We start from the raw sequence: 72,089 nt of genomic DNA on the forward strand, positions 1-72,089 counted from the left end.
ATGTGTTGCCAAGTTCCACAGTAACATGGATGTCTGTGATGTATATATTTCATTGCAGTTTTCTGCTGAGGTTAGTTTGCATTCAGAATTGGCCAATGCAGGAGACGTAAAATAAACAGCATTCTCTACCCCAAAGCCACTCCTGACCAAGGTCTGCTGATTACGTTTTCTACCCCTCAGGCTAAAGTGTTCATCAGCCATCACAGGAGTCATGAATGAAAATGCTCTTTGTGTTCTCTCAGCAGACAGAAGGAAAGGAAGAGTTTATCCAGGAGCTGTTCCGTGAAGGCTCTGGAAGGCTTGGAGGGAGCCAGTGTGCCCACACCTTACAATTGTGGCAGTATCCAGCTGAGCCTACCTTTTTATATTTATATCCATTCTTTGTCATCAGCCTCTTCCATCAGTTTCATTATGGTGCCATACAGTCATGGGTTTGGGGAGTCCTGAGAACAAGATGAGGGAAAGCAGCCCAGTAGTGAGGTAGTTATCACAGTTTTCCCATGGGAACTAAGTACTGAAACAACAAACTTAAAAAAAAAAACTTATGAATTAATGCTTGGAAATAGAAACATGGACTGAAAAGACTTCTTCTAATAGCAAGAGGGTTCATTATCTTAGAAAGATGTAGAATGTGGGGCTGGGGCTGTGACTCAGTGGTAGTGAACTTGCCTGCCATGTATGAGGCACTGGGTTCAATTCTCAGCACCACATATAAAAATATAAAATACAGATCTATCAACAACTAAAAAAAGAAAATGTAGAATGTGGTTGAAAAGAAAATCATTCCTATGTTAACCATTAATTTTATAAAACACTGTACATTATGTTTCTGTGTGTTGAATTAAAAAAATACTGGGATATCCATGTAATATAGGAAGTTTGGTGAAATAAACAAGTTAGGCAAAAAATCTGATGCCAGCTTTCATCTGTGTAAGTTGACACCAAAGTGTCCTAATATTCTTTATTTTGGGAAATTAGTGTAGTTTATAAAAATTTTAAAAGGTAAAAAGACTACTACAGGTTGAGTTAATTTTCACCTGTCTTTGTTTCATATTTTAAGCTATATGATTGAAGTACTTCTGTTAAGTGTCCTAGTATAAATTTGGTTAAAATTTCTTCTGTTAATAGATCATTAGATAATACCATGTATGGATTTTCTGTTGGGTTTTTAGAGACAGTAGATGAATTTTGTAAGAAGGGCTTGTTACACAGCGATGTGGCAATAATAAAATCATAATTTATCATTCCTTTTTATGTTAATAATTTGAGGACTAGATAAAATGTTTCAAGATTAAAATTTGATGTTCAACCTTAAAAAATAAATAACATTTAAAGGACAGAGAAATAATATTTTCCTCAAATTGATAATGTAGTTAACCAAATGTAAAATTGCACTGGAATGCAATATTCATTTACACAGCTTCTGCTTAGGCACAAAGATAAACACTTCCACTGGATGTCACATTTTGCCTTTAATTTGGGGGGATATTCTTTGGGCTCCCCATTCTGCACACATGTGCTACTTTATTTTCTTATCAATCATTTTCCCTTCTTCTTTCTGTTAACCTTCCAATCTATCAATACCCCATACATTCTAGAAACCTCAAAAGGTGACTGCCAAAGAGATGAAGGAACCAGGACAAGAACTGATTGGCGAGTTAGAGAACTCAACCTGATGAATCATGCAAGGTTCCTCTTGAGATAACCAGGGTCCAGGATGCACATAGTCCTACTAGATATGGGCTGGTGCTCAAAAGAGATTTTCATAACAAAGGGCATTATAAATACATTAATCACAAAATAAAACCAAGACTACCTCCTCCATTAAAAGGAATATTCTAAGGGTAAATATGATAAACTGATTTAGATACTGGACAACCAGCTCCCAGAGTCTAGATAAGCTGTTTCTAACATGCCCTTGGTATGATTTCAGACTGACATTCATTAATTTCTTTAAAGTCAGCATATAAAGATAGCTAAGTGCATGTATTCTATATAAACAGAATCTCTGAGCAAGAATCCTGGCCTAACTACTTACCAGCTGTTACCTTTCTAATTTTTTTTACCTCCTTCCCTGAAAAAACAGCTTAATAATCATACCACCTTCATAAGGCTATTGTTAAAAATAAAGGAGACAATGTATGTGAAGGCTTATCATGATATCAAGAACACAGTGAGAACACAGTAAGAACACAGTAAGAATTCAAAATAAGCAAGGGAGCATCACCTGTCTCACATATGATGAATTCTCTCCAGTTGGGGCTCGTGAAGCACCTCTCATTTCTTAGCACTTCTTCTTACCTATATTCTATTTTGACAAATAGTAGAAAACATAAATCTATGATTATACACCTGCTCATATCATCCAGAATGTTCTAACATTCACACTCTGGGGATTTGTAAACTGTTTCATGCCTTAATTCCAATCAAACTGTTCATGTATGGACTGCCTCTACAGCTTATAATCTCTTAAACGTCCTCAAAACCCACATAGGTTTGGAATGACTGCATCCTGCCAAGCCAACTTCATGTTTCCACAGTGACAGGCTTGCTGCAGGGACTCTCAGAAAGTGTGAGTCAGTGGGAAGAAATCTGTGACCCTCAAAAGCAATGCCTTGGGACTTGGCTTCTGACTCTTCTCCCTGGGCCACACCCTTCTTTCCACACACATGTAACAGAAGAGCTGTTGGTAAAAGGTTTATCCTGTCCAGGAAAACCTGAAGCCATACAAGTTGAGCTTTGTGACACTGTCCATTTTGCTCTCAAGAAAAAGGCCCCACTTATCATAAGCATCAGAATTATTTCCACAACTTGGTACCATTTAAAGTCAACTATGGAATGTATTTCTCAGATCAGATATACACTCCTTCAAATAACCTTGATATGTTTACATTTATATTCACTGTAGCACTGATGCTGAGCCTTTGTTATGCTTCCTAAAAATCAGGATGGTCACTGGAAAATAAAGGATCCTGTTCATTAACCAAAGACCAACCCAAATGACTCCCAGCACCTGCACAGAAGATAAGGCCTAACACTTGTGGACATCTGTGATGGAAGCTACAACTCACAAGCACATGCACAATGTCAACTTTAGTTTTAAATTTTTCCTCCAGTCTCATTACTGAGAAAATTCATATTTAGAACTTCATTTTGGAAGAACTCTACTTGCCCTCACTGTGAGCATGCTCCCAAGTCATAAAAGAAATCTTAATCCTCATGATGGGCTCTTCAGAATGCCCAGATCACAGCAGAATATACAACTTGTCACCATGGCTGTGCACAGATAGCCACCTGCCTCTCAGGGTGCACAAGGCATTCACTATCAGTCACAGTGATTCTGGCTGCATATATGTCTGCCCCAGGTTCCCAGAAGAGTGCCCCAAGCAAGTAGACAGGTGGTTCATGCTTGCTTTATGGAGACACCAGTTTCATCCAGATTATGTGGACTTTGATGAAAGCATATCTTTCGGCTAGCAACATGGCCATGTGCCTCCTCTTTTCAAAACACAAACTAGTTACTCTTCCCCTCATCCTGACAAACATCATGTAATCTTGGAAAGAGAAAAGTCTCTAAGCTAACCTCAAAGTAATATCTGGCATGATGGCACTAGAGAAGCTATGTAAAATCTATTAAGATTTCCTACCAAGTAATCCATCAAACATTTGGCTTCCACAGATGTGTCTGCCTGATTCACTACCTTGAGTGCACCGCAACAAACAATTTGGGACTGTAAGCAACATCAAGCCGCCCTCCTATTAACACTGTGTAAAAACTGCATACCCATAAACTACTGTTTCAGCATCTCAAGGTCTTTGCCCATGTCTTTTCCTTCCTCAGCCTGAAATGGCCATTTCCAAGTTTCTAGTTATGAAAAATATTCCATATTTTCAAATCAAATATAAAAAGCAGAACATTTAAAAACATCTTTCTTACAGAGAAGTCAAACAACACTGAAAATTTTAAATTTTCTTTACAACTAATTACACACATTTCACTCCCTGGAGGAACTACTCAACCTTTTGGTGTACACTTTTCCAAGCCTGTTTTTTTTTTAAATACATTTAAATATATACATATTCATGAAATTGCAGATTGGCTCTTCCCATGAATGGGCTCACTCTGTACAAATTACAATTCTTTAATTTACTAATATACTCCAAATACCACTGCCTGTTAGTAAATATAAATCTACTTCATTCAGGATGACTGCTATACAATCTACAGGCACCATTCTCCTGTTGAGGGCTGGCTCACATGTCATGCCATGCAACATGAGGCATTCACTGTGGATCCCTCACCACCCCACTAGCCTGGCACAGTGATGCACAAAGAGAAAGTGCTCCACATTTGATCAATTCACCTCAAACTCTGCATTATATTTATAGAAAATTAAAGAAATGTGCAAATAGGAAGTTACAGCCCTAATGGCAGAAATCTCTACTTTTGATTTTAGTAAATCTAACAGCTTTCTATTATATTGGCAAATGAATTAACCATTCACAATGTCTTTCAATGGTGCTCCAAGAAACACACAAGGAAACACAGAGATACCTCAAAATGTTTTTAAAATTAGCAATGTGTTAAATTTTGATAGTTTGGGACAGCATGAGGCAAAGGAGAAGAAGCTCAGAATTCAGATCCCTGGTAACTAGCCAACAACCTTTCTCAAAGTCGGCCTAAGCTTCCCTGTAAGTGGAAAAATACTTATCTATATCCAAGAATTGGTGAGATTCAAGTAATAAAACCAATGCACTATAAACTAGAAAATGCCAATAAGATATAATTTCATCTGTCCCAGTTAAGAAAGCCCTAAATTAAATTGAAAGCTCAAAATCTCAGAGATATAAATGAAGAGAAAAGCTGCCCACCTCCCCCAAATTGTAAAGACATCACACTTTGAAATGGTAGTTGGCCTGGTGCTGAGGCAAGTTTGTTTCTTCTCAGCCACTCATCTGCTGAGTGGGCCTGGGCAAGGCACTGGAACTACTGATGTTGACTCTGCCCCCAAAGCCGAGGGATATCGAACTACTCTCAAAGACAAACTTGTTAATTTACCAACTAAAGACATGACCCAGGCAGGCTAAGTTTCACCCACCACATGGGGAATGACATCCTACAAAATGTTGGTATTCCCCTCAGTGACAATAAAACCATTGTGGTATATCCCACCAACTTGAATGGAACATGGTGGAAAGAAACCATAAGGCAGAATACAAGTGAAATCTGTGTTCACTTCTTTTATTCTTTTTATTTCTTCAAAACTTCAAATCTTAATATTCTTCATACTCACAGCCTGGGCATGTTACATTCAGTGCTTTGCACTGTTCCATGGGTGTTCCTAGCTCTGGGTGGCTGTCCTGATCCTATTCTTTTTCTCCTCATCCCACTGTGCAGTAGAGGCTAACCTGATGATCTCTGAGAAGTTAAGACTTTTCCTTTGTCAGTGAATCCTTTCAGACCAGTGTTCTGAAATATGAGCATGAAGGTGATCCTGACTGAGGAACTGACATGCCTGGGTCCAACCATGTCTGCATCCTTTGTATCTTCAGAGAAATACTGGCAGTCACTGGAGTGGAGGTGGGAGGATGTGTTAGGTGTGAATTAGTGGTGACAAGCAGTACAGCTCCACCACCAATGGCCACAACTGTGCAGTTTAGCTCTTAATTGTGGAGCCCAGCTGAATTAGTACAGTTGCACACAACTCACTTGGGGTTCATGTGGCTCTCATCATCCATCCTTTGAAGTACAATGTCCTTAACACGTAATGATAAAAGAATATGCCCAGCTGTTGTATTTTTACAATTCTTTAAAAATTCAAAGACCCAAATGTGACGGTGCAAAACAAGAAGTGCACTGGTTTTATGTTCCATCCTAGAATGGCCTGTCACTCTATGTCACAAGGTAAAGGTGTCTTGGGTCAAATCTATTCATGCACATTTAGCATGGAAGCCATCAGTGATGAGCAGTTACAGGGAATTCTGAAATGAAAACATTTACAGGGAAACCAGAAAAGAAGCTTCCTCTGCTATGCACTCAGCTTCAAGATAACCTGCAGTTTTCTAAAAAGTGGCCCATGCAAATCAGTAGTTAATCTCGACATAGACCAGTTGAGTTCTACCCCATGGCTCAGGCAAGCCAACATCACTCACTACCTAAACCACAGCAAGACACCAACTCTTCAGAATCTAGAGGACAGTCAACTCACCTATGTTGCTTTTAAAAAACGTAATTTCTAGTTATTGGTAACCATGTTCTGAGAAGCTGGGCTCTAAGAAGAAAAATCTATTTAGAAATCACGGAGCTTCACCCTAGAGTCTACAGTAGTTTAAATAAATCATATAAATGAATAAACCATAGAAGCAAAATAATTAATGGAAACATCAGAAACACTGATGCAGTTCAAGCAGTCATAAGGTACTGTAGAGCAGTTTTATTCTCTGCTCAAGAGATTCTTTTAAATTAGTGCATAAGTAGCAAGCATCTGGCATTGTCATAGTAACAAAGGTAAAGCAATAGCAAATTCAAAACACCTATGGCCCATATACTGGATGCATATTAGTCAATGATATCTCAGCTCTGTCCTCTACAAAAGCCCAGGGAACCAAAATTCATGAACAAACTTGGCAGTGTCTTTAGTAAATATTTTTCTTGATCAATAGTCTTTCTCCAGGGAGTTTTGTGAAAAAGAGTTTTAGACAGAATGTATTCATAGGTTCACTGCCTTCAAGAGAAGCAGAGGCAGAGATATTTGTTACAGTAATCAGGTCAACTTAACCACTTGCAATATGGCCTTGGCCATAGGAGCCACAGTCCCTGTCCTCATATCTGTATAAAGGGGGAAAAGCTCATGTAAATACACAGGTGAGGGCAACCCAACAGATTCTACCTTGTCTAGAGCTTCACAGAAAGGTAAAAGACAACAAACAGGTAAAATCAACAGTCCTGGCTTCCAAATTGAGCTGCATAAGTGACATGACAAGCTCTTTAAATTTAATTAGCTATCGAATATAGTGCAGATTTATTCAGGCACAACCATTTTATTCTTTGCAGGTATCTCTTTCTATGAAAACTGTGCTAGATTTTGTCTGAATTAACTTAAAATGGCAAAATCTACCTACTCTATCTGATCAAATAAAGCTGGAATCAATATAGAAACATCATTTAGGACCTCAAAACTATAAACTCAATGCAGACTCAGAGGGACTCTACCCCTTGGAATTCTCACTAAGGATTATGCTAGTATGGAGTTTCAAGAATATAAAAAATAATCCTACACACACAGTCATGTAACTTGGAATGGCTACATCATTGTTAACATATTCTATGTGCTAGGTCCTTAGTCTCATCACAACCCCATAGGATAAGTCTTACTAATCCCACTTTAGAAATGAGTAAATGTGAGTGACAAAATGTAATGACATATCCTAAGCCAGAAGCCATGAAGAGACCTATGCTTAGCCTAAACCCTACACCACACTGCTCCCCTCTGGAGCACATCACCCTGGCTCCTGGATATTTTCTATTTTCCTATAATTTTGAGATAGGCTGGACAATTGATAAAATAACCATCAATGTGACACTGGCCTGCTCTAAAGGAATACAGGATCAATAGCCCCAACTCCAAGGGCACTTTAGAAGCTCTCCACCTTGCTTGAACCCTCTGGGAATACCCTAAAAGTAACAAAAGAGCAGAAAGGCAAAACATGGATCCTTTCTGACTAGATATATTGTGATTTTATTTGGATATAGGGGTCTTTCTCTTACAATCTACAGAAAGAGCCACCTCTTCATGAAAGGTATAGTATTTTCTGATCGAAGAATCTTTAAAGAGTGGAATTAGACATCTAGATATGATAGGTTATGAGCCCAGAAATGTCACATGGAATTCCAACTAGAGCTGTGAGACTTGACTCTGACTTCACCTTAGTGATCTGTACACACTGCAGAGTCTTAGTAACTACACAAGCTGTAAATCCACAGCTGAACCTAATGAAACCACAAATAAGTTTAGGGACCCAAACATTCCATCCCACCCACACCATAACTTGGCTCAGAAGGTATCCATGGGTAACATAAGGGAGCCCCAGGGCATTTTAGGAAGATAACTCTAGAAGTTGGCTCCATGATGACTTAGAGCCATGATTTTAAATCCAAAGATCAATTCAGAACAGATAAAAAGGTTTATGAACTTCACTTTTTGAAGAAATTATGGAATTTCCCCCAATGGCTGAGGGAGGAGGTTGGTATATCCTCTCCCTAAAAACCAAGTTGAATGAAATCAACAAAAACAACACTTTCAGAGCTATGGGAAGTAACTTATAACATATAAGAAACTCTTATGGGGGCTGGGGATGTGGCTCAAGCGGTGGCGCGCTCGCCTGGCATGCATGTGGCCCGGGTTCGATCCTCAGCACCACATACAAACAAAGATGTTGTGTCTGCCGAGGGCTGAAAAGTGAATATTAAAAATTCTCTCTCTCTTTTTTTTTAAAAAGAAACTCTTATGTTTAAAAAAATGCTGAAATATGAGGTCTGCAATGTTTTTACCCAGGCTGACTTCCATGTCTCCCCAGATCAACTGACTGAAGGTTCTTCTAGAGCTGACACAGAATAGTCTCTGAGGACCAGCAGCCATGTCACCTTAGCAAAGGGGCTGCTCACTTGGCTTGGGCTGCACAGTACACACTGCATTATCACAAAAACGACACATTCCTGAGAGACCACAGCTCCACTAGCCTAACTCAATACATTCCTGCTGAAGTTGCACACATACAAGGTACACACACAGGACCTAGCAGAAAGTACTTCTGGGCACACCTGAAGGTGATCAAAACTTCCTGTGCACTTCACTACCCACACACAGCTCCACTGTACTGAGTAAAATGGGATAGAGAGGAAATTTGGGTAATGGGCCCCATCACAGCATTTTTTTTTCTTTATAATGTGAAGGCTACTCCATGAATTAACCTGTAGAAGCATTCCAACCAAGGCTTTGTCCCAGAAAAGCAGGAAAATGGAAGTGGGGGATCTGAATAGAGGATACAGGAAAGCTCTAACCCAAGGGCTAAAAGGGCACAATCAGAAAGTCACAGGCCAAACTAATAGCCTTGGCATTTTTTTCAATATTTGAGTCCCACAGACTTTGACTAATAGCATTGACAGGTTTCCAATGTCTGTTTAGCATAGCTTTTGATCAATAGCCTTCACCTAGTAGCTATCAATCCCTACACTAGCACACCTATGTGGTCGCTGACCAAGAGTTCTGCTTCTTTGCTTCTCACTCAAACATATCCTACTCTTTTCACACTTGTTTTCTGTGGTCCATTAATTTCATTCTTCAGATTTGTAAGACAGGAACCTGGAAATAAATTGATGGTTTGCTGCAAACCATCAATGGGGACAAAGCCCATCACTGAGAGCTACAACATGCTGCTGTAGTCATAGCAGAGAAGAATACAACTTTGGCAGCTGCGACCCATAGAGCTGACACTGTTAGGCATGTTATAGCTGCAGACATTAAACCAAGGTTTCTTGGCTGCAGAGGCTTGTGACTTCTGTAGACTATCTGCCAGCAGAGGCAAAGAATCCCATTTTGTCTCAAACTCCAGTTTCAGTTTCATTGTGGACACCTGCCCCAAGTGTCTGAGCACAGTCTCTATACAAGAATTGCCTGAATTGAGGTATGCAGAAACAGGAAAGCACCTAGAAAGCTGGTCTTCAAATCAAGAATTAAAGGGAAAAAAATGTGGGGACATTAGAGACCATACATCACAGGGGAGGCATATCTCACAGATTTAGTCCAGAAAATTTACTAAACAAGAAAAAACACAAACCTGTAACAACACCTCTCAGTTGAGAAATAACGGAATTTTCAGTTTTGCAAGATGAAAAGATGTGGAGGTCTACTTCCAAAAATGTGAACACTACCAAACTGGACACCTAGAAATAGTTATGAATGTAAATTTTGTGTATTTTACAGATATAAAACATTTTTTCTCCCTGTCAAAAAATAAAAAAAAAGAAAAAATATTAAGGAAGCTGACTGAACCTAAAGGAAAACTGGGCCAGGGTTGTGGCTCAGTGGTAGAGCACATACTAGCATGTGTGAGATCTTGGGTTTGATCATCAATACCACACAAAAATAAATAAATAAAACAAAGGTAGTGTGTCCATCTTCACTTAAAAAATTTTTTTTAAAGTTAAAAAAAAACCTGATTTCACATTACTGATGCCCTGTTACTTGACCAGCAATTGTAAACCTACTGGATGCATGTCTATGTACAAACAGAAGGAAATAAATAAATGTTCTTGGTGGGCCTGCTTATATGCTGGTTGGCAGGTGGTGAAAGCATAGATCTGTAACCTCCCTGGATGTCCCTCCAGGCCAGAGTACCACCACCCAGAAACATGCCCCACACAAGCCTCAGCTACAGGAAGACTGGTCCACACCCCCACTCCTTGTTCCCTAGGGGCATTCTCCCACTTTTCTCCCATCTACCTACCTGAATCCTGACCAACTGGGAGGGTTCCCTCAGACCTGATGGGCCAGAAGCCCATGCACACCACACAGCCCATAGCCTTTTCTTGGTCTGTATGTTCCTGTAACATTCAGGGGAAAAAGAACAGGAGGCTCTCATTTGAGACACTTCATCTTGCTGATGCATCTGTAGTGAATCCACACACTTTGTCTATGATTGAAATCTTAATGTAACCTGACAGGTTTTTCTCCCTTGCTCACCTTCACTTAGAGGAATAATAACAGCTTGAGTAGCTGATTGGCTAAAAAAGTGAAAAAATTAAAACAGATGAAATGCATAGTGAATGACCTTAAGACCTCTCTAGGTGCTGCAGGTACAACTCACTGACAGACCACTTGCCTGGCATGCATGAGGTCCTGGCTCCAATCCCCAGCACTACAGAAATAAAAAAATGTCCTCCCTGGACTGTGGGGTAATCATTCTTCTATCAACAGCAAGGCTGCCAGTGTTGCCAGTGTTGTGTTTATACAAAGAAGGTTTGTGGGGTGTTATAAACTGCAACTCATTTGCCACTTATTTGATCCTACCTAATATAATTAATTAGCCTCTCACATGTTTGTGTACTTTACTGCATAATGTATCTGCATAAAAAAATTATTTTGCTTCTTAGACTTGTCACTTTTTGAGCATTTAAAAGCATGGTGGCTGAAAGCTGGCAGGTAATTGATGAGGGTCAGCCTGAGAGAACAAAAGGGCCAAAGGCTAGGGTCTGTACTTGATGACGCACTGAGCTAGAGACAAAAGTCCTCCTGGCTCTGCCAACAAGCTGAAAAGTAAGGCCACCCTTCAGACAGGTAGCAAGGGGCCAGGATGTGTCAGACAACAGGGAAGCTTCTAGAGCTGGTAGGGGCCCCTACCAGAGGCACCTGTTAGCTCAGGAAGTGAGGTGACAGACCACCCATCCTATCACGTGGTGACAAGCCAAGCAAAACAGAGAGAATGAGACTGGTCAGATTAGGCTTCAGGGCCTGTGCAGATGGAACAAGAGCCCAGGAAGAGGTGACACTGTACTCTATGACAGAGCATATTCCCTGCTTGGCTGTGGAAATCCCAGGCCTCCAAATCTGTCCTATTGGGGATTCTGTGTATACAGCAAGTGCTCACTAATATTCAATATTGGAACTCCCTGAAGGCCCTGCCCATGCAGGGCTTGGTAGGAATAAGAGAGGAAGGGAAAGAGGGTCATATTCTTCCACCCATCCATTTCTTTCCCACCTTCCATTTTCTTTGTTCCAAATCCATACCATCTTCTACCCCTTACCCAGGTTTGCCCCAGTGGGGACTAAGAGAAAGTAAACTTACCAATTTCTAACCCACATGAGCAGGAGAAAGATCACAAGAAGGAAACTATAGTGGACCTAGTTGCCTGAATCCCAGAATTGAGGCCATGGGTGGAGGATAACCTGAGGCAGTCACTGGGGAACTCAGTGGTGCCACAGCTCTCAGCTTGGGCTCCAGGCCACAGTCAATACATATACCAGTTCTGTTACAGGCCACTTAACCAGTTAAGATACAAAAGTGGTCTCTGAGCCTCAGACTCCAGGTGTGTAATGTGGAAGAAAAAGGGAATGCCTGCTTTATAATTTGGGGAAATATTAAAAGATTAATTAATTCAAATAGTGTCCAGCACTCAGTGTTTCATCTCTTCTTTCTTTTTTTTTTTTTTATTCCCAAGCAAATATGTTTGGATGTTGCACTTTCAGAGCTCTTTATTTTAATGTTCACACTGTGTTTTCATTGTTAAAGGTTAATTATTAAGTTCATTAATTTATTGGGGCTTCATGTGGCATACACCCAAGCAGACAAGGAGCTTGGTAGTTTTAGGATTCTTTCTCATATAGGGCTTGTGACATATGATTTTGGGTGAAAGCAGTTGAGCTGTGTCACAGGACAGACCCTTTCAGGTCCCCAGAGTAGTTGGCAGGGTCTTCTATAAGTCACAGGGCTTCTCTTTCAGGCAACACTGCACCATTGGAACTGCAGAATCCAGTCTTCCTGCAGAGCCACTCTGAACACTCTGGCCAACATCTCCCTGTGATCCCTCCCCACCCTCATGCTCCTGGCTAACATTCCCTCAGTGTGTGTGTGTGTGTGTGTGTGTGTGTGTGTGTGTGTGTGTATTAGGTAGTACATATAATAAATATATGATATTTTTGTCAATTAAACCTCCAAAAAGCTGGAGGAAAAAATTTAAAACTCTTATCAGTAGACTAACCATTCAATAATAAATGAACCAATAGCCCCTCTTGTGTGTTCAAGAATTTATCACACAAATGACTTATGAAATTTTCTATATTTTCAAGATCTTAAATGTAATTTTCATACTTGGATGATTGAATATTTACACCCTGGCAAATGCACAGGGAGCAAAAGAAATCATTACAATTGATCTTGATTTTCATTTTCAAGCATAGAATTTTTAATGCATTTATCCTAATAAATGGTAAAGCAAACCCAATTTTAAATACCAATCATGACCTCACACATTTATCTAAAATATAAATGCGTACCCATGATGTTACTGTAACACCAGGTCTAAAGGACCAGGCTCTCATTTGCAGTGGGATCATAGACTAGGCCAGGTCTCCCTCTCTAGCCCAAGCCGTCCCAGAAGGTGATGTTGATGCTTTGGGCTTCGATACTCGTCTTGGATGGACAAAGAATATTATCATAATTGGTTTTAAAAACTAACTTCCCAGAAGTAGTGCAATAGAATTTTTTTAAGCCCATACACCGCTGGCCAGAAACAAACAAAAAATAAATAAAATTGCTTGATAGCATTACACAATATTTTCCTTTTGTCTTGCTCCAATCTCTTGTATTAGGAGGTGGCATGGTGAGGACATCTGAGAAGCAGAAATGGGTATTAGTAGCAATCTCTGTAAACAGATAAGAGAACCAGAAGCCAGAAGTACAGAGCATCGTTCCATCTTATTTAACCTGATTTAAGCAATGGAATAGATTTCAACAGTCACACAATAAAAGAAAATCAGTTCTGCCATTGGGGGTTCACTTCCTCATTAAAAATTAATGCACAGAAATGAAGAGCCAAGCACGATGGAGGCTTCTGGATCCTTCCACTTAAACATCTCCGGTTCTTCCCCTTTTAAGTCAGGGCCTTACTGAAATCTCTAGATCCTTTGTTGGGAGAGTTTAGCACTGATGGAAAAGGTCAGTCTGACATCTTCAAAATATTTTGCTCTCTATTTATTTATCCACAGAATGGACACAGCTTGGATCTTTTTCTGCCCTGGAACACCTGAATCATCTGACTTGGGACATGAGCCATCCAGTGGTTGAGAAAGAAAACAAATACTCAAACTAAATCAATCCAACTTTAAGAAGGCCATTAGTCAACCCCAATTTTACAAGGGTTTGAACCAACAGGAGAGATTAAATTGAATGAAAGTACTAGTGTAGCTGGTAGCACTGCCACCTGAGGACATGTTCCCACTGCTCCAGGTATAGGATTCCTGTTTCAATAGCACGGAGTAAAAAGGCTTTGGGCAACATACCCCACCGACTTACAGGGGACATGGGTCATGGCCCTCAGAGGTTGAAGGCAGAGACAGATCCCAGACACAAAGTCATCTGTTGAGGGGCAGTGTGGTCGGGATGGCAATGACACTAGTGCTCATGTGTTTCTGTCTCTTCTTTCACAAGCCCAGTTAACTGTCATGTTTTATACACACCATGGAAGCTAATTTATGTTTCCTCTATGAAAAAGGAAGGCTCCCAACACCTACTTATTCACAATAGATTGGGTGCTCATGTTACTGCCACAGATTTTTACACAAATCAGTGTATGTGTTGTATGAAGCAATTGCTCTTTAAAGCTCACTGGGATCCCAGGCACTTTTGTGCTGCCCACAGAACTATGCTCTGTGCCATGAACCAAGCAAATATTTCTACAGCAGGCTTGTAAACACAAGCTCACTCCAAATCAAAGTTGTGAAATCTTTCCTGTTACATTCTGCAATGTTTTGTTCTTTCCCATTAGTTTCCTCAGCTGTCCAGTGGACACTGCACATCAGCCCTGTCTTACACCTGTGCAGGGCACCTCATATATGGAGAAGGTAAGCTCTGTGCTCCTGCTGAAGTCACCAGGCATTTTTGCAAGGTCTGCTCCAAATAAGAGTTTTTAGAAGTCGATCCAGGTGTGTCTCAAGAAGACCCAAACTGTTATTGTCCAGAAGGGAGTGTCTGTGCTCTGCTGTCCCGGGAGCCAATGCTGAAAACACACACCAGGGGGCATTTCATTTCAGCACATCCATCACAGGCTCAGACCTCAGTCATGGTGAGTGGGTTGTAATCTCTAATTTCTGTGACATGATTATTTTCCTGTCTCCCAGAAAATGTGAAATAGGTGAAAGGATTGTGATGATAGTAATGATTTGTTGTCATGGCTATTGCTGTTGCTTCCTCCATCACCACTATCTTCATCTCCATCACTCCAACATCATCACCATCACCACCTCCATAACCACCATTGTCACCATCTCCATCATCACCATCACCAACTCAACCACTATCACCATCACCACCACTACCACCACCCCATCACAATCACTGTAACTATCATCATCATCACCTCCTCCATACCATCTCCACCTTCTGCTCCTTCACCTCTTGGGGGCTTCACCATCACCACCACTATGAGCACCATCATTCTGTCACCTTCACATGGCAAGTCTCTCGAATGTGAAAAGCAGACTAGTCTCTTCATCTCCATCAAAGATATATTTTTCTGTGGTGAAATAAATAAACAAACAAATAAATAAATATTTAGTTTTTTTGTTTTCTGTATCAGGAATTCAAGCAAGTGATTTTTTGCTTAACCACTAAGCCACATCCCTGGCCTTTTTAAATTATTTTTTTGTTTTGAGATAGGGTTTTGATAAGTTGTTTAGGACCTAAATCAACAAGGCTGGCTTTAAACTTGCAATCTTCCTGTCTCAGCCTCCTGAGATTCTGGGATTACAGGTGTGCGCCACTGAGGTCAGCTTATATTTTTAAATTGTACTACTGCTCTTCAGTCAAGCAGTCCCCAATCAATCCTGGGAGACATCCTGGGCTCCTTCTCCCCACCATCTCCATCTCCATCACTCCAACATCATTCATCATCACTACTTCAGCCGCCTATATGAACTTCAAGCCATATCTATCTCTTCTTCTCAATTCCCAGACTGTGGTCTTAGTTTGGGCCCCATGACTTTTCTGCAAGAGTATGAAGGCTAACTGCAGTAAGTAGCACACAGCGGGGGAAAAAAAGGTGTGTATGGATGGGTTGGGCTCAAATGCCAGGTCTGATGCTGTGCTGTCCCATAACTTCCCTGAACAAAGTTGCTTGCTCTGTGAAGCTCCACAGAGATACTTAGGACAACCTCTTGTTAGGATTCACAGAGGTAATGGTATACCTGTGCTTAGTGCAAACAGGTGCTCGATAGACAGAAAAAATCTTTTCTATCACTGCACATTAGATAACTGGACTAGTCCTGTGGTGGCCCCCCTGCCTCCTCTCATTTACAGCCTTCAAATCCATTGGCCACTCCTCTATGAGAAAATGCTTCCCTGAGGCTTATTTCAACTATAGACCCAGCTCCTTCCAACCTCTCCAGTCCTGCCTCCCCACTAATTCTGGGCTCCTTGTTCCTGCCATCTAGGGCAGTTTGTATTTCTTCAAAAACCCCATAAATAATGATATTTGTATTCTTCCATTGTGGAGAGATTGAAAACTATCAAAATATACCTGGAGCCACATCTACATAATAAAGAGCCCACTGGGTGAAGAAGACAGACCCTGAACTGAAGAGTACTGTGAGACACCTTCCAGGGACAGACAGAACCACAGCCCAGCTCTGCAGTTGACTCCAGTCCAAGTAGAGCTTCACATCACCCCTTACTCCTTGGGAAAACCTGGGGAAGCTGGCTGCTTTTCTGGGCAGGGAGGGAGGTGGGCTGTTTGATTGTGGGGAGAGAGAAGCAGATGTCCTGCAAACATTCTCTGATTCATTCAGAGAGAGATTATTCCAGGAAAGAGCTGAAGATATGACAAAGAACACCACGAGGGGGAAGAAAAGTGACATGGAATCCAGGAACATCCACAACAAAGTGTTTAAAAAGAGAGAGAGAGAGAGATAGAGAGAGAGAGAGAGAGAGAGAGAGAGAGAGAGAGAGAGAGAGAGAGAGAAGATATCAGAGTCTTTTTGAAGACAAGGACGGCTGGGTCAAATGGTGGTTCTATTCCCAATCTCCATACTGCTTTCCATATTGGCTGCACCAATTTGCAGTCCCACCAGCAGTGTATGAGTATACTTTCCCCCACATCCCCGCCAACAAAACATGCTTGTGTGCATGATAGCTGCCATTCTGACTGGAGTGACATGAAATCTTAGAGTCCTTTTAATTTCATTTCTCCAGTTGCTAGTGATGATGAACATTTTTTTCATGTATTTGTTCATTGATTGTACATCATCTTCTGACAAGTGTCTCTTCATGTCCTTGGTCCAATTATTGATTGGATTATTTGGGGTTTTTGTTTGTTTGTTTGTTTTGTTTTGGGTGTTTAGCTTTTTGAGTTCTTTATATACCCTAATGATTTGTGTTCTATCTGATGTGTGAGGGGTAAAGATTTACTCCCAAGATGTAGGCTCCCTATTCACCTCACAGATTGTTTGTTTTGCTGAGAAGAAGCTTTTGTCCCTCTCCTTGGTCTATATCTGAAAGTCTTAAAAACAGCATACTACAGGGACACAGCCACATCAATGTTTAAAGCAGCATAATTCACAATAGATAAACTGTGGAACCAACCTAGATGCCCTTCAATAGATGAATGGATTTTAAAATGTGGCATATATACACAATGGAATATTACTCAGCAATAAAAGAGCAGGTTAATGGATGGAGTTAGAGAAGATAATGCTAAGTGAAGTTAGACAATCCCCCCAAAAAACAAATGTCAAATGTTTTCTTGAATATAAGGAGGCTGATTAATAGTGGGATAGGAAGTGGGATCATGGGCAGAATAGATAAACTCTAGATAGGGCAGAGGGGTAGGAAGGGAAGGGAGGGGGCATGGGTTAATTAATGATTTTGGAATGTGATGATAATTACTATCAAAAGTACATGTACAAAGACACGAATTGGTGTGAATATACTATGTATATAACCAAACATATGAAAAATTGTGCTCTATATATGTAATAAGAATTGTAATACTTTCTAATGTCATACATAAACCAAAAAGATACATAAAAAGGAAAATATGGAAATAATCTATCATTTTTTTCTGTTGCACTTGTGTAATATAAATGTTGTATGTACAGTGCTATGTAACATCTTTCAAAAAATATTGTTAATAAAGTTGCATGGAAAAAGAAAAAAACATACCAGAGTCCTGCTTGCTGAACACAAGCTCAGCCTGCAGACATGCAGCCTCCTTGAGCTCAAACTCTTTTCTTACTTACACCAACACAAATGTAGAAGGAGGAGATCCATAATCCAATCATCTGAAGTCCAAAATGCTCTGAAAGCCAGAAATTTTTTAATGCTGAAAATTCCACACCTGACCTCAGATGATAGGTTACAGCCCAAACACAAGCTGACTGAAAATATTGTGTCAAGCTGCCTTCAGGCTATGTGCTCCAGGTGTGCATGAAGCAGGTGAATTATGTGCTTGGACCTGAATGCATTCCCAACATCTCTTATTATTATTTGCAAACATTCTAGAATCCAAAATCCAAAACACCTCTTATCGCAAATTTATTTTGGATAAGGGATGCTCACATTGTCTAGAACTTACAATCCAACATACCTGATGTGCAGAATACCACAGGCACTGCCCAGAGCATATTTCCACTAATTAAAAGACTCAGAAACAACTTCCTTGCCTTGGCAGCCACCATTCCTTCCGCTGGCTCACCTTCCCTTCCCCCTCCACATAGCTTCTCTCTCATCATCTGGAATGGACCTCATGGTCATCACTGTAAGCCTGCTCTTGGCAGCACCTCAGCTCTCAGACCCCTCTTCCTGCCTCACTGGCAAAACCCCAGTCCAGCTGAGTCTCCCTCAGCACACAGACACACTGCCTGGCTCCCACTACGGCCCCACCACGAAGCCCGTATGTGCTTTGGCAATCTTACCACAGTTCCCAGACTAGGGCTCTCAACTGCTATTTATGCTCTCTTTAACAAAAAGTACTTCCACGATTGAGATGGGGGCCAAAAGAGCCCCAATACAGGCCCCCTCAATGCTTCACCCTCTTTGCTACACAATGCAATGAAGTTCACATGAGACAGAGAGGGGTCTGGAAATCAAAGGCCCTCAGACCTGGGGCTCAGGGTCAGCTCACTGATGGTTAAAATGCACCCAACTGCAAAATGAACCATCACTCATAGGCTGTTTCTATGGCAACCACTAACTAAAAGACTCAGAAACAATCAGGCATCAATTGGGAATTTTCCATAACATCCAAGATGGCCTCTGTAATAACCATGTTTCCCCACCTTAGAAACTGCCAGGAGCTCAGAGTGCCCTTGCTATCTGGAGCCCAGCTCAGGGCAAGCTGTTCTGTCACTCTGCTGAAGCCTGGATTGTACACAGGGGGACACCTACCACAGAAGCACACACTATAGCAGTGCCATGTCTTCAGACACCCACTGAGCATGTGCAGTCAATGACCCAAAGCAGGGAGCAAAGTAGAGTAAAGCTAAGTATGAATGAGATTCAGGACTAACCAATTTCATTATTGATTTTCCAAGCCCTAGTTAGCATAAGTTTGGACCAACAGCAGTGACCCTAGGGCTCTATAAACCCCTAGACTAGCACACTAGGCAGAGAAAACCTGCTGTCTGTTCGTCTCTTTTGTGGCATGAGTTGTATTCCTGTTACTCAATGCACTATTATTACACTCATTCATCCTGGTCTGAGAATTTCATTCTTTGAATTCATAATATGAGAAAGAAGACATAGAAGGCAAGCTGCTGGGTTCTACTGCCACACCGGTGGGCATGGCCTGCCATCAGGAGCTGCAGCACTTCCTGGCTGCAGAGGCCTGCAGCTTGTGCAGACCCCACCTGGCAGTAGCAGCAGTAAATCGAATTTCACATCAAACCTCTGGTTTCATAGGCATCCGCTCTTTGATTAGCTGCTAACACTTAAAATGAGCCAGCGTGGCTGAAGTGATCTGCATCTTCACAGACTGCTCACCAGCAGAACTGGTGAATTCAGCTTCTTAAACTCTAGCTATATGTTGCTTCTCTCATTGTTGGTTGGGTATAGAAAACAACTCTAATGAGTGGCTACCTTATCTGTGTGTGGTGTTGAGATTTAAGACAAGTTTCAAGAGGGAGCCCTAAACCAGAATGCAGGGACATAAAAATATCTGCTAGCTTTTTGCTGTAGTGACTTTTCCACACTGGGTTTTTAAAACCCTTGCAAAAATGGCCATGGTAGCTCCATCCCCTTGAGATTAGTACTAAAAACACCTTGTGAAGCCCCAGATCCTCCCCACTGATACTCAACCCAGAACAGAATAGTGCCTGGTACCATTAAGCTGAACATCACTCTGTGTGGTATAATTGCAATTTCTGAACAGCATGTGTGGTCATTTATTTTATCATTTTATTGTTGTTTCACTGTATTTTCTTATAAAGTTCATCGATCTATAGGAATGAGTTTATCATATAGAAAAGTGTCTTGCTCTGGGAAGGCTGTGTAGGGAGGACTCAAGCTGGAAGTCAGAATCACCTCCAGAACAGGACTGCAGTCACTGCATGCACATCACAGGGGGACATGACCTCCTTTCTAGCACAGTTATGAGACTAGTTTGAGATGAATCTCCACCACTTCTGTTGGTGGGATGAGTCTGTGCACACTGTAGGACTCTGCAGCCAAGAAAGCCTGTTTCAGTGTTTGCTGTGAATCACAGCAGGGGATGCCTGTCCTTGTCACCTCTGAGGATCATAACAGGCCAGGCCCAATCCTCCACTAACACTGAGAAGTGGGTTGCAGTGTTCAGATGGAGCTCCCTACCTGGAGAGGGCCTCCATTATTGCAACAGACTCTAGCAATTCACTAACACTTATTTCCAGGTTGTCCTCACACAAATCCAAAGGATGTCCCAGAAGACAGGTGTGTATGAAAAATAGAAACAGAACTCTTGCAATGGCAAGAGGGTGGCCAACAGCAGGTTTTCAGTCCACGTGAGCTAGTATAGGGGATTATCTAGTACTTGGGTCAATGATATTGGTCTACACTCATGATAATCAGGGTTTGGAAAAGTACTAATGTGACTGTCAACACTATTTTCTTACTATTGGTTGTCAAGCAGGAAGTTGAGGTTGTGGGATTTTAGAGGCTGGAGTTCTGAAGGCAGTGCGGTGTGTAGTCGGCATCCACCCTAGGCCAAGCCTGGTATTGGTGCCTTAGGCCCATGCCAACAGGGTGGGCTCCATCTGGTTGCAGCTTGCCACCCATTCTCCAGGCCCTGTGGGCAGCCGTTTCACAGCCCTGGGACAAGGGTTGGCTTCACTCAGGCATTATGATACAGGAATTTTACTCTAAAGACAACAATGATGAAAACAGAGAAAACTAAGGTAACTTTCTTCCACTCTACTTCTCCTATGAGCATGGGACAGTTTTCCAAAGGCCACTGAGCTGAACGTCACAGCACTTGGGTAGACCACTGACCTATGAGGCCAGCTCTCTTCCAGCAAGCCAGACATTAATGTAACTCAAAAAATGCAACACTGTATCCTTATTCATTTACTCCGGAAAATACATTAATTTTTCATAAAATATCTATTCTAATGTGCGGGTGAGTTTAAAATAACTTAAAACAAATTAACAAATATTTCTAAAATTTCCCAAACTTTGTTTCACTGAAAATATTGATAGTTGATATCCACTCACAGGAAATTGTTTGGGGGTCCTCATAATCTTTAAGAACGTGAAGGGATTCTGCAGGGTCGGGAGCAGCTGAAACAGGAGCATTCCTGGGAAAGATGAACACAGTTCCTGGGGTCAGGGTCTGTGAAGTGGAGGGCAGGGCTCAGATGTATCTGCAACCTTTTTTCTTAAAAACTAAATCCAGGTACAGAATTGTAGCATTCTGTGGAACTCAGTGGTTGTTATACCATACTTCCAATGTGTTCTAAATAATTCATAATAAAAATAAGTTGTCATGAACATGGAATTTAGAGTTATGGAAGCAATTACCAGAAACACTAGCAACAAACATGGCTGAGTTTCTGGTGCAGTATGAGACCAAGGTGGGTGAGCAGGGCTGGAAGAGGAGACCCCATGGCAGGTGGGAAGGTTCCATTCCACTTGGTACTGGATACACCTCCTCCACACCTCCACAAATTAGAATCTTCAAAAAAATCAAGTGAAGAGAAAGGAGGGAAACGGGAAGCACCATGTAGAACTTAGAGATGAGAAGGTCTGGAAGGAGGAGGAACTGCACCATGTGGTAGGATGTGGGACTACGGGGGCTTTTTCTTCCCCTTCATTTTTCATCTGTTCTGTTATGTGGTTGTATAATTTCACGTATAGCATAAAATTATTTTAAAAATTACCCATAGATCAAAAAAGACAGATAATTTTTTTTTCCTGGAAAGACTGGCTGCCACATGGTTCTATCTCTCCTGGTTATTCTCACGTGGGTGCCTGGTGGCTGCCAACCTTCTGCTCTTTAGACACTGTGATCCTAGGTGGATTCTTTATCTCTCCTTGTCTCTGCTTTGGCTGGTTTTCCTCAGCTGGTGCTGCTCACTCCAGGGCCTGATCTCTTTTGACCTGGTCTTCTCTCTCTGTGTGTGTCCTCTTCTTTATTTAGAAAGTTACTAAACTTTGACTTGGGGTACATCCTTAATTGTCACGATTCACCTTATAATCCTAAATGAACTACATCTGCAAAGACCATGAACCTCACATTCTAAAGTTCAAGGTGAACATGAATTGGGGAGTACATCATCCAAAACACTACAAAGACCAAGAAAGATAAATTACCAAAGGCACATGCTCCAAATCTAATCCTTGCTTCAAATTAAGAAGGACCTGGGTTAAACACAGGCCCGCTTGAGAAAACTCTAAAGCAGCACTGCCTCCCCCACCACACACAAGTTGTTTAAATTTTCCAAAGGAAGCAAATCAATTCTGATGTGATATGTATATCAATCACCCATAAATCTAAAGATGTACTCATCAATATGAGTACTGAATACCTTCAGGCTTTTACACTGTCCCAGGTATATTCACTTGTAACAGAAACTGAGCCTTCACAAGAATCAAGTTTAACAGAAAATAATCTCATTCAACTTTCCAATTGGCAAACAGAAACTTTGTTATATAATGGAGAAGGCACTAGCATAGTATTTGTAGGTATAATTTTAAAATATGCTGTATGTGTACACTTCTCTTTGAAGTCATGTGCATGTCTGTGAGTGTGTGCATGTGGGGGTGGGTGGGAGGATTGATAGATATTGAGGGATGCTGGACAGGATCAAGGTGGACAGCTAAGTGGGTGCTCTTGAGTCTTTCCATCTCTTCCTGGCACAGCTCCCTTTGAAGTTGGGCTGGGTACATGTGACTGAGCCCTCACAGTAGATTGGAAGTATCATCTCCCTCACTTTCCGGCCTGGAGAAAACTCCTCCAGTTTCTCTCTTCTGTGGAGAATAGACAGCTGTGCACCACAGAGGGCTGCAGTGCCAGTCAGCATGGGCAGGGAGACCACAAAGCCACTGAACTCGAAACCGGGATGGGAGTGAGAAAAAGCCGTGCTTTTCCATTTTATGGACCTTTTAAGTGTCTTCTCTTGCTATAGTTTGGGTATTGACAGATCCTTCAAGGCCCATTTACTGAGGCCTTGTCCACTGGGTGGTGCTACTGGGAGGAGATGGAACTTTGAGAACCTAGTGGGAGGTCGTGAGGCCCCTGGGGTGTGCCCTTTAAGAGGGGTGTGGGACCCTAGCTGTTCCCTCCTCACCTTTTACTTCCTGGCTGATGACAGAAGCAGTTCTTCTCTGTCACAACCTCCCACCATGATGGGCCATCCCACCAGAGTCCCAAAGCAACAGCACCAACTCATTGTGGACTAGCATCTCTAGAACTGTGGGCCCAAAGAAACCCTTTCTCTTCATAAGTTGATTAGCTCACATATTTGTTACAGTGAAGGAAAGTGGACTAATACAATTATCAACTTTCTAGAGACTCTGAGGCAGTCACACATGCCCTGTTTCCCCTGTAGATTGGGCTCTTTCATGAGGCTGGATCATCTGCCTTAATTTTTGTTATTGCCCAGGCCCAGGAATAATGAGCACACAACTCTCTGGTTTGTCTTTCTGGATGCAAGAGGAAGAATTTTTCAAAATGTCATTTATAAGCCAATTTTCAAGAAAAAAATATTATAAAGTAGACACTTGCATTATTAGAGACTGAAGTCTCTTGCCTGAGTCCTCACAGTTCCAATTGGGTCTTTAGCCCCTGACACTGCACTGTCTACACGGGTTTCCAGACACCTCCTCTCTGTGCTTCCCCATCCCAACTCCAGCCTGCCCACATCTCTGGGAAGACATCTTCTCACTTCCAGGAATGAAGGTGACCTGGTGGGAATGCCCTTTCCCATCTTGGCACAAATAGTTGCAGGAAGTCACACTCCTGTTCAAGTCACTTCCTGAAGCTTCAAGAAGTATACCACCTCTTGTCTTTGGCCTCTGCTCTGTAGAGTCTCTTGCTTGGCTGTGTTCCTCCATGCAGTGCATACACATTCTCAAGATTTCTACTTCTTGTGAGAGATGGGGGTATAATTTCATTTTTTTTGCATATGGATTTCCAGTTTTCCCAGCACCATTTGTTGAACATGCTATCTTATCTCCAGTGTATGTTTTCAGCTTCTTTGTCTAATATAAGATAATTTTAATTTTGTGGGTTAGTCTTTGTGTCCTCTGTTCTGTACCATTGGTCAACCAGTTTGTTTTGTTGCCAATACCATCCTGTTTTTGTTACTGTTGCTCTGTAGTATAGTTTAGGTCTGGTATAGAAGCGATGCCACCTGCTTCACTCTTCCTGCTAAGAATTGCTTTAACTATTCTGGGTCACTTAATGGATCAAGGACTTAGGAATTAGAACAGAGAATCTGCATCTAATAGGAAAAAAAAGTAGGTCCTAATCTTCATCAACTTCCTTGATAATATCGACTTCGATAATGCAAGAATTAAAACCAAGAATCAACAAATGGGATGGAATCAAACTAAAAAGTTTCTTTCCAGCAAAAGAAACAATCTGTGAGGTGAACAGAGAGCCTACATCCTGGGAGCAAATTTTTACCCCTCACACATCAGATAGAGAAAAAATCTCTAGAGTATATAAAGAACTCAAAAAGCTAAGCACCAAAAAACAAATAACCCAATCAACAAATGGGACAAGGACCTGAACAGACACTTCTCAGAAGAGGATATACAAACAACAAATATATGAAAAAAATGCTCATCATCTCTAGCTATCAGAGAAATGCAAATCAAAACTACTCTAAGATATCATCTCACTCCAGTCATAATGGCAGCTATCATGAAGACAAACAACAATAAGTGTTGGCAAGGATGTGGAGGAAAGCCACTCATACAATGCTGGTGGGACTGCAAATTGGTGCAGCCAATATGGAAAGCAGTATGGAGATTCCTTGGAAATCTTGGAATGGAACCACCATTTGACCCAGCTATCCCTCTCCTTGGACTATACCCAAAGGACTTAAAAAGAGCATATTACAAGGACACAGTCACATCAATGTTTATAGCAGACAATTCACAATAGCTAAACTGTGGAGCCAACCTAGATGCCCTTCAGTGGATAAATAGATTAAAAAAATGTGGCATTTATACACACACACACACACACACACACACACACAATGGAATTTTACTCAGCAATGAAAGAGAATAAAATCATGGCATTTGCAGGTAAATGGATGGAATTAGAGGAGATAATGCTAAGTGAAGTTTGCCAATCCCCCCCAATAAAAAAATGCTGAATATTTTCTCTGATATAAGGAGGCTGAGACATAGTGGGATAGGAAAGGGGAGCATGTGAAAATTAGATGAATTCTAGATAGGGAAGAGGGGTAGGAGGGAATGGGAGGAAGCAGGGGATTAGCAAGGATGGTGGAATGTTATGGATATCATTATGTAAAGTACATGTATAAAGACATGAATTGGGTGTCCAACTACTTTATATACAATCAGAGATATGAAAAACTGAGGTATATATGTGTAATAAGAATTGCAATGAAAAAAAGTACATGTATAAAGACATGAAATGGCGTGAACATACTCTACATACAAAGATATGAAAAATTGTGCTCTCCATGTGTAATAAGAATTGTAATGCATTCTGTTGTTGTGTATTTAAAACAAAATAAAATCAACTTTAAAAAAGGTTTCCATTTCATAAAGTGAAACTCCCCCTCTCGATCCTCCTGGTGACAGGAAGGACAGGGGATCTGTCAGCCCTCAGACAACCTCATGGATACTGTCAGCCCTCAGGGAGCCCCAGCCCTCAGACAACCTCATGGATACCAGAACAGGTAGCATTCCCTTTCATCTGGGTCTACTTTTCCAAAAGGACATGGTTAGCAGATGGAGGAGGCCAGTGGACACTCTAGAGCAGGTTTCTACCATCACTGGTTTGACCACAGTCAGGGAGACTGACAACACCCAGAAACTTTCCTAAGCTCACAGGCTCATGTTAATCCTTCTGTATTGCACAGCCCATTCTGCACAGTGGCTCTGCCTCTGACTGCTGCTCTCTTCACCTGTGGTGTCCACCTGAGGATCACCACTGGGGAAGGGAGGCCCTGCCACTGGAAGAAGAGTGGAGAGTGAGCCCGGCAGCCTCCAGCCAGGCCCTCTGCCTAGTAGTCACAAGGTCTGGCCCTGCTCCTTGTGGCCCTCACTCCTGTGGTTAGAGTGCACACAGTTATGTTCCTGTCTGCTGGCCAAGCTTTCCGTTTACCTGTGCAGTTTACCTGGATTCAATATCTCAATTCCTTCTTCCTGGCAGCCACATTTTGTGTTTTACTCCTGTGTGATCGATTCCCCTCTTGAACCTTGGCTTTGATAAACACAGCACCCCAACACGCTCTTGCCCTGCAAAGGGCCTTGTCAAGAGCCTAGCATGTCCTTCTGTGGTCTGCCTCCATCCTTAGAATGTTAGACCCCTTAACTGGGTGTTACAATGTGGTAGGTACCCAGTGAATTTTTGTTAAGTAAGTGAATGAGTGGAAGGAACAAACAAAATTGCCCCCTTTTAATCCCCATAGCTTGTCACTCAGTTTGATCCATTCTGTTTCTTCAACAACTCTCATGTCCATCAGCTCCTTTCCCTGCCGGCCCGGAGTGAGTTAGCCCAGGCATCATTTCTTCCTGCTGAGCTTGAAGCACAGATCCTGCTACACCTGTCACTCAGCATCCCACCCTCCTTCTCAACACTCAAGATGGCCTGGGATGTACCACCCATCACACTGCTGTGCCCCTCAGAGCCTCTGCACAGATGCACACCTCCACACTGGGTGGAGCATGAGGCCAAGGCAGGCCATGAGGCCTTGTGTGACCGGATCCACTCCTATTATCAGTGTCTCCCACATCACCTCCCACTCACTGTCCCTGCACCAGCCAAATGAAAGTATCTACTGTGCTCCATGCCCAGGCTTCTTTTCTGAAGATAAACTTTTAGTTTTAGTCCAATTTTAGTTTATAGAAAAACTGAAAAGACAGTGCAGAAGGTTAATGATACCTCTCAGCTAGTTTCACCAATGATTAGCATAGATATGGCTTTGAATGTCTGTCACTGCCGCAGTCTGGCTGGGCACAAATCACGAGCCACTGAAGCAAGAACAGACTTTATTTTTTTACTGCAAGAAAAAACCTCACACACGCTCCTGGGGAATCCTCCCGAAAGCCACGAGGCTCCTTCAGGAACTCCCCGCCGGAAATCTCTCCCTGGGAAAACCCTCCTCCTGCACTTCGCCAACCAATGGGAACTCCCGGGGAATCCCCGTGAGAACTAAAAATAGCGCGAGAACTCAAAAATAGCGCTAGAACTCAAAAGTAGCGGCAGAGGCGGATATTAACACCTTGCCTGTCAATCAATACTGTTGGCAAAATGCCAGGGGCCATACAGACTCGGCTGTGGCTCTCAGCATGTCACAATCAATGAATCTATGCTGACATGTTGAATAATGCCCAAGCATTACTCACTCTGTAGTTTTGTCTTTCTTCTGTCTGCAGATCCCATCCAGGATGCTATATTATGCAGCATGATCATACTGTGTGGACTCCTCTTGGCAGTCATGGTATCTCAGATTTCCCTGGGTTTTGAGGAGCTTCACAGAAGCATTGAGAGGCACTGGTCAAGAGTTTGTAGGACATCCTCAACTGCTCTATTTTGAAGCCATTTCCCAATCTATGATCTTGGGCTTTTACTGTGTTCAGAAGAAATAAATTTATTCACAATAAAAATAATTTCTTAGTATTGAAGGAATTCCTGGTAATTAAAATCTTCTCAAGCTACTGATCATGGGAGTTATTTAAAGAGGAAGAATGAACTTCAAGAGCAGTTAGAATTCAAGCTAACAGCTAATCCTCCAACTGCCAGTTTAGAATCCAGGAAAAGTACGATTCCTAAAACAAACAAACAAAAAAAAAAAAAGGAAGGAAGGAAAGAAAGGGGGCTGTGAGAGTGAAGGAGTAAGATAAGGAGATAGGGAGAAAGGAGGTGTACTGCCTCAACTGAACGTTAAGAGTTTTCAGTTTGGGAAGAACAAGGACTTGGTAATAATAATCCACCTGTGCCCATGATTTTATGGAGATTTCTAAGTACAAAGAGAGAAGTTTGTCATGACAGAAGAGGAAATCCATCCGTTAGGGCCTTCATCCAGGGATAAACAATTAGGAACCACAGGGGAACATGGAGCCTTTGAAAGTCCATAAAGATGAGTAGGAACAAAACACGTTAAAAATCAATCAGAAAGCTGAAACTGCACCACGTGACATCCCCTGGATGACAGTAAGGAAGAGCCCCCTTGTGGCTGGGGGTGTAGGCTTGCAGGGGAGGTGGGGGTGGGAGCTGCTGTTCAGGAGATTAAGCAGGTGGCTTCAGGAGGGCCCCAGAGGCACAGATCAACACTGTTGTCTGACTTAATGTCATTGTGTTAACTTTTTTTCCTGCTTGAGTTTCCTAAAGGAGGAGATACCAGGCTACCTTGCAACTGAAACTTTACCCTTGAGTGGACCAGGGAGTCAGTCACTGACCCACTCTCCTCCTCATGGAACTACAGAATTCACATTCCTCAGGTCAACCATCCACCCAGCAGGTGACTTGGATGCCAGGCACAGTGGAAGTGTGTGTTTTTTTCTGAGACCTGAGTTTTAATCACAGGCTGATCCATAGGTATTGGGTTTGAAGATACCTGGAGAGAGGAAGGGAGTGTGATGGTCAATTCTGTATGTCCACTTGGCCAGACTACAGTGCCCAGGTGGTCAGTCAGCCTGGATGTTGGTACAAAGGTATTTTAAAGATGTGATTGACAATGAATTCTATGGATGGAGAATCCAGCAGATTGTCTTCCATAATGTGAGTGGGCCTCAGCAAATGAAAGACCTTTAAAAATAAGACTGGACTTCCCTCTGGAAAAGGAACCTCTGCCTGCAGACTGCTTCCAGACTAAGCTGAAACCTCACCACTTCCTTGGGCCTCCAGCCTGCAATCTGTCCTGCCCATCATGTTAAACTTGCTACTCTCCAGTTGATGAGCCAGTTCCATAAAATAAGGCTCTCTCTCTCCTTCGCCCTTTAAGTACTGCAACTCGACAGTTCAGGAGATCCAACCTTCCTGACATGTGACCATTGTGATCCTACAGGTAGGTTGGGACATGCTAGTGACAGGGATTTTGCTATGCTGCAGTGGTAATGAAGCCATTGAGGTCTCCTCTCAGGCCTGGCTGGAGGACACCCTGCCTTGGACTCTGGTTCTGGCAGGCCCACACTGGGCACACACTCTGGCCATATTGTACTTGCTTCTACATGGCCAGGTTGGGACATGTGCAGGAACAAAGTTTTGCTCTTCTATCATCTTCAAACCTTGGGATGCTATTTTTTCAACTATCAATGTGAGTAATACTTGCAATTCGTCTCTCCAGAAAGGCAGTATGTCATCCAGGAATACAACCTACAAGGAAATTACAGAGAGAAGGTAGACACTTAAGGAAATTTATGGGAAAATCAAAGAATTTCCCAGATGACCCCAGACATCTGTCAAGGTGGGATCTGTGTTGAGGAGTGTCCACAGAATTGAACTCTGGCCAGTGCTCAAGTTTCTGTTCATATGACTGAGTCTCCTGGCCAAGCAGGACAGGGAGGTCAGCAGGATGATGTGGGGATCTCCATCTGGGCTCAGCAATGTGTCCATGAGGTCACCTGTCTCCTGCAGCTTGGCGGCTGCGTGTCTGTCTTCTCCTCCCAGCATCCAGTCCTATAGCTCCTGGGAGATGAGAGATGGCAAGTGGTATTTGTAGCCACCATTATACTTTAATCCAGACCCTTGCAAATGGCAAGAACTATGAAAGAAAAGAAAGGAAAAGAGAAAGTATAGGAGGAAAGTGGGGGATGGTTGGCACAGAGCAACCTGGAGATGGATTTATGTTTCCCATGCTCCCCCGGGGCACCCTGAAGAACTGCCAGATGGAAGGGAGGTCTCACTGTGCCCCTGTCCTTCAGTGCCTTTCTAATGAGAACAATAGTAACAGTGAACGTTTTCCAGAAGTTTCCACCTTAGGTGTAGCCGATCTTCATTATTCAAATTCTGTACTTGTAAGTTGACTGCTTGCTAAAACTTACTTGTAACCCCCAAGTCAGTGCCCATGGGCACAGAGCCACCTGATAGCTATGCTCCCTGCTGAGGCTGAATGAGGCATCTTTCTTCCTTTTTGTTCTTACACTGTAAACAAGTGTCTGTTTCTCCACCTGTCTTGTTTAAAACAACCTCCATACATCATTCTGAAGTGCTCTTGTGCTCCTGAAGGAAGGAAGGCTTAGACAGCCTCACGGAGAACACACACATCACAGAATCTCCCTTCCCGCACAAGCTGTGGCACTGCTGGCCCTGTTTCATGCTAACCAATTGGCAGTTTGTATCAACTAAGGTGTCTCAAGCAGAAAGCACAAGGTGACATGTTGATGGGTGGCTGCAAGCAAATGCGACCAGAGGCTGGCAGGCACCTGGCCCTGCTGCACCTAGGATCGGCACCCCAACATTCACTGGCTCAGGGTTTGAGGTGACTTTACAAGAGCAGATCTACCATGGGTAACGAACTATTACGCAGTTGACTACTGACTTTTGGGTATCCTGTTCCTGGCCGGGTGCTGGATCCCATGAGCAGCGGCTCAGAGCTCACGGGGATGTGATAGAGCAGAGCCATCCTGAGTAAGGGTCAAGTGCTTCCCACGTTGTTCTGTATAACCCTCCAAGGTAACCCTGAAAAGTACCCCCTATTGTTGCTCAGGGCTTGAGTGGGGTTTCATGGGATTAAGTGACTTGCCCAAGGTAATCACAGAACCAGTGACTGCTGAGTCCAGAAGTCCAGCCCTGGCAGTCAGACCATGGAGCCCTGGGTGCACCCTGAGTGATACTGCCCACTCACCTTCCCTTCCTGCTGGGGCAGAGTCATGGGTGTTGGGAGACTAAGAAAGTGGGTACGCAGAGACCCTAGACTGATGCTCCCCTGACATGAGAACCCTTGGGGACATACTCGACCCACAGCACCTGGTGTGCTTAGGCTCTCTTCTATTTGTGTTTTGTGCTTCTGAGGTAGATTTTTGCTTTGTGGTTACCACAGCTTATATAAAAATCTTAGATTATTTTATGCAGATAACAACTTAATCTCAATCATATACAACTCTGTGCTTTGACTGTCTACTTAAAACACACATTTTATGCTTTCAATGTCAGCATTTCCATCACTTTGTACTATGTATCTTGACAATCTGTTTGCTCTATAGTTGTCTTATTTTTCTCTCTCCATACTGAGAAATATTGACTCAGTATTACTTATTGTATTGATGTCTGTGATTTAAAATGTTTTATGTTGCTAATTAGTAATTTTGTCTGTTTCAAATTCACTCTCTTCAGCAGTTCCAGGGACCTCGTGGTGGGGAATGTGGCTTTTCTTTGGGAGAGTTATCACCTACTTCCTCCTCATTTCTGAAGGACAGTTTTGCTGGACAAAGAATTCTTGGTTGGTGAGTTTTTCTTTTTTTTCCCTTTACCACTTTGAATTTATCCTCCTGCTCTCACCTAGCCTATAGGGCTTCTGTAGAACAAGTCCTCGAGTGCCACCTTGGGGCTCCTGTGTCTGGGATAAGGAGGGATTTTTTTTAAAGCACCAGTTTCTGTGAACTGCAGACAAGCATAGTCTCAAAGAATAACAGGGAGGACTGTGCTGGGAGCTGCACAAGTCTTGTGTGGAACAGGGCAGACATTTTGGCTCAGCAGAGCTGAGTAATGTGGTTGGACTACTCCTTATACCTCTAGCATTGAGGCAGGAAATGTGTTCTCTCTCAGTGGAGCGCTCCTCTCTCTCTCTCTCTCTCTCTCTCTCTCTCTCTCTCTCTCTCTCTCTCTCTCTCTCGTATTTTTTAAATTATTGTTGTTGCTCTGATCAAAGAGACAGAAAACAATCTTAGTTTGGGATAAGCAAAATAAAGGAAAATGTAGGTGGAAGGAACCCTATGTGATGCCATTCCTCTAGCCAGTGTGAGGCACCACAAATTTAATGGAATTAGGAACATTGCACTTGAATCAACTTAAATTTGAAATAAAATAGCAGGTATCAAAGAAAATTAAATCCCACAAGAATCTTCACACAGAGTTGTCGGTGGCACATATCATGAACCTCTGCAATGCTTCCTAAGACATCTGAAAGTCCGAAAAATGAGAAAAGGAATCTGCCTCTGCTTCCTGCATCAAGGCCTCTTTTTATTTAAGAAACTGCATCAAATGGTCTGGTCTGCTAACAAGGTAAATGTCACTTTAAATTCTGCCTTGGGCTGCAAGATTAAAAAGTGCATATGTGCTCAGTGAAGCAAGAGCTAATGCTGTCTTTCACCAACAACATGAGAAACAGCCCATGTTTCCATGTGTTAGCTTGCAGGAATCACCAGTGAGGGCTGTGCTCTCGAGGGTGGCCATTCTCACTTGGCAAATATTTGAACATCCTTGTTACAGAGGGACCTGTGGTTTTGTAATGAAGAGACACATTCTGCGGTTTCATATACAGAAGACTTTGCTGGAGAAAATGCTGCATTGTGAGTTTCTAGGGGTCCTTCTCATTAGGAAAGAACCCTGCTCTAGAAGGACCCAGATCCTGATGCTGAGAGACTACTGTTGATTTCCTCACTTGTTTTAACAAATCTTCAACTTCTGCAGTGCTTGGTTTGGTGGTGCTGTGGGGACACAGGTACTCAGACGCCACCTCTTTCTTCATGAGTTTTAAAGTCTAGAAAGCAAACCTCTGGACATAAGCACTCTGCAAGACAGCCAGACACAAACTCAGGCAGAAACAGGTGTGGGGGCAGTGAGGAGGCTGGGCCTTCTCCACATGGAAGCAGTGCTCCCCTGCGCACTGGGGTCACAGCTCTGGGATGAAGGAGAGCCAGGAGACATGGCCACATGGGTAGGACGGGAAGGGAGGACAGAGGCATTGTGGACGGGAAGGGCAACCAGCAAGAGCTCCTTGTGGGGGGAGCTGAACACATGCTGGGCCCCAGTGGCAAGGGCACAGGGGAGCAGAACCCCGTAAGGAGAAGAGGACACTGACAGACTGGATGTGCCCCAGGTCCAAGGAAGTGCATTTTGACCTCCAGGAAAGAAGGAACCCTGTAGGAGCTGGGCAGCAAAACAGCAAGACCATAGCTGGGCTTTGGGCAGCAGCTCCTGTGATCTGCTGAATAGAAAGAGGGAGGCAGCCAGCAGCCAGACACAGAGCACAAGTCCTGAAACCTTTCAAAAAAGCCAAAAAGGAGCAAGGTGCTCAGACCATCATTCAGGATACTAAAATATTTGGCACTCTCAGCCACTGGGCAGCAGGACCCAGGCTGGAAAACCAGCAATGATGCCAACATTGTGTCTCAGGACACAGCTGGGATTGGGGTGCCCTGGGTGCAACAATCCACTCTGTCCTCTCCAAACTCAAAGAGAAGGAGCTGTAGGTCAGACCCACATCACCCCTGCCCACTACACACTAAGAACCAAGTGCTGAGAAGACTGACTGCTACCATTTTTGATGAGCATTCTCTGAAGGGCCTTGCAGAGATGTCTTGTCTCATCCACAGTCCTATCAAGAGACACCACAGGCTTCGCGCCACGTAGGTGAAGAAACCCAGCACACAGTAGGCTACTTTGTCTCCTTGCTAAATTACTCATCATTCCTAAGTATCAGGATGATCATTTAAGGACACAACAAACAACAAAAACTATTTTTCGCTATCAGCAGACATCATCTGCTCTTTACATCCTGCCACAAGCCCTCCATGACTATTTAAATTTAAATTAATTAAAATTAAATAAAATTTAAAATTCAGTTTCTCCATAAAATCAGCCACATTACACAACCTGTAGTCACATCCCCCAGCTAGACAGTTCAAGACCCCTCCAGGGGGTCAAGAACCCCTCCATCACTGCACAGTCCTCTGTAACCAAACGTGAGTTCCTGGGGGAAAATTGCTCCTAAGTTGAAGATAACTTCCCTAGTCATGTGCATCCTGTCACACTGCCAGCCGCACCTCCAGCATTCAGCTGACTGTGTGCTGTGTGCCGTGCAAGCTCATTAAGTGCTGGAATACAGAGGAAATTCAAATAGGGTTTCTTCCCCAAAGGAGTTTACAGTCAAAGAGAATGAAGAACCATATTAATGTAATTACACGATATTGTATTGTAACACGTTCCATGAAGCACAAACCAAACAGGGCAGAGGAAGTTACCCAAGTTGGAGAAGGATGACTGCAGTGTGGACTTGGGACCCTGCCACAGGGGCAACTAGAGCCAGAACTACACATCATATGTACAGCACAGCACAGAACAGCACAGAGGGGTTGCAAAATCAGACACTGAGGGAAAAGTAAGGCACGGAATAGTGTTTACAGCATGAGCCATCAAAACGTAAATACTGTGTGTTATTTGCGTGCTATTTATGGATGCATATGGCTATTTAGAAGGCTTTGATTTTTAAATTAAACTATACATAAAGCAAATGAGAACCCATTCGTGTGTTCATTAACACTTGGAATATTGTATTTCTCAAAACAAAAGAAAGAAGTAAAGGAACATACAGAAATGGGGAAAAAAAGGATCAGTTTTATGGTGAAAAATGGAATGAGATCCCATCAGGTAAAGAAGGAGGAAGTGGATCTGGCGGGTGGAACTGAAGACAACATTTGCCTAACATAAAAATGGCATCAGAAAAGTTGCCCCATGTCATTAACCATCAAAGACATGCAAATCACCCCACAAGAGAGAACACCTCCTGCTTCTTAGAATACCTTCTATAAGAGGGTGGAGAGAAGGCAACCCTGCCTCTATAGCTGGTGGGGATCAGGGCAAATGGCATGAGAGTCTCAAAATATCAAACAGAACTACCAGATGACCCAGCATGCCCCCATCCAGGCTCCTATCAACAAAAAGGGAAACCAGGACCTCATAGGACACCATAATCCACATCAGTGCACCAGTAATTACAGGACTCTGGGCACCTGGCCCCCTGCTCACAAAGGTGTCCCCATCCTTTCTGAATACTTCCACAAGCTCAAGATGGCCCACCATGGGCACCCAGGTGATTTCTTCCTTGCCTCCCCTGAGGCACGTCCTTCAGCCTAGGGGAAGGTTGACCTTCCAGGTATGTCTGGTCTTGGTTCTCATCCTTCAGTGCCCCCATACCTGTGGGGTGCTCTCACTGGCACAATCTTTCATCAGAGCTCAGTCATTCTGTACTCAACTCCTGTCCTATGCACCTGGCTGTCCTGCCACCCTCTGCCCACCAGACTACTCTCCCCTCTCACCTACAAACACTGGACAGAAATACTTACTCCACAAATGGCTAGGCTTCTGTGCCTGGCTCTACCCCATGGTAAAATGCATCTGTCAGTATTTTATCAGAGATATGTCTTCAGTATTTCCTTCATAATGAGCTCCAGAAAACATTTACCCGATCTAGCCCATAAAAATCACTGTGTTGAGGGGCAAGCAGAAAAAATCAAAGTGATAGAGTGCCAGGGATCCCAGCAGCCTGCAGCAGGGCCCGGAGAGCCAGGCCAACTGGGCCGAGCACGGGTTCTCAGAAGGGGAAGGAAGCGGTACAGTCCCATCCCCCACAGCGGACACCCCGCCGAGGCAGTCAGCGGCCAGCATCCGGGAAAGCTGAAGGATACACCGCCACTCTCCTTCAGAGTGCGACATCAAAACAGGTCGGTGTCATTCAGCTCACCCCCCAGACAGCGGGAATTCGCATAAAATCTCTCCTAGGCTTGCCAGGAGAGGGAGTATCAAGCTGAGCCTCCATACAGGCCAGGGGGAAACCAGAGATACCTGACCTCCAACCCCTCCTCCCAGTAGCAGCCAAAAGGAAACCTGGCTAGCCAGCGCTGGGGGAGGGGCAAGCAGAAAAAATCAAAGTGATAGAGTGCCAGGGATCCCAGCAGCCTGCAGCAGGGCCCGGAGAGCCAGGCCAACTGATTCGCGTGGCCTGCCCTGCGGTTACAGAAGGCGTGGCGCCTCAGTGAAGCCATTAATTGGCAAGCAGGGAGGTTAGGGAAGGCCATTAGGTGGAATCCCACCAGCCAAGCCCACACGGACCCTTGGGCCGAGCACGGGTTCTCAGAAGGGGAAGGAAGCGGTACAGTCCCATCCCCCACAGCGGACACCCCGCCGAGGCAGTCAGCGGCCAGCATCCGGGAAAGCTGAAGGATACACCGCCACTCTCCTTCAGAGTGCGACATCAAAACAGGTCGGTGTCATTCAGCTCACCCCCCAGACAGCGGGAATTCGCATAAAATCTCTCCTAGGCTTGCCAGGAGAGGGAGTATCAAGCTGAGCCTCCATACAGGCCAGGGGGAAACCAGAGATACCTGACCTCCAACCCCTCCTCCCAGTAGCAGCCAAAAGGAAACCTGGCTAGCCAGCGCTGGGGGAGGGGCAAGCAGAAAAAATCAAAGTGATAGAGTGCCAGGGATCCCAGCAGCCTGCAGCAGGGCCCGGAGAGCCAGGCCAACTGATTCGCGTGGCCTGCCCTGCGGTTACAGAAGGCGTGGCGCCTCAGTGAAGCCATTAATTGGCAAGCAGGGAGGTTAGGGAAGGCCATTAGGTGGAATCCCACCAGCCAAGCCCACACGGACCCTTGGGCCGAGCACGGGTTCTCAGAAGGGGAAGGAAGCGGTACAGTCCCATCCCCCACAGCGGACACCCCGCCGAGGCAGTCAGCGGCCAGCATCCGGGAAAGCTGAAGGATACACCGCCACTCTCCTTCAGAGTGCGACATCAAAACAGGTCGGTGTCATTCAGCTCACCCCCCAGACAGCGGGAATTCGCATAAAATCTCTCCTAGGCTTGCCAGGAGAGGGAGTATCAAGCTGAGCCTCCATACAGGCCAGGGGGAAACCAGAGACACCTGACCTCCAACCCCTCCTCCCAGTAGCAGCCAAAAGGAAACCTGGCTAGCCAGCGCTGGAGGAGGGGCAAGCAGAAAAAATCAAAGTGATAGAGTGCCAGGGATCCCAGCAGCCTGCAGCAGGGCCCGGAGAGCCAGGCCAACTGATTCGCGTGGCCTGCCCTGCGGCTACAGAAGGCGTGGCGCCTCAGTGAAGCCATTAATTGGCAAGCAGGGAGGTTAGGGAAGGCCATTAGGTGGAATCCCACCAGCCAAGCCCACACGGACCCTTGGGCCGAGCACGGGTTCTCAGAAGGGGAAGGAAGCGGTACAGTCCCATCCCCCACAGCGGACACCCCGCCGAGGCAGTCAGCGGCCAGCATCCGGGAAAGCTGAAGGATACACCGCCACTCTCCTTCAGAGTGCGACATCAAAACAGGTCGGTGTCATTCAGCTCACCCCCCAGACAGCGGGAATTCGCATAAAATCTCTCCTAGGCTTGCCAGGAGAGGGAGTATCAAGCTGAGCCTCCATACAGGCCAGGGGGAAACCAGAGATACCTGACCTCCAACCCCTCCTCCCAGTAGCAGCCAAAAGGAAACCTGGCTAGCCAGCGCTGGGGGAGGGGCAAGCAGAAAAAATCAAAGTGATAGAGTGCCAGGGATCCCAGCAGCCTGCAGCAGGGCCCGGAGAGCCAGGCCAACTGATTCGCGTGGCCTGCCCTGAGGTTACAGAAGGCGTGGCGCCTCAGTGAAGCCATTAATTGGCAAGCAGGGAGGTTAGGGAAGGCCATTAGGTGGAATCCCACCAGCCAAGCCCACACGGACCCTTGGGCCGAGCACGGGTTCTCAGAAGGGGAAGGAAGCGGTACAGTCCCATCCCCCACAGCGGACACCCCGCCGAGGCAGTCAGCGGCCAGCATCCGGGAAAGCTGAAGGATACACCGCCACTCTCCTTCAGAGTGCGACATCAAAACAGGTCGGTGTCATTCAGCTCACCCCCCAGACAGCGGGAATTCGCATAAAATCTCTCCTAGGCTTGCCGGGAGAGGGAGTATCAAGCTGAACCTCCATACAGTCTAGGGGGAAACCAGAGACACCTGACCTCCAACCCCTCCTCCCAGTAGCAGCCAAAAGGAAACCTGGCTAGCCAGCGCTGGGGGAGGGGCAAGCAGAAAAAATCAAAGTGATAGAGTGCCAGGGATCCCAGCAGCCTGCAGCAGGGCCCGGAGAGCCAGGCCAACTGATTCGCGTGGCCTGCCCTGCGGTTACAGAAGGCGTGGCGCCTCAGTGAAGCCATTAATTGGCAAGCAGGGAGGTTAGGGAAGGCCATTAGGTGGAATCCCACCAGCCAAGCCCACACGGACCCTTGGGCCGAGCACGGGTTCTCAGAAGGGGAAGGAAGCGGTACAGTCCCATCCCCCACAGCGGACACCCCGCCGAGGCAGTCAGCGGCCAGCATCCGGGAAAGCTGAAGGATACACCGCCACTCTCCTTCAGAGTGCGACATCAAAACAGGTCGGTGTCATTCAGCTCACCCCCCAGACAGCGGGAATTCGCATAAAATCTCTCCTAGGCTTGCCGGGAGAGGGAGTATCAAGCTGAGCCTCCATACAGGCCAGGGGGAAACCAGAGACACCTGACCTCCAACCCCTCCTCCCAGTAGCAGCCAAAAGGAAACCTGGCTAGCCAGCGCTGGGGGAGGGGCAAGCAGAAAAAATCAAAGTGATAGAGTGCCAGGGATCCCAGCAGCCTGCAGCAGGGCCCGGAGAGCCAGGCCAACTGATTCGCGTGGCCTGCCCTGCGGCTACAGAAGGCGTGGCGCCTCAGTGAAGCCATTAATTGGCAAGCAGGGAGGTTAGGGAAGGCCATTAGGTGGAATCCCACCAGCCAAGCCCACACGGACCCTTGGGCCGAGCACGGGTTCTCAGAAGGGGAAGGAAGCGGTACAGTCCCATCCCCCACAGCGGACATCCCGCCGAGGCAGTCAGCGGCCAGCATCCGGGAAAGCTGAAGGATACACCGCCACTCTCCTTCAGAGTGCGACATCAAAACAGGTCGGTGTCATTCAGCTCACCCCCCAGACAGCGGGAATTCGCATAAAATCTCTCCTAGGCTTGCCGGGAGAGGGAGTATCAAGCTGAGCCTCCATACAGGCCAGGGGGAAACCAGAGACACCTGACCTCCAACCCCTCCTCCCAGTAGCAGCCAAAAGGAAACCTGGCTAGCCAGCGCTGGGGGAGGGGCAAGCAGAAAAAATCAAAGTGATAGAGTGCCAGGGATCCCAGCAGCCTGCAGCAGGGCCCCGGAGATCCAGGCCAACTGATTCGCGTGGCCTGCCCTGTGGCTACAGAAGGCGTGGCGCCTCAGTGAAGCCATTAATTGGCAAGCAGGGAGGTTAGGGAAGGCCATTAGGTGGAATCCCACCAGCCAAGCCCACACGGACCCTTGGGCCGAGCACGGGTTCTCAGAAGGGGAAGGAAGCGGTACAGTCCCATCCCCCACAGCGGACACTCCACCGAGGCAGTCAGCGGCCAGCATCCGGGAAAGCTGAAGGATACACCACCACTCTCCTTCAGAGTGCAACATCAAAACAGCGGACACTCCATCCAGGCAGTCAGTGGACACCATCCGGGAAAGCTGAAGAATACACCACCACTCTCCAACAGCTTGCAACATCAAAACAGCCAGCAGCAGGACCCGGGAGATCCAGGCCAACTGATTCGCGCGGCCTGCCCCGCAGCTACAGAAGGCGTGGCGCCTCAGAGAAGCCATTAATTAGCAAGCAGGGAGGTTAGGGACTGCCATTAGGTGGAATCCCGCCAGCCAAGCCCACCGCCCACGCCCGGAACAGGCCCAGCGATCTGCCAGCATTGTAGTCACGACACCCCAATTGGAATAGGGACAGAGCAGAGCCACCTTCCACTCCCGGAACAGGCCCAGAGAGCCGCCAGCGTGGTAGACACGTCACCCCAATTGGAGTAGGGGCACAGCCGCCGCCCGCACCTGCAAGGGAGACTTTTCAAGTATACAAGAGCAACATAAATAAATAGGGGGTAAATTTCAAAACACAACAGTTGCACCAAGCAGAAAGAAACGCGAGCAGTATGAAAAGACAAGGAAAGAAAGGTCCACAAGCAATGCAGGTCAACTCAACTTTAGAAGAGGTAATAGCTGCAACAGATGGAATATCAGATAAAGAGTTCAGGATATATATGCTTCAGATGATCTGGAGTCTCAAGGAAGACATGAGACAGCAAAATCAGACAATGAAAGATCACATTGACAAACAAATCCAGGAAGTAAAAGATCAATTTCACAGGGAGATAGAGGTAATAAAAAACAAACAAATTGAAATTCTAGAAATGCAGGAAACAATAAACCAACTTAAAAACTCAATTGAGAATACTACCAGCAGAGTAGATCACTTAGAAGAGAGAACATCAGACAATGAAGACAAAGTATTTCAACTGGAAAAGAACATAGACAGCTCAGCAAGTCTGCTAAGAAACCATGAGCAGAACATCCAAGAATTATGGGACAATATCAAAAGACCAAATTTAAGAGTCATTGGGATACAGGAAGGCACAGAGCTCCATTCCAAAGGAATAAACAGTCTATTCAGTGAAATAATACGAGAAAACTTCCCAGAATTGAAGATTGAGACAGAATCCCAAATCCTAGAAGCCTACAGGACGCCGAATGTGCAAAATCATAAGAGATCCACACCTAGACACATTATAATGAAGATGTCCAACATACAGAATAAGGAGAGAATTTTAAAAGCTGCAAGAGAAAGAAAGCAGATTACATTTAGGGGTAAACCAATCAGGATAACAGCTGATCTCTCAACACAGACTCTGAAAGCTAGAAGATCCTGGAATAACATATTTCAAACACTGAAAGACAATGGGCTCCAACCAAGAATCGTGTATCCGGCGAAATTAAGCTTCAGGTTAGAAGATGAAATTAAAACCTTCCACAATAAACAAAAGTTAAAAGAATTCGCAGCTAGAAAACCATCTCTTCAAAAAATCCTTGGCAAAACATTACAGGAAGAGGAAATGGAAAACAACATTGAAAACCAACAATGGGAGGTAGGACAGTAAAGGGGGGAAAGTAGTCAAAGAGGATAACAAATCAGGTTTAGTAACATCAATAAACAAATATGGATAGAAGAACAAACCATATCTCAATAATAACCCTAAATGTTAATGGCTTAAACTCACCAATTAAGAGACATAGGCTGGTAGAATGGATCAAAAAACAAGACCCAACAATATGCTGTCTACAGGAGACGCATTTGATAGGAAAAGATATACATAGACTGAAGGTGAAAGGTTGGGAAAAATCATATCACTCATATGGACCGCGGAAACAAGCAGGAGTGTCCATACTCATATCTAATAAAATAGATTTCAAGCCAAAGCTAATCAAAAGGGATATAGAAGGACACTTCATACTGCTCAAGGGAACCATACACCAACAAGACATAACAATCATAAATATATATGCCCCAAATAATGGTGCAGCTGTATTCATCAAGCAAACTCTTCTCAAGTTCAAGAGTCTAATAGACCAACATACAATAATCATGGGAGACTTCAACACACCTCTCTCACCACTGGACAGATCTTCCAAACAAAAGTTAAATAAGGAAACTATAGAACTCAATAACACAATTAACAACCTAGACTTAATTGACATATATAGACTATACCACCCAACATCAAGTAGCTACACTTTTTTCTCAGCAGCACATGGAACCTTCTCAAAAATAGACCATATACTATGTCACAGGGCAACTCTTAGACAATACAAAGGGGTAGAGATAATACCATGCATCTTATCTGATCATAATGGAATGAAACTGAAAATCAATGATAAAAGAAGAAAGGAAAAAGCAAGCATCACCTGGAGAATGAACAATAGGTTGCTGAGTGATCAATGGGTTTTAGAAGACATCAAGGAGGAAATTAAAAAATTCCTAGAGTTAAATGAAAACACAGACACAACATATCGGAATCTATGGGACACATTGAAAGCAGTTCTAAGAGGAAAATTCATTGCTTGGAGTTCATTCCTCAAAAAAAGAAAAAACCAACAAATAAATGATCTCATACTTCATCTCAAAATCCTAGAAAAAGAAGAGCAAAACAACAGCAAAAGAAGTAGAAGGCAAGAAATAATTAAAATCAGAGCTGAAATTAATGAAATTGAAACAAAAGAAACAATTGAAAAAATTGACAAAACTAAAAGCTGGTTCTTTGAAAAAATAAATAAAATTGACAGACCCTTAGCCATGCTAACGAAGAGAAGAAGAGAGAGAACCCAAATTACTAGCATACGGGATGAAAAAGACAATATCACAACAGACACTTCAGAAATACAGAAGATAATCAGAAATTACTTTGAATCCTTATACTCCAATAAAATAGAAGATAGTGAAGGCATAGATAAATTCCTTGAGTCCTATGATCTGCCCAGATTGAGCCAGGAGGATATAGACAACCTAAACAGACCAATAACAATAGAGGAAATAGAAGAAACCATCAAAAGACTACCAACTAAGAAAAGCCCAGGACTGGATGGGTATACAGCAGAGTTTTACAAAACCTTTAAAGAGGAACTAACACCAATACTTTTCAAGCTATTTCAGGAAATAGAAAAAGAGGGAGAACTTCCAAATTCATTCTACGAGGCCAACATCACCCTGATTCCGAAACCAGACAAAGACACATCAAAGAAGGAAAACTACAGACCAATATCTCTAATGAACCTTGACGCAAAAATCCTCAATAAAATTCTGGCGAATCGGATTCAAATACATATCAAAAAAATTATACATCATGATCAAGTAGGATTCATCCCTGGGATGCAAGGCTGGTTTAATATACGGAAATCAATAAATGTTATTCACCACATCAATAGACTTAAAAATAAGAACCATATGATCATCTCAATAGATGCAGAAAAAGCATTCGACAAAGTACAGCATCCCTTTATGTTCAAAACGCTAGAAAAATTAGGGATAACAGGATCATACCTCAACATTGTAAAAGCAATCTATGATAAGCCACAGGCCAGCATCATTCTGAATGGAGAAAAATTGAAGGCATTCCCTCTAAGATCTGGTACAAGACAGGGATGCCCTCTCTCACCACTTCTGTTCAACATAGTCCTCGAAACACTGGCCAGAGCAATTAGACAGTCAAAAGAAATTAAAGGCATAAAAATAGGAAAAGAAGAACTTAAATTATCACTATTTGCAGATGATATGATTCTATACCTAGCAGACCCAAAAGGGTCTACAAAGAAGCTATTAGAGCTAATAAATGAATTCAGCAAAGTGGCAGGATATAAGATCAACACGCATAAATCAAAGGCATTCCTGTATATCAGCGACAAATCCTCTGAAACGGAAATGAGGACAACTACTCCATTCACAATATCCCCCCAAAAAATAAAATACTTGGGAATCAACCTAACAAAAGAGGTGAAAGATTTATACAATGAAAATTACAGAACCCTAAAGAAAGACATAGAAGAAGACCTTAGAAGATGGAAAAACATACCCTGCTCATGGATAGGCAGAACTAACATCATCAAAATGGCGATATTACCAAAAGTTCTCTATAAGTTCAATGCAATGCCAATCAAAATCCCAACAGCATATCTTGTAGAAATAGATAAAAGAATCATGAAATTCATATGGAATAATAAAAGACCCAGAATAGCAAAAACAATACTAAGCAGGAAGTGTGAATCAGGCGGTATAGCGATACCAGACTTCAAACTATACTACAGAGCAATAGTAACAAAAACAGCATGGTACTGGTACCAAAACAGGCGGGTGGACCAATGGTACAGAATAGAGGACACAGTAACCAATCCACAAAACTACAACTATCTTATTTTTGATAAAGGGACTAAAAGCATGCAATGGAGGAAGGATAGCATCTTCAACAAATGGTGCTGGGAAAACTGGAAATCCATTTGCACCAAAATGAATCTGAATCCCTATCTCTCGCCGTGCACAAAAGTTAACTCAAAATGGATCAAGGAGCTTGATATTAAATCAGAGACACGGCATCTGATAGAAGAAAAAGTTGGTTATGATCTACACGCTGTGGGATTGGGCTCCAAATTCCTCAATAGGACACCCATAGCGCTAGAGTTAACAAATAGAATCAACAAATGGGACTTACTCAAACTAAAAAGTTTTGTCTCAGCAAAAGAAACAATAAGAGAGATAAATAGGGAGCCTACATCCTGGGAACAAATCTTTACTCCACACACTTCAGATAGAGCCCTAATAACCAGAATATACAAAGAACTCAAAAAATTAGACAATAAGATAACAAATAACCCAATCAATAAATGGGCCAAGGACCTGAACAGACACTTCTCAGAGGAGGACATACAATCAATCAACAAGTACATGAAAAAATGCTCACCATCGCTAGCAGTCAGAGAAATGCAAATCAAAACTACCCTAAGATACCATCTCACTCCAGTAAGACTGGCAGCCATTAGGAAGTCAAACAACAATAAGTGCTGGAGAGGATGCGGGGAAAAGGGCACTCTTGTTCATTGCTGGTGGGACTGCAAATTGGTGCAGCCAATTTGGAAAGCAGTATGGAGATTTCTCGGAAAGCTGGGAATGGAACCACCATTTGACCCAGCTATTCCCCTTCTCGGTCTATTCCCTAAAGCCCTAACAAGAGCATGCTACAGGGACACTGCTACATCGATGTTCATAGCAGCTCAATTCACGATAGCAAGACTGTGGAACCAGCCTAGATGCCCTTCAATAGATGAATGGATAAAAAAATGTGGCATTTATACACTATGGAGTATTACTCTGCATTAAAAAATGACAAAATTATAGAATTTGGAGGGAAATGGATGGCATTAGAGCAGATTATGCTAAGTGAAGCTAGTCAATCTTTAAAAAACAAATACCAAATGACTCCTTTGATATAAGGGGTGTAAACAAGGACAGGGTAGGGACGAAGAGCTTGAGAAGAATATTTACAGTAAACAGGGATGAGAGGTGGGAGGGAAAGGGAGTGAGAAGGGAAATTGCATGGAAATGGAAGGCGATCCTCAGGGTTATACAAAATGTCATATAAGAGGTAAGGAGGGGTAAGTCAAGAGAATACAAATGGAAGACATGATTTACAGTAGAAGGGGTAGAGAGAGAAAAGGGGAGGGGAGGGGAGGGGAGGGGAGGGGGGATAGTAGACAATAGGACAGACAGCAGAATACATCAGACACTAGAAAGGCAATATGTCAATCAATGGAAGGGTAACTGATGTGATACAGCAATTTGTATACGGGGTAAAAGCGGGAGTTCATAATCCACGTGAATCAACCGTGTAATATGATGTATTAAGAACTATGTAATGTTATGAACGACCAATAAAAATAAATAAATAAATAAATAAATGATTTTCCCCTATTTAAAAATTGGAAAAGGAGAGTGGGAAGGAATGGAACAGCATTTGTTGTCTCTTCTGTCTGTTTAATGATGAGAATAACTCTATTAGTGAATATTATTATAACTATTACTAAAGTGTTATTGACGCTGGTCAGATGAGGAAAGGGCTCAGGAAGTTGATTTGAAAGTAAGTAGCTTGATACAGCTGCAGTAGATGCAAAGAAGCTACTCTCATTTTGTGACTTTTACGTCCAAACAGAAACAGCTCTGGAAAGTAAAGAGGAATCTGCAGCCTGGTTTTTGTGAGTTTTACTTAATGGCTAACTGCTTCTATTGGGGTTTGGAACTGAAGACAATTGGTTTGAGTCCCAGATCTGTTGCTTTTTAGTGGTATGCCTTGACCAGTAATCTCTCTGAAACTTAGTATGATTTGTGTTGCTATAATTGAATACCGCCCTTGGTAAATTATAGAGAAAAGACATTTCTTTATCTCACGGCTCTGGAAGTTCAAGAGCATGGCACTGGCATCTGCTGAGTCCTACTGGGTCATAAGGTGGTAGAAGATAACACATGGTTTTATGGTTTGAATCTGAAATGTCCCCTGAAGGGCTTGGGGATTTTTTTGTTTGTTTTGTTTTGTTTTGTTTTGAGGCAGGGGCTAAATTGCTTAGGGCCTGGCTGAATTGCTGAGGCTGCCCTTGAACTTGTGATACTCTTGCCTCTGCCTCCTAAGTGACTAGGATTACAGGTGTGTGATACCATGCCCAGTTGAAAATTTGATTGACACAGGTATATACATTGTGAAATACTCAAACTAATTAACATTCTTAACCTCACATAATTATATTTGTCAAAAAGTTTCTAAACTTTCATACTCTATCGAACAGGATGTGTTTTAGTTAACATTGATACAGCTCTGGCCATAGAATTATAATCATTCTAATTATACATGGTGGCATAATGCCTTTGAACTTCTCATGTATTTAGAGATATTTAGAAAAGCAGTGATTTCTAGTGAGCTCTTTTCTTCAAACATTAAATCTGGCTTATTAACAATTAAGCATAACTAGGAAGAAAAAAATTTGGATGTCCTTTATTTACATCAAGCAATAAACTATTTATCTGAACAAAAACATAATTCACCTTCAGAAGCTAAATCCATTTCAAAGAGTCATATCATGTTCTTTTGTTTTCTATACATTTGTAACGACCAGCCTACTTAGAAGTTTTTACATTCTATGAGAAGTCAAAATAAAATAACGTCTGAAAAAAGATTTTGAAGACTCTTAAATAGTAATCTAGAAAAACTGACATGAAAAACATCTGAAGTTTTAAGCTTCTTTTTAGAAACATTACATATGCTGTACTTTTTAAAAGGAACTTGTCATAACTGTTTGTGCCCATGTTAGAAACTCTTCTAAAATTACTGTTAAAATAGTCTAACAGGATAGTTTTCCCTATAGAAACAATTCATATTACTTCTATAGAAAGTGTCTACAGGGCTGGGAATGAAGCTTAGTGGTAGAAAGGAAGGAAGGAAGGAAAAAGAGAGGGGACAGGAGGGATGAGTCACTGAAACAAAAGGGCAAGTGGTATAAATATAAATATATGACATACTAGCTTTAGAATTTTAGTTACATCAAACTGGGTGATATTATGAGTGTATAGAATGGCACATAATAAGTTCTGCCTTGGCCTGGCCTAAACCATTGGGTGGGTGACCTGGAGAGGACTCCTCTCTGGCTTGATTGGGACAGGCTTGAACCTGTGCTGCTTCAGGATGCACAGCATAGTGAAGGGGCCACAACTTCCCTGACAGGCAGTGTGAGTGTTCTAGGCCCCTAGGAGCCCATGACCAGAGTTCCCCATGCCCATGCCCAAAGCCCCTCCCCCCCCACTGGCTGGTTCACAATGGTCTGCTCTGTTGCCTGGTGCAGGTTTGTTCTTGACCAAAGGCCTGAGTGTCCACAGTCTGTTTTGGAATGGCTAGGCGTGGTGTAGTTGTGGAGGGAATAGCCAAAGTAACCTTAGTGTGATGAAGGTGCAACAGCTGCTCCTCATCCCTACATGGGGGTGGTCCTGGAAGAAGTAAGCAGGGTTGTGGTGTGCATTGTCTGAAGACATGGAAACACACCCTAGTCCTTATGGCTGGCTGTGGGAGTTGGTGATATGTACAGCTATTGGATTTTTTGTTGTTCTCTTATTTTTGTGGAGAAGTCAGTCTGTGAGAAGCGGGTGTTACATGAGAAGTAAAGAAAAGTTTGCTCTAAAACTTTCTGGACTAATTGAAGAAAAATGTGAACTACTTGAAAAAGTTAGCCTTGTTCAAAAACACTATGAAGGCTTAGAGTCATCTTTAAAGGATGCCATTTTGGTGAAGAAGTCAATAGAAGCAGAAAATTTGGAGGCAATATATGAAAACCTGGATAGGTCCATATCTAAACTTGAGGATGAGATACTCCTTCTAGAAAAAGAGGTGAAAGAAGAGAAAACTAAGCAGTCTCAACAGAATGAATTAATGGTGGATATATCAAAAAGGATTAAGTTCCTAGAAGATGAATCAGAATCCCTCAGTTCACAAATACTGGAAGCTAAAACAGCCTTGAGACTATTTCAAATGAATGAAGAAGAAATTACAGTAGCAATAAAAGCAGCTTTGAATGAAAATTCTCAACTTCAGGAAAGTCAGAAACAGCTTTTATATGAAGCTGAAGTATGGAAAGAAAAAGTGAATGGCCTTAATAAACAGAAAGCAATACTTGAAGACTCCAAAGTACATGTAGAACAAGTTCTAAGAGATAAAGAAAATCACATTAAGTCTCTGACTGAACACTTACTGCAGATGGAAGATTGGGCTTCTGTGTTTGGAGAAGTCCTAACAGATTATGGTAACTTGGAATTGGAAATGAAGAGTGTTGGTGCTCACTTAGAGGATTAGCCAAAAGGAACTTTGAAGAAACAGTTTTATACTGCTAATCTAAAGACCTCTTTTAAAACCTTACAAGGAGAAAGAAATCAAATTTTTACTTTATTTTCTGAATTAATTGAGTCAAAGGAAGACCTTATAGAACATATTAAAAATCTTAAGACAGAACAAGCATCTTTGCAGTCAAAAAATACACAATTTAAGTATCAGCAGAAACTCAAAGTCATGATTGAACTACATCAAGAAAATGTAATGAAACTCCAAAGGAAATTAATAGGAGAGGAAAACTACTGGATAGAGTGAGAAGAGGAACTTTCCAAAATGGAGAAAAAGATCAGCCATGCAACTGAAAAACTGGAGACCTATAGAAAACAAGTCAAAGACCTTGAAGAATTGGAGAGAACCATTCTTATTCTTATCAGGGGCTGATTATGTACTGTGAGAAGAAAGCACATGATAATGAGTTGGTAGCTCAGAGTGCTGAAAGATACCTCAATGATTTAAGGAAACAAAATGCTCATGACAGACAAAACTTAACGGAAAATGAGTTTGAATTTAAACTTGTAGGAAAAGATCCTTCTACAATCAGAAGTCCAATGTTTCCAGTGGATCCAAGGAGTCAGTTCATGAGAAGAGGACCGTTTTTTCCTCCACCTCCTCCAAGAAACATGTATGGAACATCTTGAGAATATTTTCCACCGGGCCCACCACCCCCTCCATTCCCAATGGGACTGTGGTGTTTTCCTCATTATCTTCCCCCAAAAGCTGAATTTCCTCCTCCTCGCTCCCCTGCCTTCTGAAAGTACAAGTGAGTTCCCTTCAGGGTTGATTCCACCTTCAAATGAGCCTGCTACTGAACATCCATAAGCACAACAAGAAACAAGAAACCTGACAATAGTTTTTATCTGTCTTCAAAAGTAATATATCTCTTATTTTTAGTTTAACTAACTGCTTTTATTCAAGTGATTATACTTTTGCTCCAATTGAAGCTTAACAGAATTACAATTCTTAGAATAATATTTTATAAATAAAGATGGTTTAAATATGAATATTATGAGTAAATTATTTCCATTTTATTTTATTCTGGATAGTGTTACTTAATTTCATTAATTTACTATTACATAAGCAAAAGTTGGAATATTATATATATAATCTTGCAGTCAGGGATATTTTAAAATCTAAACAAAGCGTGTGCCTTGATACAATTAAATGTACTTATTATGATTGTAGTAAATGTAAAATAACTTTATGCTTAATGAAAGATTTTAATTGATTTCAAGTCTTGTTTGGCATTGATGATGATAATAAAAATCAGCTAGATTTTCCATAAAAGAAGAATAACTAAAGCATATTAAGAGTAAAAAAGAAAACACAACTATGTTATGTAAACAGTAGATTTCAAATATAAAAAAAATTCTAGTTCCTGGAAAACTTTTTGAAATTGAAAACCACATTTTAAGTTGACTCAGTCCACATTGTTCCTTATACCCTTTATTTTATGCCCATTTTCATAAAATTAAGAATTGTATTCTGCTTTGAGCTAAGTCCCCTTTTTATTTTTGTATTAAGAGGCATGTCTTAAGGGTATGATGTGCTCATTCAATGAAGACTTGTTTTGTAGAAAGGGGAACTCCATAGGTTAAATTATATTCCAATGAGTACAAAATTGTGCAAAAGCACAGGTTATATATGCAGGGACTTATCTGCTTTAAATACGTAGGCTTGCCCATAGTGGCAAAGCAGAGTAATAAAGGAGAAATGTAAGCAGATACATTTTTAGATTAATAGGTGGTAGCCCAGGTAAACCCAGAATGAGTATCAGTGGAAATATGAAGAAAGAAGTAAGGATGAAAAGGAGGGAAATGGGGAACATGCATTTGCCAAAGTGCATTAGAATGTAGGCCTCATGGATTTTCAGATTCCCATATAGGGGCCAGGAAGGGTGTACAACGAGAACAGTTAATGATAATGGCACAAGCTTGTTGGGAAGAAATGGAAAAATCTTCTTTAGTGATTGTGCATTTTGATGGAAAAAAAATCCATGAGGTTTTACAGCATCTAAAAATAAAAGATAAAGGGATCTCACAGCTATATCTGTGTGGGCATTATTCTCTGTCAGAGGTCCAGGAATCTTGGTGTGGCTGTGCATATGAGCAAGGAAGATGGGGGATATATGATGATGTGAAAAAGTTTGAAAGTTTAAAAAAAGAGATAGTAAATTGGAATCCAAAAGAGGGGATAACACAGCTACAGAAATATAAGGAACAGGTTTAGCCATATAAAGAATTTGTAACAATGTTGAAAGTAGTAGAAAATAATCTCAGTGCCAGGATGATGTTGGTTAATTCAGCTTGCTGTGGAGAGATTTGAGGCAGGATTCTGTCGTTTCTTGAACAATTGGAAAGAAAAAGGAGAAGTAGTTGGGCGTCAGTTGTAATTTCTAATTTATTTAAGAAACCATATCAATGATGATTTATCCCAATTATTTTAAATTTAATTTACTTATTTTAATCATAAAATAAGAATATCAGAAAATGTGATTAGCAATATTAATTATCTCTTCTCTGTTAAAAAATTTTTGAAGCAATGGATGTTATATTACATTTTAGACATTTTTTAGAAATAAATATTTTACTGTCTGGCCATCTAGAAAAATTTGTGAGTTAGAATTTTAAAGACATCTATATTTTTATTCAATTAATTGATTTTTGAATTGAATTATTTGGCTCCATTTACTTGTTTAAATTTTAATTCATGAGTGCTAATTTGTTTAAATGCCAGTTTGATACCAAGTACATAATATATAAACGACAGGCCTGTATAATTGGAAATGCCAGGTATAAAATCTAATAGCCATGATGTACACTTAAATCAAAGGTTTTAGATAGCTAACTATTTGTCCCTGATAGTTATCAGATTTATTCACATCATCACCATGATTATATTCTCCTAAGCATTTATTAAAAGAAATTTTTTTAATGTATTTTAGGGTTAACTGGAGAAATTGGCCTTTGGACAAAGAACGTAAAAACCTTTAGCGTTAGATAAAATAAGATTTATCAGAAAAATGCATTAATTATCATAGAATATTAAAAAACTTAAATAGCCACAATACTAACTTTTTCATCAGATTAGAGTATACTTTTAGCTCAGATACAAGTCAGTTCAGATATAATAATGTGGAAACCTGTGAAATTCTCAAAAAAACAAAAAAATTTTTTTAAAGAAAGCTTATATATTTGGTATCGATTTTTGTCTTTCTTTCCTGTAACATTAGGGAGGAACTAGTTAAAAAGCCAGCTGAAAACAGATAAGATAGCCAGCCAAGCAGTTTGGATTTAAAAAGACACTTTTTCTTATTGTTTTGGAGAGCCGCCTCAGAAAAGAGGCTAAATTCTAATTCAAACAAAAGAGAGCTTTATTTACCTGGCCAGGGACTGTCTCCTACCTATAGAGACTGATGCTCTGTGAGAGAACCACAATTTCCTGGCCTGTCTCTTGGGAATTTAAGGATATGGAAAAAAAAAAAAAAAAAACCTCAGGGGCTTTTCTCAGCATCATGCAAGCAAGCAAATTACAGAGGCTAAAGAAATCAGGTTAGCTTAACCACATCTTGGATCTGAACAAGAGTTGGACAACCATATCCTAAGTTTCAGCTGAGTGGGGTTGATAATCTATTCTAAAGTCATGTAGACCCATGAATATACTCAAACCCAAGATGTAGCTCACCACGACCACCACCATATCCTGAGTTGGGTACATTCTGTGGGGTACAGGAAAACAATTTTTGAAAAAAGACATCTTTCATTTCAGTTTATCAGAAACAGCTCTTGAAACAGTTTTTTTATATATAGAAGGCAGCAAAATGGAGTCAAAAATCTTATATCTATAATCTATATTTTTTTACTAATCTATAACCTCTAACTTATACTCTTACTGACTTTTTTGATTAGTTTACACCACAACATTGTCTTAACTGGTTTTTTATAAGCCTAGTAAATCTTGTATGATCTTTAATTTATGTCTTAAATCTTGGTAAATATGTTTTGAGGGTTATTGAGATTAGTATTTTCAGTTAATTTTTTCCAATAGTTATGCCACTGGGAAAATTAGTATTATTATTATCATTATTATTATTATTAATCCCATCATTATTCATGACTGATAATTCCCTTCTTTATATTTACTGTGATGCCTTTTAATTTGTACAGTAAATTCACTCCCATTCTCACACTGTTACTGTGCACTAAGTATTCTGTCACACAAGCATGTCTGTTATTGTCAACTGCTGTATTTTAACGATCTGACATTTTAGAAATGTTCCAGTGTTTAGTAATAAGGAGGTCCTCCCTCATTGCTTTTTTTCCTTCTAGAAGTTGTTCATCCTCTTCCTGACTATTGATTCCCTTCATATGAAATTATTTGTGGTATTTGATTGTATTTATTAATTCTCATAAGTAGCCTACATGGGAGGGAGCTACTATATTATTAGTATCCATCCACTTGAATTTGTTAACTTGGAAATTTATGCATGAGCCATTTTAGCATATTCTGTGCTTTGAAGAATTATTAGTTACAGTGAATTAGAAGTAAACATGTTTTCCTGAGTGTTTGGGCAAATTAATATAGCATTTAATTAGTATTTTAAGAGCTGTCCTGTTCTAAAACAGGAATTATTTAGAAAGTGGTAGATCATAGTCCTTTGTTGCCTTGTTTAAACTTTTTTTAAAAATAATCAAATTTGCAAATAAAACATAAGGTCTTTCCTTGAATCAGGTCCACATGTGTTAGTGTGGAAGAGTGCTAAGATTACTAAATCTTCATTGTTCAACATCTGAGAAACAAGGGAGTTTTACCTGGTTAATAAAAAAAAAAAAAAAAAAAAAAAAAAAAACACAGTAAAACCAGAAAATAGGGCCAATGTCTTAATAAATTACTGAACTTCCATTTGTGACTTCATTTGCTTAATTAAATTTATGGTAAATTTTTCAAAGTGATAATAGGAAGGATTTTGTAGACTCATGCAGTTTAAAATAGAAAGCACATTCAATATTCCAGTACACAGAGATGCTATTTAATTATTTATAATTTCTCTTATATCATTGCTGTACCACTGTGTCTTTATTTAGTACTTTTGAATTTTCCATTTTAAAATTACTCAGCCTGTACCTGAGAGCACTTAGGAGGAGACTACTCTGTTGGAAGTCCAGTGAGTCTATAGTTCTGCAATTTGAAAACACATGTAAGGAACTGGGGCAGTAACTCAGTGGTAAAGCACTTGTCTAGCACGTGTGAGATGCTGGGTTCCGTCTCAGCACCACATAAAGATAAATAAAATAAAGGCATGTTGTCCATCTACAACCACAAAAAAATTAAAGAAATAAAAAAATAAAATACACGTAAAGATGAAAAATGGTAAATAAAGGAAAAGTAGCATGCTAAATAATGAGAATACTAGTTATTAAACAGAAAGCAAGTCTACAAGTAACCAATGCAAAGCCTATGTCAGTAGGTATAAATGTCGGTTTATAGTTTAACAAATTCTAGTTAAATATTTGTTTCTTTCCCTTTCCACTTTCAAGGTTTAAACTGATTGCCTATTAAAATATAATTGATTTACCCACATGCAAATGTTTTAATTAAAGTGTACAGTGTGGCTTTCATTTAATTCTTTGTTAACTGGCAGTTGGTTTACTTCTTTAACAAACTGTCTTTCTCCAAGGAATCCATGTATCGCAGGAGAATGATCATAGAGGTGGTGCCAGATGAGATTGCTAAGAAGCCTGGACCAACCTGTGGTCCAGTAATCATGAAGTTGATCTTTGCAAAACCAATTAATTGTAAAGCAGTTATAGGACAGACAATTCAAGTATCACATCAGTCATTGCAGGTAGGATTCTTTCACAGTCTACCCCTGGAACTCCATCTGAGACCATAACAATATCTGAAAGTGGTGTTATTGCATCAACTTTTAATTCTACAATGCAGATGTCAAATAAAATAATCATCTCACCTTTGAAATCACCAAATAAGGCAATGAAATCAGCTGTTCAGACCATCACTGTTGGAGGAGTGAGCATATCACAATTTAAGACAAGTATTCCGGGGCTGGGATTGTGGCTCAGGTAGAGCACTCACCTAGCACACATAGGTCCCAGGGTTCAAGCCTCCAGCACCAAAAAAATAAATAAATAAAAACAAAGGTATTGTGTCTGACTACAACTAAAATATTTTTTTTTAAAGTATTCCTCTGTAAACTGCTCCCAATCCCTCTGGAAATGCTGGCAAATGCCCAGCAGACTCAAGTACCTGGAAGGAAGTTTCATTATGTCTGATTGGTTACTGCCACAACAGTATCTTAACCCAAACAGTCAGAATCCCAGTACAAGCATTAAGCCTCTTTAGGAAGCAAAGCCAATACAATACAATACAATCTCAGTGCAGATGTCAGTTCCATTTGTCCAAGCTCAGGCCATCCAACAATTTGTCCCCAAATCCATCAATCCAGCTTCATAAATAGTAACTAACAGCCAACCACAACAATGACTTATTATGCCTTCCAGCCCACCGCCACAGATCCAGCCCAACCTCCCTAACCTGCCGCCAGGTACTGTCCTGGCACCAGCTCCAGGAACAGGGATTGTGGGTTATGCAGTGCTTCCAACTCAGTACATTACTCAGCTACAGCAGTCTTCATATGTGTGTATAGCAGTCAGCTCTAATGTTCTGGCACATCTGGTATCCAGACCCAGGCAAGTCTTCCATTCAATGGCATAATCCCATCTGTATCTGCCAGTTGGCCCAGAAAGCCCTGTAATTGTACAAAATCACTGTTTGAAATTATACTGTGATTGCTTTGTAAATGGCAAATTTTATAATGATTGCAGTTGTACTAATTGTTATAACAATTTAGAACATGAAAATGAAAGGCAAAAAAAAAAAGCAATAAAGGCATGCCTTGACAGAAATACAGAAGATTTTAAGCCTGAGATAGGGAAAGGAAAGGGGGAGAAGCATATTGATCTTATAGCAAGAGATGTAATTGCCAATGTCAGGATGTCTTAAATCCTACTGAGTGCTATGAGGCAAAAATAATGTGTTCCTCAATATGTAAATGTGTTGGCTGTAAGAATTTTGAAGAAAGCCCAGAATGAAAGGCATGGATGCATTTGGCAGGTGAAGCTAAAGTAAGAGTGCAGCAACAAACAGCAGGAAGACTAAATTATCTTCTCAGATTATTTCAGACTTGCTTACTAGGCCAACACTGGCTTTGAATAATGGAGGAGGAAAATTACGCTCATAACTAAGGAAGTAGGAATTGGCTTCACATCAAGGCAGAGCAGGCAGACAAGAAGAGAGAATCAAAGGCAGCAGCAGAGTGGATGATTCTTGAGGAATTGGGATGATGTCTGATGTGCATAATCAATCACTCTGTAGGAAAAGCAAAAAGTGATCCCCATACCATGAATTGCTAATTCTTGCACAAAACTGATAAATGGACCTGTACAATTACTGTGTTATAACTCAGTCCTTTTTAAAAAAAAATCTGAAATTATATTGAAAGAGAAAAAATTTTAAATGAGGAAATGAGAACAATTTAAATCTTAGTTAATTCCATGCCCCTTCTAAATTGGATTTTTATTTTTAAAATTTTTTCTTTACTGTATATAGATTCTTAATTTCCTTAAGTGCTTAAGAATCAGATGTCCTATTCTTCTAATTCTATTGAAAAAGAACATTTATAAATCTCTATAATATAATTTATAAAGTATGGAGTTGTATGACTTTGTTCAGTAGAAACAACCAAAGCAGCATTGGTATTGCCAAGTCATTCTTTGGTTCTAGATTTAGAATAAACACAGATAGAATGTCTATGTAAACAAATTATGGAACATATTTTAATGATGTATTTATAAAAACAATATCTTTTTAAGAAAAATTAACTTTTTTAGGGTGAATTCTGGAATATGCTATTTTTACTTTGGAAAATCTGAAGGGGAAGAAATCTTCAGGCACATTTTTAAAATTAAGAAGTTATATTTTCAAAGGTACAGTTAAGTGATTTTCAAAGGAGGGAAGTTTTTCTTTAATGAGGAATGGCAAAAGGCTTAAGGATCTCTCCAGTGTCTTTCAGAGGTGGTATGTATTTGAAATAATAAATTGTTGAAGTGATTACTGGATATTGTTAAAATGAGGTATGTGTGAATAGAATTAAACATTATGTAGTGGTAACATAGATCTTCACATAACTATCAAGTATAAAATTTAGCTTGGATGGAGAAATAAGGAATTTAGAAGCTGTAACAGATGAGTTTAGGGAAAGACTTTGCATCAATATAGTTCTCTTTGTAGACTTTGGAACTAAAAAGTTTCAAACCAATACATGAGTCTTACTTTTTTACTCAAATGGACTGCCTAACAAAGCATTCAAAATTGTAGTGGGATTTGTTTTTATAAGGTATTTTTAATGTGCTATTATTTTTAGCCAGTGATTTGGTAAGCTGAAGGTATCTGTGTTTTTATATAACTGCTAAAATAACCTCAATCGTTATCTGTAATTTAAAAACTGTGAAATTAAGAGCCTTTTTAAAAATAATACTCCAGATTTTATGACAAGAAAAAAAACATGTTGGTATTCAAGCATTCTGTTAGGTACTTTAATCCTCAGTAATTATTAGTCTATGATCATTACTTTCCTATAAGGACTCCTTAGTTGTATGTATTAAGTGTATATATACACTCATATGAAAATGCAAGATATAGGTAATAGCAATTAAGTAATCCAGAAGAGGATTCCATTATTTATTAAAGAACCCTTCTTTTGAAATTTGGATTTATAAAATTATAGTGTAGTAACTTTAAATGTAGATACTGCAGACATTCTTAGCACCTGAATCTAGTATGTTTAATTAAAATTTGTATAAATGTAAATTAGTATAAGAGATAAAATAATATCTAATCAAGTTATTTTTCAAAAGATTGCAATTAAGTTTTTGGTCTAAATCTAAACTTTGTTCATTTTGTATATATTCTGTATTAATTCTAATTGCATCATTGTGATGTGTATTTATATACAGTGTACAAAAAATGTGAAATTTTGAATATAATTGCAGAGTGAGTATGATGGCATTGCTTAAGAATGTCTTGTTTGTAATCAAATGCTACTAGTTTTTGATTTTCAAGAAGCTATCTAAAGTCCTAAGCCTTTTTCTTCCCATGTAGTACTCACTAAAAAACCTTTTTTGTATTTAGGTATTTGCATCAAATAGCCACATTAATTCAACAATTTTAAAACACTATTTGGGGAGGTGTGGGCATATAATTTTCTAGCGCTGTTTATGTCCCAAAGTAGAAAGATTATATTTACTAGAGCTATTCAGATGTACTTTTCTATATTGTAAAAACGGGACAGCAAAGTCAATCACACAGAAAATAAACATTTATACTATTCTGTGTAATACACACACACACACACACCAGGTTGGGTATAGGTTAGCATAGAGTATTGCCCTAACCTGTGAGAGGCCTGGGTTTGAGCTATTCCCAGCACAGAGGGAGGAGATGAACTCATGAATTTTTAACTTGAGTAAACACCATTAACAATTGTGTGCTGTTTTCCAGAAGAATACCTTGAGATTGTATCCCAGAAAGGGCAAAAGAAATAGGTTGGCAAAGTTGTACATATGACCAAGTTGCATAGAAAGGACACTGAGTACATTTCTATTATTACCTGAAAAAGAAATCATGGTGAGAAGTATTGCTAGAAATGAAAAAGGACATTTCATTATGATGAAATTGGAGAGTTTATAAGAAAAATAAAATAATTATGAATTTATATGAATCTAATGACATGGCTTTTAAATTTGTAAAGCCCAAAATGGAAAATAAGTATAAGGGAAAAAATAAACCAATTTACAATGTAACCAGGCATGTCTCAACTATTACAATAAGCAGTTATATCAGTCAATGAGGATGTAGAATCTGAACAGTATGCTTGATAAACATACTGACAAAGTACACAACTGTTTCAAGTGCAGGTGGATCATTTGCCAAAATTGGTCATGGTCCAAGTATAAATTTCAAAGGTTTGAAATAATTTAGTAGTATATTCTGACCATTATGAAATTAAACTAGAAACCAATAACAAAAAGATAAATAAAAACCCATAAATCTATGAAAAGAATGAGTTAATTACAATGGAAATTTATAGAATATTTTAAACTAAATAATAGTGGCAAAATGAGACATATCTAAAATTACAGTTGTATTAAATATTTTTTATAGTGTTTTTGGCCCTAAATACAGAAGAATGACTGAATAATTGACAAAGTATTTCAAGAAGATAACAGAAAGTAAATATTAAATACCCAAAAGTGTAGAAAGAAGAAATAATAAAGAAAACAATTTAATGAACTTCAAAGAGACATAAGATATCAAAGTCATTCCACTGATACTGAAATTTCCTGGAAAAATAGTTTACCATCTTTCACATAAGAAGTGGGAAATATGAACTCTCTATTTATTAAATAAAATTAAATGGTAATTAAAAGCATACTGTCACAAAGAAGTCCAGGCCCAGGTAACCCTCCTGGACAATTCTACTGAACAGTTAAGGAAACACTAATACCAAGCTTAAACTCTGAGGACAGAGTTTCAGCTGATTTTATGATGATGTCCACTTCGAACCCTGATTCTAAAACATACAAAGACTACACAAGAAAAGAAAAAGTTATAATATCCATCATGGATGTAGATGCACAAACAGTCCAGAAAATAAGAGCAAATCAAATCCATCAATATATCAAATATTACAATGAGGTTGGGATTCAAAAATCAATTATGTATTCACAAAACCAATTATTATGTGTCACCATGTTCAGAGAGGAATAAAAAAATGATACCATAAAATGTTTTTAAAAATTTAACACCCATTTGCTGTAATACCAGTATGTCAGTAAATTAAGGAAACTTTATTAAACTGGAAGAAATATCAGCAGAATGGAAAACGAATGAAATCTTGAATTCTCTCAAAACAATGTTGAAAACAAGTATTAAAAGTGGACACTTTTAGGGCTGGGGTTGTGGCTCAGTGGTATAGCACTCATCTAGCATGCGTGAGGCACTGGGTTCAATCCCCAGCACCACATAAAAACTAAATAAAGGTATTGTATCCATCTACAACTAAAAATATTTTTTTTAAAGTGGACACTTTTAGAATTAAAAAGTGATGGAGCTGGGGTTTTAGCTCAGTGGTGGAGTGCCTCCCTGATGTATAAGGCACTAGGTTCAATCCTCAGCATCACATATAAATAAATAAAATAAAAATATTAAGTCCATCTACAACTACAAAACTATTTTTTAAAAAGTTAGCAAAGCAAAAACACTGCTCAATATAAATTACTGTTACCTTTTTATATGTTAGCAAAGGTAATTGTAAAACAAAAATTTTTAAATGAATCCACTTAAGTAGAATAATAAAATATCATATATCTGGAAATAATTCCAATGAAAGATGTGCAAATCTTTAGACAGAAAGCTGAAAGCATTTTGAGAGAAATAATGATGATTTTAAAGGGAGAAGTGCCATCTATGTTCATGTACCAAGAGGCTTGGCATTATAAAGATAGCACTTCTTCCCAAATTAACCTATAGATCACTGCAGTTTCAATCTAAATTTCAGTAGGCTTTCTCTCTTGTATGTGAAAATTGACAGAGCTGATTGTGGGCATCACAGAAAATGAGGAAGTGTAATATTACAAATATAATATTGAAAAACAAATTTGGAATCTTTGTCTACCAGATGTTGAGTCTTAGAATAAGACAGTTTAATGAGAGATTAAAAAAAAAATAGGACAACCCTTGGCTCCTTCCTCCCATCCCACACAGAGATCAATACAGGTGAGTTCTGGCTCTCAGGTGAAATGTAAAACAATGACCTTTCTAAAAACAACTGCAGGAGAAACTTCCTGATGGAACACCGCCACAATAATCAAGGGAAGGATTGGTAAATTGTATCCCACTTAAGATGGTCTGTTCATCCAAGTTGCTAGTAGGAGACTAAGAAGGTGAGACTCAGGCTAGAGTAGACATTAGCAGTGCATATATAGAATAGAGTACCCACAACTGAAAACATGAGTCATCAGACAAATTGGGGCAAATGGAATGGTGACCAGGGTGGGTCAGAGTGCATGTGGCAAGCAGGACCTCTAACAGTGTGGAGCTTTCCATGCAGATTAGGGGTCCTTAGGTGTTGTGAGTCAAGTTATCCTGACCTGTCATCCTTCTGTGGCCAGGCTTGGGCATGGTACTGACTCCTATTGCCAAAGCCCACTCCATGCATCTCTGTAGCCCTGTCCCAGGAACCTCAGCCTCCTGTTTCTTGGACCAGCAGGAGAAAATGGAAGTGGGATAGAACTGAATGGAAGTAGGATTCCAAAGTTGACCAATACCATCCTATAGTACATCCAAGCCTTCATTAGCTTGAGTTTCAAACCAGTAACATTGGTACTTCTTCCAAATCCTAATTAGCATAAATATGGACCAATGGCAGTGACTCAAGTGTTATATAAGCCCTGAGACTAGCAAACTTAGGTTTTTATACTGCTCACAGCAAGACTTCCAGTCTTGCTCTTGCTCTTGCTCCTGCTTCTGCTTGTAGTGAAAACAGGTAAATGCTTTCTATCCTTGAAAAGACCAGAGTACAGGTAAGGGAAAAAACAAATTACTACAATCAGATTCATAGGCTCAAAGAGCCCATGGAATATAACTTAGGCACTGGCTTGCCATCCCCCTGGCCTGTGAACACCTGCCAGGTTGAATGTAAGAGCATTGGAATGATTTCTCTTTTTAAATAATACACCCCTTAGTGGTTGTCACATGTCCATTAAAATCCTTGAGTAGTTTCCATCAACACTCTATTTACTTTACTTTGTTCATTAATTCTCCCAAAAACCTAAGTACTCACTAAGAAAAAAAAATCCCAGATTTACCTAAAGAGGGCTGTGGAAATAGGTGTTTTAGGATAAGTTATATTGTTATATCTTAATTACTTATGAGGCAGTATTATGACCCTGTACGTTGCTTCTTGTTTCCATGGTTCTGATATATTTTTTTTAAATTTTAGGTATTGTTGCCTCCTCACCTAGAGAGGATAAGAGAAAAACTAGCAGAGAATATCCATGAATGGTGGGTTATGAATAAAGTTGAAGTTGGCTGGCATTATAGTCAGGTACATGATTTTAAAATACATTTTCAGATTCTATTAATTCATCTTAATATAAAACTCTTTTTCTCTCTTTCTGCTGTAAGGTGACATGAGTCAATTGGATTGATTTTTTTCCAGCATATTAATTATTGCATAGGTTTTATTTTCATATTCTAGATAGACTGAGATTATTTGTAGGCTCATTGAAGGATGGATTAGTTGCCTAATTCATTGAAAGTTATCTGTCTTTGGGCTGAAAGCTATATTTTAAAATCAAGATTAACAGACAATGGGCAGAGATTTCTAAGCCACTTAAGTAACACTTCAAGCCTGAAGTGAAAGAAGTAAGTCAATTTTCTTTCCTGTTTCTAATCTTCCTCTTCTCTTAGTTCCAGCTTACATAGCAGTCCAAGATCTGTGATTAAATGCTTCCAAATGCTAATTTCCTAAAGATCTTAGTTTAGAAATTGAAAGACCTATTTTTAGTAGGACCTTGCTAATATTTTCATTTTTATAATATTGTGTTTTTTCTGGCATTTTTTAATTTTGTTTTAATGAGTTACACATGACAGCACAATGACCTTGACATAGTACATTTGAATCAGATGGGATATAATTTCTCATTTTTGAGTGTACAGGTTGCAGAATCATATTGGTCATGTAGTCACATATATGCACACAGTAATAATAATGATTGTTTTATTCTACTATCCTTCCTATCCCCCCAACCCCTCCTCTCCCCTCCCATCACTTCTCTCTACCTGATCTATATTGTTATTCTAAATATCCCAGAGGTTGTGTTACTTTGTTATACTTGATTAAGCATAGAAATTATTCTTCAAAGTAATAGTCTATTGCTTCGAGGTCTGAATGAAGAGGATTTATTACTAGTGTGAGTTGTACCAACAGCTATTCTACATCACTCTGTAGTGTTCCTCTGCAGATGGCTTTGCATTCTCACACAATATCAGGTTGAGTTGTAATTACAGTGCAAGCTGGGTTATGCATTGTTATTTGTTTATCTGAAGATATAGCTGAGGCTCTTTGCAGAGTTGTTAAATGCCTTTGAATAAGTTGTATAGCTAGTGAGTAGCATCTCTAGCGCTGCAACCCAGGTTTTCTAACTTACAGTTGAGAACTGGTTTTCACTACAAAACTTGTCCAAGCATGTCCAGAAATGAGAATCTTGCATTAACTAAACAACAGTTAGATGTTTGTTACATCAGAAAACACTTACTTGGTATCTAATTTGGTGTTGCATGCATTGACTCTTAAAAATTGAGGAAGTGGATAAATGCTTAATAAAAAGAGCCACCAGTTAAAATCAGTAGGAGAGAGATTGTAAATGTGTACATTGTTGATTTCCAGAGGAATTAGACAATATTCACGAAAAGTTTCAAGATTAAAGAAAGATGATTATAGGGTAAGAAGATTGAAAAAGTGCTCATGCAGAAAAATAAAAGAGCAACTCCCATGCCCCTTTGGTAAGAGCAGCCATCTTCCCAGGCTGTGCTCAGTGAAGACACTGTCCTTTGCAAGCTCATAAATTACCTCAATAGTTATGCTTTGCAGTGAAGCATTACGTATCTTCTTCAAAAACTGAGGGAAAGTTCCCATGACTGTTACTTTGGTTGACTCTGGTTCAGTTCCATTCAATGTCATAAGGGCTCTTCCTGCTGTATTCAAAGCACTCTGAGTTTCCAGATTCTGAAGTGAAAAAGTCACCCAGACACATGCATATTTACATATAGCCCAATGCCTCAAGTTACCCTTTCTTGGTCCAAGATGCTTTGAAGGAACTTGAGCCTCATGTGGCTCCAGGAAGAGATTGAGCCCTGGGTCTCTGAAATCCTGCTACCATCTGCCCCTTTCATGGGCTGTGCTCCATAAATACTTCCTTGTGGTTTCCCAGGACCCATTCTGGGCAAGTACTGATCTGGGCTCCCCATCATTTGCTTAGGTGAGTCTTGAAGTGACATTTCGCACTCTCCTTTCATCAAACATGTGACTAGTACCCAGCTTCTTTTCAAGTCCTTCCCTGAAACTCCTTTCAGTTATGTAGTTAGAAACCCAGATCTTAAGATCTTTCTTATTCTAGAGTAAGGTATTGGCCTGTGATTAAGCTAATTCACAAGTTTTTTATCATTTTAAATGATGTTTCAAAGTATGCAAATGTATGGGCATGTTTAGGAATTTATGCTTAGCTGTCTGGTGTGTTGAATTCTTAGTTTCCTGCATAGATTTTATAGTTGATCTGGGATATGTTTCACAGGAGCATCATGTAAGGGCTGTATGCTATAGAATAACACCAGGAAGATCCACTCAGTTTTTTATCTGTCCCTTTAACATTTATTGCTTGCCTTCTATTAGCTTGGCTGTTCTTGGTACTAGGGACCCAAATTCAGAAAGACCCTGGCTTGAAGGTTCTGTTTACTTTTTGGGAGCTTCCTGATTAGCTCAGTAAAGACACACAAATAATCACAGAGAGAAAAAGAAGACAGGACTTTTCTGAGAAACTGGGAGGCTTCCAGGAGATAAATATTATCCCTGAGTCCCAGTACCAGCAGCAGTCAGGGGAACCAGCATTTGTAATGTGAGGAGGGGAAGGAATTGGCATTTGCATGGCTTTTAAGTAGCACAGCACAGAGGACAGTGCTCTATGTACAAAGTGGTGGGAAGTCTAGCTACTCAGGCAGAGGGCTTTGGGCAGTAGGCTTTTATTCTGTATGTGTCTTAGAGCTTGAAGAATGCTGAGGAGGGAAGTAATATTCTCAGGTCTCTGCACTGGGGAAGCTGTACTGTCCTGCACCAGGGGATGGGCAGTGAGGGTCCCCACTCTGCCTGTCCTGGGAATAGAGGGCATGATTGCAGGAACTGATTCAGAATTCAAGAATGAAAGGGTAGGTTCCTGTTTCATTCCAGGCACCTGAGATGATGGTGGCATTCATTCTTCTCTGAAGCAGAGGTGGAAGTGGAGTTTTATGCAGGGGTTACTTTGGGACTGACACACGTTCACTTTTTATTTAATATTTAGATTTAGGATTAGAGATTTCTACAGCTAAATTTTAAAACTCAATTTTATGTATAAGTCCTATTCATTGTAATGATTGCAAGAAAGAAAAGAATGAAGATATTGTTTCTAACTTGGTGTTACATGAAGAAGACCTTTAAAAAAAGATCTCATTTGTCTTTGCATACTTTTCCTATAGCATTTAGAGAAACTGGTAATTATTCCCACGGAGAAATGTGTTTCCTAACAGTATATGGCTGTCATCCAGTGCCACCGTGGCACTAATACTATAATTTAGGTCTCTAAGAAGATAGAAAATATAATTACCAATGGATAGGAAACATCTTCCTCACTCCTAAAATCTTAAATTTAGTTTAATGCCATGGCTGATAAAATGTCCAAGTTGGTCCTCTGTTATCTTTGGTTTCCATATCTATGGACTCAACCAACTGCAGATCCAAAATACTAAAGAAAAGTGATTTCATTTTCAATGAACACATGTAGACTCCTTTTTTGTAATTATTTCTAAACAATACAAGTAGTTAATAGTAGACTATTAACTACTTTCCATCAGATTAATACAAATAATTTAGAGGTAATTTAATGTATCCAGCTGGGTGCTATGAGGTTATATGCAAACACTGCCATTTTTAAAGAAGAAGCTGGAGCATCCATGGGCCTAGATATCCATGAAGAGTTCTGGAATCAACTCCCTGTGTATTCTGAGGAAGAGCAGTGTACTCTTTCAAGGATTACTATGAAAATTGGCTTTGTTAAGCTAACCGGTTTCATTAAGTAGAGTGATTTATGAAAGTACAGATGACTTTCAAGGGATAAAGTGAACATAAGTTCAGCATAAATCAATCATGTTGTTTATTGATGTCTCTAATCAGATTAGTGCTAAAAAGAAACATTACTGCAAATTAAAAGTAAATAATTACCACATCCTCTTACACAGGATTTGTTTCAGTTTATAAAACTTATTAAGTATCTGCCATGCATCAGGCACATTCTAGGTGTTTGGAGAACATCAAAGAATAAAAGACAGGCTGTGTTGTGGCTCATTGGTAGAGCACAGTGCTTGCTTAGCATGTGTGAGGCACTAGGTTTGATTCTCAGCACCACTTAAAAATAAAATAAAGATATTGTGTCCATCTACAAATATTTTTTTAAAAAAAGAACGAAAGATGCAAATGCTTGTGCCTTTATTCTTCTCTTCCAAGTGCAGGGAGACAGACAATAAACCAACAAATAGATAAGAATCTAGTCTGTTAAAGGTGTTGAGTATTTTGGACAAATATAAAGGAGTAAGGTGGGTGGGCATACTGCCCTGTGAGCAAGACCAGTGAACCTTATGGAGAAAGTGAGATCTGAGCAAAAGCTGGAAGGAGTGGAGTGAGCAGCAGTGTAGGCATCAGGGGAAGAGTATGCATGGCAGAGGCCCATGGGAACTTGAGGCATGAATAGGGGTAGAGAGCAGGGAGCACAGAGAATGGTAGCCTACTACTAACACTTGATCTGACCTGGGCCAGGGATCCTGAGGCAGCTTCCCTTGGCATGGCCCTGAGTGCTGCTTCTTGCTCTGTGTCTACACTTACCACCCATTAAAGTACCATTGTTTGTCTGATGCCTGGGAGTATTTTATTTCCTGTCATGACCCCAGTTAGAGATGACAGTAAGAGACAGCACCCATGTCTAGTAAAGTTAGTTCTCCCAGCTGCCTGGACAGGTGCACAATTACAACTTCAAAAGGTTGAGTGCCTCAACTTTTTCATTTTCCAATCTGTCTCACACACACACACACACACACACACAAAAAAAAAAAAAAAGCCAGAAAGAAATGTTTTACTTTAACTCAGCTATGAAGTTAGCTGAATTCCAGCTAGAACTTTCCATTGATGTGTAGGTGAATTGGATGGACATTTGTTGGGAATTTGACTGTAACCCCGTTATGTTCTGTCTTTTTACTCTACGTCAGCATTTCCATAAAGGTATCCTACAGGTATTGATGGATGTTACAGAACATGGGAATTTTGTGATCCAATGCAGTGCCACTCAGAGTGTGGTCCAGGGACCAGGAACCAGGCCAGTCAAAACTGATTACTGGTCTGTGACAAGATAGCTATTTAAGGGAGAAGTTTAATACCTGTTAAGCTAATAACTTGAAATGGTGGCTGTGTATCCTTTATATCTTCACTTTGAAATGTTAATTCTTCTAAAAGTTTTATTGTATTTTATTAGAGATTCAGACCATGATGGAACTGGAAATTTAAAACATGTCCCTTGTCATGGATGGTTTGAGGAGTACTGATCTGACCTGTTTAAAGGGTGCTGAATTAAAAGGTTAAATGAGTGTCATTTTTACTTCACACTTTTCACATCTGTGTACTGTCAGTAGCTAGAAAGGGTGGAGTCAGCCTTTCCTGGGTCTAGGCATACTGAGTCACAGCACCCTTTTTCAGAGAGTCCTCTGGGACTGCCTGACTGAACAGTAGCCTTTTATTTTGGGAAAAGCTCTGATGGGCTGTTTTTGTTTTTTGTTTTTGTTTTTGTTCTTTTTTAATCATCTGGCAAAGGTGACTTTGCTCTTCACTGGCTTTCTATCCATTGATCTCTTGAATTTGCCATCTCCCTTTGCAAAGATAAAACTGGGGCTGAGTAGAATAAGTGAATATATTTTCAAATCTATGTAAAAAGTTCAGAAAATTATTTTGAAAAGTCTGTGATTTTCTTTTGGCCCCTTTCATCCTTGATGACTTATAGAACTGGTTTTGTTCAAATACACTTACCTAGTACATTTTTGTTTGGTTGTTTTGTTTGTTTGTTTCTGTTTTGCTAAGGATAAGGAGTTATTTTCTTTGGAGCCATTTTACCAAGGACCCAGAACATAAAACTTAAACAGTGTTTCAGATTCTAGAATTTGGGAAATAAACAAATTAGGCACAGACTGTGTCTCTGTTCTAGTAGTTTGTTTGTGTTTGTATTTGTTTTGTTTTGGGTTCTGGGGGTTTTACCCAGAGGCACTCTTCCATTGAGCTACTCTCTCAACCCTTTTAATTTTTTGAGACAAATTATCTTTAAAGTTGGTCTTGAACTTGTGATCTTCTTTCTTCAGCCTCTGGATAGCTGGGATTAGAGGTGTCCCCAGTGTCTACTAGTAACTTAAAAGAAGGAAGAATACACACCAATCAAGTAACTTATGATTCTACTAAAGATGACATGTGACAGGTATGCCTGTATGAGGAGTGCACTGTATGTCAACACTGGGCTTTTGTATTTAGCATATCCTACCTTTCCTTGGGTCATAGGAGTTTGGCCATTACACTTAGTAATTCATGGCAGCTCATAATTTCTCCATCTTTTAGAACATAATTTGATTAAATCTGAGCTACATCCCTTTCATTTTAGTGATCAACAAATAGGATACAAAGAATAAACCCTGGAGTGTAGACACCATATTTCCATGTAGTATGCTGAGCCCTGCCCACTGTGAATAATCCACTCTCATTGGTGACAGCTACTGGTGGATGGTTTAATTAATTATTAGCTGCATAAACTGTGGTGTCCTTCCCTATACTGAATGCTAACACCCTCTTTTCATGAGATAATTCTTAGCATTTTTTGCAGATGTTTCTTATAGCTACATGGTGTTTATTTATATGATGAACTGATTTTACTAGTTTCTTTATAAATCAAATTAGAGAGATAAAGCCCCTCGTTCTCCCAAATTTACACTGTGTTCATTTACACTATGCAGAGGAAGTAGGGTGCTGTCTGGTTTTTTTGTTATTCATGTACTGATTTGGCAAGGGCCCCAGCAGAGTAGATGAGAGAACAGTCTCTGGCACTGGGGGGCCTGGGGTCTAGGACTTGCTCCACCAAGGTGATCTTCCTGAAGTAACTCAGTTTCACTGATCCTACACTTTGTTCTCCTTGTTCAGTGGTGATAATAGTGTATCTATTTCCTGTCGTGATGTGGGGGCTCAGTGACAGCATTTTGTTGAAGCCTTCAGTACCACCTATGTACAGCAGAGCAAGCCACATCTGGGGTTTCTGCTTGCTGGCTCTACAGTATATCTCAGAGGGATTAACAACTTTGTTCATTGAATCCTGAGAATTGACAAACCCTCATTTTGGATAAAGGGGCAATTGAATGTAAATATAATGTGGTGCTCCTTCTGTGGCTTTCTCCCATGTAAATCATTAGCAGATGACTTACTTTAGACCCAAACTATCATTTGCATATTATGGAACAACATGAAGTTCTGACATTTCCTTGGGAACAACACAGGTCACTAGAGTGTGCAGCCAGGTGTCCCTGAGTGGACTACCTGGCTCAAGTTCTAGTATCTGGTGTCATGTTTGGTTGATACAATATTGTTCAAATTCCAGGTCTTAATTTCTGAATAAATAAGTCATGGTTCAGAAATTGGTATTATAATGGTGTTTAACCAACACACAGCATACTTCTGTAGAATACTTTCTTGGGAAGTTAACACATAGATATGTCAGTGATTTTCTCCTAGCTAAGTATTTTTCCTTGAGCGCCATTTGTAGGACATTAGTACATATGTGGGCATAGGAGAGGGAGAAATGAGAGACACAGGACAGTGGAGAAGATCCTCCCTCTGCTCCCTCTTCTGTACCTTTTTTTTTTTTTTTGGTCTCTTGCTGGCAGCAATCTTCCCAATCCTGAATATTGTGAATCTTTATGTTTAACCTGGGGCCTTTATTCTTATTGAGCTAAGTAACTCTGCAGATGCTCTCATCATGCCATGATTTAATTACCATAGAGTTGCTCAAAGTGCCCCAGTGTTTATCCTCAACACAGACACCTGCTTTGAGGGGAGGAGGTGTGCATTTCAGGCTGCAGATGACATGTTCCTCAGTGTATGATGAAGTAGCATCACCTGAAGGCTCTTCATCAGCTGAGCTCCTGGGCCACTTATCTGGCTGCACAGCCAGGAACCCTGAGTCATCCTGGACACCTCCTTTTGTCTTAACCCTGTATCCAGCCCATTGTTAGTCCCTCCAAGTAAAGATCCAATCTGTCCCCTTCTCCCCACTACCCCCATGTAGGCTGTCACCAACTGTCACCCAGACTACCCCCACAGTCTCCTAACTGGTCCTCCCACCCTCTCTCTACAGTGTGCACATGGAATCACACATTTACACATGCACATATGGGACCCCACACACAGGTTGCTTAAAGACCTTCAGTGGCTTCTCATTGCTCTTGAACCCCATATCATCACAAGAGCTGCAGGGTGTTCTATCTCTATTCCTTATCCTCTCTTGTTCCTTGTCTTCCAGCCCCCGTGAACTCCTCCAGTGAGTTTGCTTTTTGCTGCCTTGTCTGTTCTCTTTCCCTTCACTAGAAAGTTCTCTGCCTAATGTTCAAACAGCCTCTTCCCTGCTTACACTTTTTCCACTTATGTCACTTCTTTGGTATGGATTTTCCCACTATTTCTTGCCCCTATTAGAGCATCTTACAGAATTTTTATAGCTCTAATTTCAATACATAATCTTTCTTGTCAAAGTTATTTAATATTTGCCTTTCCTGTGGAATTCAAAGCTTCATGGAGGTAGATACCATGATTATTCCTATGACTTTAATATTTTAGAGCAGCTTTAGTTTCCAGAAGAAGTTGGGAGGTGGGTAGGGATTTCCCCATTATCCACTGTGGTGCCTTTGTTAGACTGATGAACCTGAACTGATGCATCATTAGCACCTGGTGTCCACACCTGATGTGAGTTCTAGCATGGTTTTCTCCACACATTTCTCCAGATGACTTCTTGCTCACATATTGCAAATATTTTCTTTTATCCTTTTCCATCTCAGGCTTCTTTGAGTTTCCCTCTGTTCTGCTTTTCAATGCCCCAGAACAAGCCTGGTGTCTAGGAATTGGTTGGAGTCTCTCTTCCCTCACTCATGGCTTCAAATCACATTTTAATCACTACTTCTTTTCTGTTTTCAGTCCCCTTGTAAATGATACATTTTTTTAATTTAGAAAATACATTTGGGGGCTGGGGCTATAGCTCAGTGGTAGAACACCTGCCTCGCAATGGGTTCAATCATCAGCACCACACAACAATAAGTAAAGAAAGATATTGGTGTCCATCTACAACTAAAAAAAAATACTAAAAAAAATGGGTATCTATTCCTCCATCAATCTCTCCATTGATCCATCCAGGCAGATATATGTTCAGATGGATAAGTAGACCTCCATATACATGGATATTAAGATAGGTAGGTAAGTACACAGGTAGCAGGATGTGGTGTATGTATTCAGTGTAAGAGATATATATTGCAGCATTGTTTAAAATAGCTGAAGGCTGAAGATCACCTTGAAGACAATGAAAAGAAAACATGGATGCAGTTGATTTTGAAAATGGAAGTGGAAGAAAAAACATGACTTTATTAATCAAGTGTTGGAATTCCAACACACACTTGAAGATCTCTTTCTGCAAGAGTAGTTGCAGTTAAAGAAGAAAATATGAATCCAAAATCAGAAAACCAAGTTCTTGAACAATATATAGAAAACCTCATGTCTGCTTCTAGTGTTTTTCAAACTGACACACAAAAAAAACAAAAGAAAGTAAGAGATTGCTTTTTCTTCTGTTTTATGGAATTTCTGCTGATCATTTTTTTCCTTTAAAACTTGGATAGATTCCAAAAGTTACAGTACCTTTGTTTGTGGCTTCATTGAATATTTATGAAGATAATGGCAGATCTAGCCTAGCAAGAGACTTCCATGAATTTTTATATTATGTTAGTCTATGAAAATGTGCAAATGTATTGTAGAGACTTTATAATTAGAACTGCATATATTTATGAGACTTGAAAATGAATGTTTTATCAAATTTTCTTTCATATATAGGTTTACATGTCTATTATTATATAGGCTTAGTAAAATATATAAGAAAACAACCACTATGTTGTGAAAAAGTGACCAAAAGTCATGTACTGAATGCACAGCTTTATGTATGTACCCTATCCACTATCTTGTGCCTACCATTTCCCTTCCCCTAAGGAAAAAAAAAGATTTCATATTTGTAAAAGTAACTTTAATAGTTAATCATTTATGAGAGTTACCTGACTCTAACTGTTGAAACTCAACCAAAATAAGATACTCTCTTAGCTAGGGCTTGTCCTGTGTGATATTTAATAATGAGATAGGATTGCTGGTTTCTCTTTAAGCATTTGAAGATGGACTGAAACTATAAAAATGGTCTCATACTGGGAAGATTTGTTTAAAACTTCCTTTTGTACAAAATAAT

At 40.8% G+C, this 72,089-nt stretch overlaps 2 pseudogenes; both read left to right on the top strand.

Moving 5' to 3' along the window:
- Positions 1-30,198: 30,198 nt before the first annotated feature.
- On the top strand, positions 30,199-49,280 carry LOC144257004 (melanoma inhibitory activity protein 2-like; annotated as a pseudogene).
- Positions 49,281-54,322: 5,042 nt separating this feature from the next.
- LOC144257005 (protein lin-54 homolog pseudogene) lies at positions 54,323-56,069 on the top strand (annotated as a pseudogene).
- Positions 56,070-72,089: the final 16,020 nt, after the last annotated feature.

Source organism: Urocitellus parryii, chromosome 9 (assembly GCF_045843805.1).
Source record: "Urocitellus parryii isolate mUroPar1 chromosome 9, mUroPar1.hap1, whole genome shotgun sequence".
NCBI lineage: Eukaryota > Metazoa > Chordata > Mammalia > Rodentia > Sciuridae > Urocitellus > Urocitellus parryii.